At 38.4% G+C, this 72,089-nt stretch overlaps 2 protein-coding genes and 1 pseudogene across 2 annotated transcripts in view; all 3 read left to right on the top strand.

Moving 5' to 3' along the window:
* Positions 1-503, top strand: part of LOC143621373 (growth-regulating factor 5-like) — a 3,058-nt gene extending 2,555 nt beyond the window's left edge. Inside the window, exons 4-5 of the mRNA XM_077092812.1 lie at positions 1-120; positions 217-503. The exon at positions 1-120 is cut by the window's left edge and continues 320 nt beyond it. Of these exons, the coding sequence (XP_076948927.1) occupies positions 1-120; positions 217-224 (128 nt within the window). The 3' untranslated portion in view covers positions 225-503. The remainder of the gene's footprint in view (positions 121-216) is intronic.
* Positions 504-22,969: 22,466 nt separating this feature from the next.
* Positions 22,970-48,360, top strand: LOC143621372 (pectin acetylesterase 8-like). Its single transcript, XM_077092811.1, has 12 exons — positions 22,970-23,144; positions 32,140-32,222; positions 32,623-32,752; positions 32,833-32,912; positions 45,452-45,538; positions 45,626-45,750; positions 46,194-46,254; positions 46,362-46,415; positions 46,492-46,569; positions 46,664-46,769; positions 46,890-47,035; positions 47,953-48,360. The coding sequence occupies exons 1-10, from the start codon at positions 23,003-23,005 to the stop codon at positions 46,766-46,768; spliced, it is 945 nt and encodes a 314-aa protein (XP_076948926.1). The 5' UTR covers positions 22,970-23,002; the 3' UTR covers position 46,769; positions 46,890-47,035; positions 47,953-48,360.
* A 4,108-nt stretch (positions 48,361-52,468) lies between these two features.
* On the top strand, positions 52,469-55,241 carry LOC143621296 (uncharacterized; annotated as a pseudogene).
* The last annotated feature ends 16,848 nt before the right edge of the window (positions 55,242-72,089 follow it).

Here is a 72,089-nt window from a genome sequence, read left to right as displayed (position 1 = left end):
TCTTTGACGAGTGGCCAGAAGCCCGTGAACCGTGGTCCAGTCTTGATAAGAACTCGTTTTCCACGACTCAGTTATCGATGTCTACTGCTCCCGAGTATTCAATCGACTGCACCCCGAATGGTTTGTAAAGTGTAATCATAGTAATTAATAATCATCGTGGATGCATGTGATATGCAAGTTTGAAAATGATATGAATTTTGCTTTAATGTTTTGCAGATGGTTAAGCATGGGTGGAAGCTTGTTATGATCTTTGATTACATCAGGTTAAAGGGTTGTTAATGTAACTTGAGTCTTGCTGGCATGTTGACTATTGTTGTGTGCTGGTCAACGTACATTCGGTCAAACTGGTTGGTTGTTTAAGCAATTACTTTTCAAATAAATGTTGAATTATTTTGAAGTGTATATTGTTGTTCTTTTGAGTGAATCATTGCTTGTCCTGCTATTTAGATGTTACCTGGTTATTTAAGATAGTGGATAGTTATGTTTGATGCACTATAAGTTATTAATAGTGTTTTTTATGAATAAGTTGTTCTGTGTTAAAAATATATATTATGTTAGTATTAATTCATACTAGATTAGTCTAGTTTGTGATCCTGGCTTAGTGAGTTCTTTTGCAAGCAATGAACTATTGGCGGCAGTTTAACATGGTCTTTGTAGACCGAGGAGAAAGGGGGCTTAGTGGAAAGAGGATTGTATCTAGAGAAAAGCAGGGGGGTTAGCCTCTTTCAAATAGCCTAAACATGTGATTTATGAATGAGTCGGCTTAGTTTAGAAGTGGTACAATCAGTATTTTCTAATGCGTACTTCTTTCTTTCTACATACAAAAGTTAATAGTGCTGCTATTAAGAACTATATATTTTTTCAATCAAATTTGATGGTATTCTTGCAAGAAGTTTGGAGATAACGTATTCAGCTGACATTAATGAAAGTTTATAATATTACATATGTTTAAAATATAGGCTTTGTAAAAAGCTTCAAGTCTCATATAAGATTTAGGCCAAAGGTATGGATCAATGGGTACCTCTCAAATGTGACAGCCTCCTCTTTCAAATGTAGCAGCCACCCCTCAATCTCATTTCACTAGTGACATGAGGTCATTGATGATGGTAGTCACGTACATTAGTTCCCAATCAGTTTTCTGTTTTGGTTTTTTTTTTCTTTTAATTGTTTATAATGTATTATATAATCAAATTGTGAAAATGATGGAGAACGAAAGGAATGATCCATGCTTCTAGTTGAAAGGTAGGGAAGAATGAGGGAGACACAACGGACGTGTCACAAGCATATCAAATGAGGGGATGGTTCAAACGAACTTCTCTTTAGCCTTAGCATACTATTTATTAATGGAGAGAGAAAAAAGTAACATCATATCAATGTTTTAAAAACCAGATTGATTGTCGGAGCTCATTAGTAGGCCTGTAAACGAACCGAACGTTTGGTGAACTGTTCGTGAATTATTCGGCGAGAAGTTCGTTTATGTTCGTTTATTTAATAAACGAACGAACATGAACAAAAAGTTTGTGTTCGTTTAATTAAACGAACGAACATGAACACATGTTCTGTTCGTTCATTTATGTTCATGAACGTTCATTTATTTATATCTGTTTATTTATGTTTGTTTATGTATTAATAAAAAATAATTAAATATTATTTGAATGAGTTATCTACTTAAAGTTTATATTTGTTAATTTGTTTTTATTTATGTTCGTTTATATTTGTTTGTGTTCATATATGTTCATTTATCTTTGTTCAGTTATATTCGTTTATATTTAAAAAAAATGAACTTAAACAAACAAAAATGTTCACGTTTAAATATAAAACATGAACATATTGTTCGACGAAGTGTTCATGTTCGATTAAAGTTAAATGAACGAACACGAACATGCCCTTGTTTGTGTTCGTTCAATTCGTTTACACGCTTTCATTATTCACATTGATGAATACATCGGTCTCAATCTCTAGGCTCTGCTGTTTTATTTGTGTTCGTTTGTGTTTGTGAACCGTTCGTGAATACATTAATTTCCTTAATGAACGAACACGAACATAAAATCTCGTTCGGTAAGTGTTCGTGAACACATTATTTCCTTAACGAACGAACACGAACAAGGCCTTGTTCGTGTTTGATCAGTTCGTTTACAGCCCTACTCAATAGCTTGTCTAGTCAAACCGGTTCAGAATTCTAATAATAATATATCATGCTAGTCGAAGATGTCGGTGCGAAAAAAACAACCAAGTTTGATTGGACCATGTGGCGGGCGATGGTGATGGCATGTCAGCCAATTATTTGTAAAGCATGCTCTTCTTACAAAATACTTTTTTGGCTTACTAATTTATTATTACAATTTAGTTTTCGTACCATTAATACCAGCTCAGTTTGTGTCAGTTCGTCGCCTCAATGCTTATTTTTTGTTTTGTTTTAAATATGTTAACTTGGTGTATTTATTTATTATGATCCCATAACCTGCTACCGATCGAATTCGAGTCACCGCAACATGAATTTCATGTTTTGTTACCTAGTTTCCTTTAAAAATTTCAAGTTTCAAGAAGATCCAGTACTTTTGAATGGCTTAGAACTGGTTTTAAGGAAAGTCCAATCTTCAATCAACAAAAGGGTCCCTATCATTTATTGCAGCTAATTGAAATGTAACTCTGAAATAAAATGGAAATTAATATATTTTTTTTTTGTGACTGCTATTTATTTTAGATTTAAGTATTTTTTTCGTTTCATCTTTGTAGTAAACAAGCGGATGCACTCTACAACCCTCGTTTTAAATTTAAGTCGCATGCATCCCAACATCATCATAGTGATGCAATATGAGCTCGGCGTCGTCTCAGAGTGTAACTTATGTTTAAACGCGCCTGAAAAGACCATAATTCCCCTCCATTTTGCGTCCCCATGGTTGATGTTAATAACATGGGCACCCCTGTTCATTTTTCCGTCCACAATATAATTTTCCTTCATATTATTTTATTATTATTATTATTAATTTTTCCGCTTTTATAACTAATCAGGATCATGTTACAACATGAAGAAAAACCCTAGTTCCACTTCATTTTTGATCTATGTTTTCTTTCAATTCGAAGGTTTCTTCCACCATATACGGTTTTATTATTCGATTTCATTAATCGGATTCGATTACATTTGTATTCTAGGTTTTATTTTCTTCTGTGATTGTTTCAAACCTAACTCCGACGAACCGATTCGATTTCTTCATCCAGTTAGAAGAAATCATAGATCTTTTTGTTGTTATAGTAAAGTTAAGGTTTCAGTTTCCTTCATGTAGCGATAAAATTAGCCAAATAGGGTTTCTAATTTTATCGATTTGGCTATTTGTTCGAGTGTTCGTATATGTTTGGTTTCAGGAACATTAGGCGCTATTAAGATGAGAAAAAAGAAGATTAACTGGGGATAGTAAAGTTAAGTTTACACAAGAAGACGTAAACAAGCTATTGTGTTTGGGATTGAATTTAAAATATGCTTAATGACTTATTGTGTTTTCAAAAGGCCAATAAGTTAAAATGTGTTTGACAATCACAAATTATTTTTTTTATTTTAGCTTTTTGACAGGGTTAAAAAACAGTTTTCCAAAAGCCTAAAATCTTGTTCAAAATGGCTTTTTAAAAAAACCAATAAGCTAATAAGCATTTTTCAAACTTAATCCCAAACATGCTCTAATAACGATGCTATTGTCGCTGCCGCATCTTGGTCACGTCAACACCACCACTAGCACCGTGTCTCTAGTCATCGATGCGACTCTGATTCTACGGTTGCAGGCGCTAATAACGAGCAAACCCTAGGAAACAAAGACTCAAAGAACGAGTAAACCCTAGGTCAAAGTGCAACAGATGTATCAAATGAATCCACCGAATGAACCGATAGTTGTGGGAAACAGAGTGGTGAGACTGATTGCTATGGTCGTGGATGATCTGGTGAAGATTCATTTGGAAGATTCGACATCTAAGGGTGTGAATATAGAGCTCAGGGAGAAGCTAAAATTGGAGTTGAATCGGGTAAGAAGTATGGTTCAAAAGTTGAAGATAAATAAGACGATGAAAGTGGATTAGGTCAAGGTCGTTCAGTGCGACAATGGCTTAGGATATAAGGATTTAACAATTTCAAAGAGATTTGTAGGGGAGGTGAATTTTCATATTTAATTTGCTTCCTGCTCTAAATAATATAAACGGAAAATTATAACGATGGGTGACGGTTGGGTTCATACTGCATCACAATGAGAACGTCGGGTGCGGGTGACTTAAATTCAAATGGGTTAGAGAACTACCAGGTCTTAACTCTATGGATTATATGTTGGGTCTTACTAACCACACCTCACACCCCTTATATGCCATGGGTAATGTTATTCGTAGCATATAAGGGTATTTTCTAAAAAGACGTTTTTTGTCTTTTTGTGTTTAATTTTATTTTATTTTTAATTTAGTTTTATTTATTTTAATTATTGTTTTTTATTTTGTTGTTTTATTGAAAAAAAAATTTTATTTGTTGATTTTCTTTATCAACAATTATAAAAATTATAAAGAAACAATGTAAATAAACGATATATACATATGAACAACCACTACAACGAGTTTGTACAAATAATAACAAAAATCTATATTAATGGTAGTGTCACAAATGTCATCGTTGGTGTCTCGCTATCAAACCTACATCTTAATCCTGGTCTATCGTCGTCCTTGCGGTCGCGCCTAAGGCCCGGTGTGCTCGCTTCATGGTCAGAACGTGGTGGTGGTTTTTTTGTGTTTTTTATTGTCATGTAAATCCTAAGATTTAATCATCGTTTGTTAACACGTTGATGACGTTTTCATTTAGATATATTTCTACATTTTGTTATTATTTTCACAAACTCGTTGTAATGGTGGTGGTTTTAGTGTTTTTTATTGTACAAGTAGTCGTTCTCCTCGCGACCACGCCTAATGCTCGATGTGCTCGCTTCATGGTCAGAACGTGGTGGTGGTTTTTTGTGTTTTTTATCGTCACCCTAAGATTTAAGCATCGCCTGTTAGCACGCTAGTGACACAACCATTTAGATAGATTTCTACATTTTGTTATTATTTGTACAAATTTGTTGTAATGGTTGTGTGTAGAAATATATATCGTTTATTTACAATGCTTCATTATGATTTTTATAATTCTTGATGAAGAAAATCAACAAAAAATTGTTTTAAAAACAACAAAATAAAAAAGAATAATCAAAACAAAATAAAATTAAATTAAAACTAAAATATATATTAAACATAAAAAGACAAAAAAACACGTTTTAAAAAAACACATATGCCACATATAGAGCTACATGCCAGTTAGATAAAAGCACGTCCTTTTTAGAAAACACTTATATGCTATGAATAGACCTCTAAGCGACGGTTATGGTGGTTTTCTAACCACACAATCTGTGTGGTTAGAAAAGCTCTTATATGTTTGTATATAAGATAAGTTGGGTAAAAAGGATCAACTGTAATAGCTAACTACCATAACAATTATTGTGATTGTGATTGTGATTGTGATTTGTTTTGTCTTTTCTGTTTTTTTAGTTTTAGAAAATATAAATCATATGAAAGTGACATGCCTATTAACAAAAATCAATTTAATTGTTTCCTTTCTTAACTATTTTTTTTGTTCATTATCTAAATTCTCTATTATCTTTCCAACGTCTTATCATTAGCCCATCAAGGTAAGAGCTTGATGCTGGTTGTCCTCTCAAGTTCGAATCTTGATGGCGACACGAGTTTTCTAATAGAGTGTCCCTTCCCAGAGAGCTTGCTCTTGTAGACGGACAACTCCTGTCAAGTGACAGGGGGCTTGAAATTTTCTCGTGGAACGCCTAGCCAAACTCGGATGCCAAGCGTGGGCCCGGTTAAGACAACATAGTCTTGGCCCGAGTGGGGTGGTTGGGGCTCTCTCAGAGAGTTGTGGCTGATTATTCAACCACTATGAAAGTCACCGTTCAAAAAAAAATTAAAAGTTAGATGAAAAATAAGCCCCGAAAAAAGTCCTCATGCTATTGCATATACACTTGCATGTAACAAAATTCATAATAAATGACTTTATGCATATGGACATCGTACTAGAAGTTCTCAATATAAACATAGTACTATACGGATAACGATAAGAAAAATACCACATGAAGGATTAAATAATGTCCTCTTTACTTTAACTTTCTTTTCGTGCAACGACGCATGCAACAAGCAAACAAACAAACTTTACAAGTTATACACATGTGCACATGTGATGCTCACCCATCTCCTAGCCTTAGGTAAAAGATATAGTTAACAAAATGTATTTTATCTTTCCGAATAATAAACGGATTAAAAAGTTTATATAAATATAAGAATTATATGATGCCTATCAACAACAATGACTAAATTATGTGTGTTTGATTGATGTCTTCCCAACAAGTATTATCATACCAACAAAGCTAGCGGATAAAGATACCTTTCATATGTCAATGTAATATTATGTAATACATTTTTATATAACAATTCATGTATTATACAGATATTTTATGAATTTTTAAATTTGTTAATCATGAACTTTTATTATTAGTTATTCACTATTAACTTATATGTTCTTTTGATTACAAAATAATTACAAAATCGCCTTTCACCGGCATTGTAGTTCTGTAAACAAAAAGAATAGGTGATTACCAGAAAACTAGTATGATAACATGAAAACTCAACTAATCATAACTCAGAAGTACAAATCCGTGAATACGCATGTAATTGCAAAACATACACACTTTTAAATTTATAGAAATATTAAATAACTAAGAGTATAAATGCTAAGCTACGTGTTGGAGGTTTAAGCTGTCTAATATCACAATGTGGAAACTTCATGGGGCTATTTTGAACTATTCTTGTAGTTCGGGAACGTTTAGTTTAGATGTGATGCATTTGGGAAAGTTGAGGGGCTAATTATGTCAATAGTGAAAGTGAATTTGTTGTTAACCGGTAGCTTCTTAATACGAGGGAGAACACTTCTTAAAATAAGTTCAGTTTGATTCTTTTTACGATTTGTAATTCTAATTCATTTCTAATAAGAGTGTATTTGTCCGGCTGTTCATCTTAATTCCTATTCTTCGGTGTTTAATTATAATTTATAAAACTATGAATATGCAAGTATGACATAATCAGGAGCAATGATATATAACCGGCTTTATCAAACACATGAAATGATATAAATTATGATGGATTACTCAACTGATAGCTAATTAAATAACAATGAGAGCATTCATTTATATCATAAGTGTAATTAACAACATGTGGTTATAATATACAGATTACTCATACACCTTAAGTTACTTCTTCTAGCAGTTTAGATAAGACAGTTCATCTGCCTTGCATAATCAGATAAGCACAATCCGTTTATGAACTATACAATGCCAAGTAATTCATCTTATGTCAGGTTAGTTAATTTGGATTAATGAAAAGATATATATAAATAATTCAACGTAAAATACATATTTTTTAGTTAGATACATGAAATGAAAAATTATATATATGATACAAATTGGAATCGAATCAAAGCCCACAATTCGATTAGAAATTCAAACTCTAAAACAATGGCTGTTAATTCGGGTTATATTACGTTTACCAGGTTATAATCGACGCGATTAACAAAAGTATCAAACATGAATACGACTCATTAATCTACTTTATATGTCATGGCTATAAGACAGTTTTATGTTTCATATACCAATAAGAAGAATTGATGGAACCTAGCATACTAAATTAATTATTAAAAAAAAATCACATAGTATACATTTTTGATTAACATGTCTAATCGTGTTTTAGACAGGTGTTCTACTGACAGTCCTAAATAAAACTCAATTAGTCAAATGGGTTGCTAATTTGAAATTTTAGAATCCCGATTCGAAATTGATATTTAAATTTGATTTAGGTTTTGCGGATTTCCACTCCAATTCTATTATTGAATACCTCTAGACGTAACATTAAACCCTAAATTAGGACAAATATATTGGCCTATACTTAATATTGAGAGTGTGAGGTACACATATATGCCTTAGTGAAGAAACACCAGTCGAACCCCGACAGATTACGAGTAACCTGAGGGTTAGATAAACGTTTCCCACGAGGGGTTAATTCCGGCAAGATGGTTCTTCCGATAATCTGCAAAACAGACACCGTGAGCTCGTCACTAAGAAAGGGGGGGGGGGGGTTCCTCCTTGTGACCACCCTCCGGCGTGAGAATCAGTCTATATTACTCTTTGAATATAAAAGTATATTAAGAATACTAGAGCAGTTATCAAGTAAATTATACCAGATATTAGATGATGAAATGATAATACCATTTGGTGTCTTTTATAGCCGAAGGTGGGTTTCCAAGGAGGTTTAGCCGGCCTATTACTCTGCCAACTGTGGCCTACACGCGTGCTCTGCTGGTAATTGGTGGATAGGTAGCGGCTGATAGTGACCAGGCGTGCTGTTCACTTTTCCTTTTCCACCAACTACAGGCTAGGCACGTGGTATGGCAGGAGTTGGTGAGTAGGCGGCGGCTATTGGTCACAGTGCTGTGGCGTGCTGTCTGCCATGCTGCTGTCAGTGAGCTGTCGTATCCTTGGTCAGATCTTTTGTCCATACCTCGTCAGGTATCACACAAAAGATCCTCCATTATTATACGGACTGGCTCATTTAGGCGGGAGTTTTCCCCCTCCCGCCTTTATGCGGGAATGTTCCCGACTTTGCTCATTCCTTCTTCAGGTGACTACTGAATTATTATGAGTGTTAAGCCTTATGCGTGTAGCCATGCTGCGCGGGTGGCCAGTCCCTGATGGCGGGTCTCCGCACCTGCGGGAACAGGCGGGTACTTGGAAACCATAGGGAGGCATTTCCTGCGGGACCAGCTTGCGTACCGCATGTGAGGTCGTCACAACTCTGAGCGTGGTGGGTCCTGCGGGTTTGGTAGGTCGCGGCGCAGACGTCCTTATGGTGAAGTCTGCGGGTTCAACTGCGCAGACGTCCGTTTAAGGAGTCTTGCGTGTTCAACTGCGCAGACGTCTCCTTTTAAGGTGAGTCTTGCGGGTCCTAACCACCTCTGCTGGGACCTACCTCTTCAAGTCCCCCCAGTCCAATGTTCTTCTCATGAATGTTTAATAAAGTGAGGTGAACTTTTGGACTTAAGCAAGGGGTTTGTGAAAAGGGTTTAGTTTTATGGGTTTTCCGCGGGAAGTCTTACCCACGGGTTTCCCAATGTCACGCAGAATTTACCAATGTTCTGCTTGATCTTTGGGATGATGCGGATAGGTCTGTAACCTCCCCGCAAGTCAGGAGCGTTTAGAACCCTTTGTGTAGATTCTTCATGAGGTCTTGGTGGTTTTGAACATAGTGATCAATCATGTTATAACCACCAACTCCATCCTGAAGTTTCAAACAATCTAGTTCTTGACGTTCTCGCTATGCGGGGATGTTATTCCCGTTTCTGCAAGCATGGCCCATAAGATCCTTCTTGGTTTCAATTCCTGTGGAGTGCTCGGTATGCGAAGGGTTTTGCCTTGACGCTGTACCCGCACTTCGTCTTAATAGTTACTTTACTCCCAAGGTATCCCTGGCATCAAATCCCTGCAGGTGCTAGGTACGTGAAGGGTTTTGCCTTGACACTGTATCCGCGCCTGTCTTATGGTTGCCGAGGTGTTCCTGGCTTTTAATCCCCTGCGGGCGCTAGGTATGTGAATGGTTTTGCCTTAACACTGTACCCGCGCCCGACTTACAATTGGGTGCCGAGGTATGACTTTTTATGGGGGTTAGGTATGTGAAGGGTTTTGCCTTAACACTGTACCTGTGTCCGTTTGGGTGGATTGCCAAGATATTCTCGGCTTCACTTCCCTGTGGGTGCTAGGTATGTGAAGGGTTTTGCCTTAACACTATACCCGCACCCAACCTTATAGTCGGGTTTTTTCGGTTTCCGTTCCCTGCGGGTGCTAGGTATGTGAAGGGTTTTGCCTTAACACTATACCCGCACCCAACCTTATAGTCGGGTTTTTTCGGTTTCCGTTCCCTGCGGGTGCTAGGTATGTGAAGGGTTTTGCCTTAACACTATACCCGCACCCAACCTTATAGTCGGGTTTTTTCGGTTTCCGTTCCCTGCGGGTGCTAGGTATGTGAAGGGTTTTGCCTTAACACTGTACCCGCACCCCGCTTCATAGTTGGGTTTTCTTGGCTTCTGTTTCCTGCGGGTGCTAGGTATGTGAAGGGTTTTGCCTTAACACTGTACCCGCAGCCGACTTACGGTCAATTGGATAGCCGGGGTAAGGGGTTTTTCCCGCTTACTTTTCGAATCTTTTTGAATTTTTGAAATTTGAAGAGTTGGTGAAAGGATAAGAACAGTCGTCGTGCGACGGTTTCTTCTGACTGTGTCAGGACGTGCTGGAAGTTATGGCGACGTGACATTATATGGTCATTCCAGACGCTTTTTACGGCGCGTGGGCGCGATTTTTCGGGCGCGTGGCCGCAAAATTAATGGCACTCGTCCTTTCAACAGCTGTTGCCAGCTTGCCTGGTGCCACATGTCACGGTTTCATTGCACCTTCAATTTCTCTCTCCTCCGCATTAAATTCATCGCATTAATTGCGATCACTATATAAAGGGGAAGAGGGTCCTTTGTAATTCACACCTTCACTTCTTCTCTTCATCTCTAAGGCGATTTCTGGTGAATACTCCCTTATTCAGTTGAGCATTCTTCCGAAATCGTTTCTTCTTCCTCTGCAATATGTCTTCCCATGATGCTGAAGCTGTAGTCGACGATAAGAGTACTGCTGGCGAGTGCCAGTGTGCTCTACCTGTCGATCTGTACCAGTACGTCGTCAGGAAATTCATGCTTGAGTCTCTTGAGCCTGAGTTTCCTGAACCCCAGCAGACTGTGTACGATGCCCCCAGCGGCAAGATCGGGGTATATGCTGCATTCTTCGTTTATGGGAACCTTAGGTTCCCATTGACAAAGTTTGTGTACCGTGTCTTGGAGAGGCACGGTGTGCACCTGACCGAGGTGCATCCGATGGCGATTGCCAAGATTCGGCACTTCGAGTGGGTGTGCCGGATTCTGGGCATTGAGCCCTATGTGGACCGCCTGATGACCTTCTATACTTGGAGGTGCATCCAGGGGTGGTACACCCTGACAACCCGGATCAAGGGTTTGAAGATTTGCGCAACCGAGCGCAGTCTCCGTTCGTGGAAGCGGGAGTTCTTCTACATTTCTGCCCGCGCCATCCCCATTGCCATGAAGTTTAAAAATGGCCAAGCAATTCCGAGCCTTCACGCCACCAACTACCAGGAGGCGGAATGGTTTTCGAAGATATCCCGGGTCCAATCTCCGGTTTACCGGTTTGCGGAGTCCGGGATGGTGATGCTGGGGATGAGCCGGGTGTGGAAGGAGGCGTCTCGGGTTCCTATCCTTCTCGAATATGGTTTGAACTCTATTCCTTATGGTATGTCTTGTCTTTCTTGCTGATACGAGTTTGTCTTCTAACTGTTTTTTTTTTTTTTTTTCAGAGGGGAACGATTTGGAGTCGCTCCTGTACCCGCGGGAAGCTGACGGTCCCGCGCAGATGGGTACTCGTGCTCTAGATGAGAACGAGTTGCCCATCCTGGAACAAACGGCGGATCGGTTTGTAGAGGTCTATCCGCTGGGCCACGAGATCCTGAGCCACCGGCGGCCAGGTAAGGCGTTATTCTATCCTCAACCCCTCAATGCTGTACCTGCTGCTGGAATTCCTGACATCCCGTCTTCTTCTGAGGAATCCGCAGATGGTCCTCCGTTGGTGCGGAAGAAGAAAGCTGCCGGCGGAAAAGGGAAAGAGAAGGCGGCCTCCGCAGCCGATCCAGTGCTCCTATCTGACACTGAGTCAGATAGTGAAGAGGTGGCGGGGAACCCCGGTGGTGAGAAGACCACTGCTCCGGAGGCTACGACTGTTGCCTCCGGAGAACCAATGACGACGACGGTGACCGGCATCAAGAGACCGGCTCCATCGGGTTCGTCCCCGCCCGTCCGTACGTTCAGGCTCAAGAAAACCCGTAAGTACAAACATCCTTCTTATCTTTGTAGATTTATCATACTTCATGAATTTATTGAAACACTTATCTTCTTGTGCAGGCGTGGATGTTGACGCATTCCAGGGTGGAGCGCAGAGGAGTACCTCTCCGCCAATGACGGTAGGCTCGGTCAGCCTACCCGAAGCGTCAACCCAGGCGCCTGCGCCTGCTTCCGCTGGATCAGTTGCTCACTCCTTTGAGCCGACTGTTTCAGCTGAGATGACGTCACCGCCGGCGGTGAGTGCGATTTTTACAGCATCTTTCACCGAGCCGGCGGTTACAATTGCTGCGGATTCCGCGGCGGCCACGGCGGCCGCTACTATGCCTCCGCCACCGGCAACGACGGCCGGCCCATCAGGTACGCGCGGGGCTTCTCGCCAATCTTTGTCACCTTCCCATCTGCCCGACCTTTTGGATGGATTTCCCTTAGGTTCAGGCGATGGGTTTGGTGGCTATCGGCCTGTGATCGACCCTACAGGTGCGTAGGGTTCTTTTGGCCTGTCTTATATATTTCTTCATCTTTTCCTAACTGCTTTGTTTCTTTTGCAGTGTCGGATTCCAATGAAGTGTATGTTCCGCGATGGAACATCCGCCGAGGAACAACCCTTCGTACCCCTGTGGAGTGCGTGGAATGGGCTCGCCACGCTGCTCCCCATGGTGCGTTGGGGGAAGCCATGGCTAGCTACCAGGAGGGTAGGCTAACCAATGAGCTTCGGGTTCTCCAGGCCCGGATGCAGCCGCGCGTCGAGCTGCTTTGTCGTGAAAACGACAAGTTGAAAGCAGCTCGCGCCAAGGAAGTATCTCAAGCGCGGGCTCTTCGGGAGGAGAACCAACAGCTGTCCGCAGCTGCTGCGGAGAAGGAGAAGGCCTTCAAGGCCCTCTAGGTTGAGGTTCAAGCGCGACTCGAGGCCCGCTCCAAGGTTGCCCAAGCTGTTAACGAACAGCTTCGGCTGGCTAAGGAGACTGCGAGGAACGCAACCGAGAGGGCCACCAAGGCTGAAGCCGTTGCTGAGCCTTTACGCGTGGAGAATGAGGAGCTCAAGGCCAAATTAGAGGCTCTCCAACGTGCTCATGATGCCTTGGCGATGGAAGATGCCAAGAAGCTCCAGGAGATCTTGGACCAGAGGGGCGTGCTTGACCATACCGAGCGGAAGCTTAAGGGCGTCGAAGAGGCTGCCGCAAAGGAAGTGCTACTTGCCAACCTTAACAAAAGGGAAGCCGAACGCGCCTGCACCCAAGCTCAAGCCGCCCTTCAAGAAGCTCTGGTTGCCAAGGAATGGCTTCTTCGAGAAGCGTTGTCTCAGGTATGTTTAGCTTTACGTCTTCACGCTTTCCTTTGTACATAGAAAAGGTTGACACTTAAATATTTCTTTGTAGGTTGTGCATCGGGTCTTCTCAGAGACTACTTACGATGATGCCATGAGCGCAGCCCTCAACACTTCTCATGAGGATGGGGAAAAGGCCGGCTTCCTGTTTGGTCTAGGGTTCGTTGAGAAAGGCATCCCGCCTTCCAACTTCCCTTTGTTCGATGTGGACACCGAAGCTGCATATGACCAAGCGGTGAACCAATATGCCGCCTTCCCGCATCCGGTGGTGGAGAAGGTGAACGAAGCCGCTGCCGCTGATGATGGACTTGCTATCCTCAGAGCTTTTCTTGAACCGCCACGCTCTACTGATGGGGCGGGTCCAAGTGGAAGTGGTCCTGAAGCTTGATTCTGAAGATCCCTTCCCGCTACTAGGATAGACTAGATTTTGTTTTCTTGTAGGCGGGTAGTTACCCGGCCAATCTTGTAATATATCTTTTGAGAAATACAAATCTTTTTTGCGGATAAGACTGTTATTTCCTTCTTTGGGTTCATTGCTTTATAAACCTTATATGACGTGCATACTTAGTTTAAATTAGCAATTTTCCAAGTGTTTAGAATAGGTTAACCTTGAACGTGGTTGACAATAGGTTGAAGTTTTGCTTCCCCCTTTGTGATTGTGCGGATAGGACCGTCACTTGCACTTGGCAGGATGGCTAAACTTTACCTATGTCTGACCTGCGCATAGGTTTTTCCTTATCCTTTCAGAATGATTTTTGACCGTTCGACGCGCGTTTGTTAATGGGTTAGTGTTCAGCTTCCGCTACCAGGATTCATGCGGATATTCCGGCACTTTCACATAGTGGGATGGCTCACCTTTTCCCCTTTAACTGACCTGCGTGAAGGTTTGATGCCTTTGGGTTTATGCGGGTTTTGCCGCCTTCCCCACGCAACGATTCTTCACTTGATGCGGTGACTACCGGCATTAGTGTTCGAATCGACCGTTCAACGCGCGGTTGTTAATAGGTTAGTGTTCAACTTCCTCTACCAGGATTCATGCGGATATACCGGCACTTTCACATAGTGGGATGGCTGAACTTTCCCCTTTAACTGACCTGCGTGAAGGTTTGATGCTTTTGGGTTTATGCGGGTTTTGCCGCCTTCCCCACTCAACGATTCTTCACTTGATGCGGCGGATACCGGCATTTCCATGTGCAAAGTTCATAAAATATAAATGTAAAATCATCAGCTTCAATTTGAAGGAGAATCGTTTCCATTAGAAGTGGCTCTAGGCCTTTTTTCTTTACAAATTTGGAATTGATCTACATACAAACTGTGTAATTGAGCTCCCATTAGACGTGGCTTGGATGGGAGCACCATCGAGCCGACATGTATCTTGTTCGGGATCTCGTTGTTTACGCAGTATGTAGTCTCCATTGAAGCTGCGATTTTATTCATGCGTTTCCCCAGCTGGGGTTCACGCATCAGCCTGCTCGACGCTCACTTCGCCACAAGGTGCGCGAGTGTCCCGTCCTTGACGAATGCTTCGACCAAGTCCTTTACGTCCAAGCATTCTTCAGTGTTGTGACCTTTGGTTTTGTGGAAATCACAATACTTTCTCCGATCAGCATTGTGGCGATGTCGGATATATGGAGCCTTTGGCCACGGGAGTTCCTCCGTGGCGAATATCTCGGTCACACTCTTTGTGAGTGGCGTCCACCTGGAGTTCTTCTCCGGTTTCACGTTATCCCTTCCGCCCAACCGTTGTTGCAAGCTGGACGGGGTGTCAAAGTTTACCCTTGACTACCAAATGCCCAGCTTCCGTTTTTTGTTTAATCGGGCGGTAAGGACGTTGTTTTCCCTCGTTTTCTGGGTGTAGAGGTTCGTACTCTGCGGAAGATCTCTACCCAGTTGCCTCTCAGTTTCCGCAAAGCGTTTAGCTGCGGTCATGATGGCATCCCATGTGGATGGCATGCCATCTTTGCCCGTTAGAGTGCGGATGAGTTCCGGGTCGTTTGCGCCTTGGATGAAAGCGGCGCGAACGAGGTCTTCGCTAACGTTGCCCAGGCTTAGCTTCTTCGAGTTGAAGCGAGTGATGAAGTCAGGCAAAGATTCTTCCTCCTCTCGGACGCACTTGAGGATTGTCCACTGCTCCTCAGTGTACTTTCTTTGCTGACTAAAGTGTTGGCTGAACTTCTGTTGGAAGTCCGCCCAATCGTAGATGTGGTGGACCGGTAGACGGTCGAACCATGCTCTGGCTGCTCCGACCAGCGTCATTTGGAACATATAACACCACGTGGGTTCCGTCCAGTTACTGACGGTCGCCCCCGCTATGAATCTGTTCGAGTGATCGTCAGGGTCGGAAATACCATCATACGTGCCTATGTTGGACATTTGTTTGGCACTTCTTGGGGCGATTGCTTCCGCAATCTCCCTCGCGAATTTGGACGTTCCCGCCCTTGCCGCAGTTGGCGTAAATGTTTTGGAGAAGTCCCGTGGGCTGTTACCTACGTTTATTGGACTGAATGCTTCTCCAAAACGCTTTCTCGGTTGGGAATCCGTTTCTTTACGTTTCCCTTTCGCCTTATGACGAGGGTTCGCGTCTTCCTCGGATTCCTCCGAATCATCGTCGTATTCGAATTCTTCCACTTGTTGGAGTGAACGTAAACGTTCATCCAACTCAGCTTGAAACTCTCTTTGACGTGCTTCGGCCCATGCTTTAACCTCATCGAGTGTTTGGCAGGGGAGCCTCGTCTGTTGATTTTCTAACTGGGTATCGGTGAATCCCAGTGTCTGATTATTTACTCCACTTGCCCCGGCTTGGGTAGCAGGGGTAGTGTTCGTAAAGTTTGTGTACTCGGTATTCCCCCCTATAGCTGGGGTTGTAGTTACCGGAGTCTCTTGGTTACTTGGTTTCGGGACCGGAGTATCCTAAACCATCTTTCCAGAAGTTTTGAAAAAACTGGAGAAAAATAAAGTTCTAGCTTTCTGCACGGATGGCGCCAATGAAGAAACACCAGTCGAACCCCGACAGATTACGAGTAACCTGAGGGTTAGATAGACGTTTCCCACGAGGGGTTAATTCCGGCAAGATGGTTCTTCCGATAATCTGCAAAACAGACACCGTGAGCTCGTCACTAAGAAAGGGGGGGTTCCTCCTTGTGACCACCCTCCGGCGTGAGAATCAGTCTATATTACTCTTTGAATATAAAAGTATATTAAGAATACTAGAGCAGTTATCAGGTAAATTATACCAGATATTAGATGATGAAATGATAATACCATTTGGTGTCTTTTATAGCCGAAGGTGGGTTTCCAAGGAGGTTTAGCCAGCCTATTACTCTGCCAACTGTGGCCTACACGCGTGCTCTGCTGGTAATTGGTGGATAGGTAGCGGCTGATAGTGACCAGGCGTGCTGTTCACTTTTCCTTTTCCACCAACTACAGGCTAGGCACGTGGTATGGCAGGAGTTGGTGAGTAGGCGGCGGCTATTGGTCACAGTGCTGTGGCGTGCTGTCTGCCATGCTGCTGTCAGTGAGCTGTCGTATCCTTGGTCAGATCTTTTGTCCATACCTCGTCAGGTATCACACAAAAGATCCTCCATTATTATACGGACTGGCTCATTTAGGCGGGAGTTTTCCCCCTCCCGCCTTTATGCGGGAATGTTCCCGACTTTGCTCATTCCTTCTTCAGGTGACTACTGAATTATTATGAGTGTTAAGCCTTATGCGTGTAGCCATGCTGCGCGGGTGGCCAGTCCCTGATGGCGGGTCTCCGCACCTGCGGGAACAGGCGAGTACTTGGAAACCATAGGGAGGCATTTCCTGCGGGACCAGCTTGCGTACCGCATGTGAGGTCGTCACAACTCTGAGCGTTGTGGGTCCTGCGGGTTTGGTAGGTCGCGGCGCAGACGTCCTTATGGTGAAGTCTGCGGGTTCAACTGCGCAGACGTCCGTTTAAGGAGTCTTGCGTGTTCAACTGCGCAGACGTCTCCTTTTAAGGTGAGTCTTGCGGGTCCTAACCACCTCTGCTGGGACCTACCTCTTCACTTAGCCTTAGCCATTTCCCCAAGTATACCCTACTCTCCTAGGTCACATTGGAGATCCTTCGGACCACACATACAGCCTCCATAACATTAAAGATAACTACCTCGATGACCCCATAGCAAGTATCTTCAGATTGGCCTCAAACCCTTTAATACCATTAATGGAATACCTTGAGTTTAAGGATTAAACCAACATATGCGACCAAATAGGGCATCACTCTACACTATATTGAAAAGTACAAAAGCACAAAAAGATTATATTCTTTGGTCACCTTTTTAAAAAGTTTATTGGCCATTTTTCATGATTAAAAGCTATTTATTATATGTTTTACTTACCTACTAAGAAAAAGGTTAAAGTATATTTCCACCCATTTTGAGCATCTATTGAACTTTATCCACTTTATTTTTGCCCATTCTTTTCTATCTAAACATCTTTAATTAGTGACTGTACTCTCGTTTGGGACAGTGTACAATTTATATTTGAATACCAAGTTATAACAAAATTAAAAAGTAAAAACCCTTAACCGTTTATTTTGATCATAATTCACATGTTTATAAATGTTATTACAGATAAACTTAAAACGATATTTGTGTTTGAAAAACATAAATAAATAATTAAAAAAATACAAGGTATCAATATGGTTGTGGTGTCAATAGATCCGTTGTACCTATTTATTATTGAATGGGACCGTGGGTAACGGGTATGTCTGGTAGTTAAATACTAAATAATGAAGATGGGTACCAGCTGTGATTGTCTTTGACTTTATCGATGCATGGCCCGAATCCTTGTCTCCGTCGGTGCATGTTACTTCCGTCCCTACCAACGCCTAACGCGTCCCCTCATCCTTTTTTGCTACTCACTTTATGCAAATAGCCAAATACATTTTTCTTTTTATCTTTTCATTAGTCGGCCACTCGATCAGATACACCTATTGATAAAATGCAACTCACGTCTACGAGCATAGATAACGTTAGTGACCCTGCCTCTCACCAATCCAAGGAACCCCACCTCCCGAAGACTCACAGTGATAAAATAACCACAGGCTCGCTCGTAATATTTTGTCATGAAACGAGACTCAAACCGACGACTTCTCCTAAAGAAAGTTATCGGAAACTGCTAGAGAACTATTCCTTTGCTTTTTATGAAAATACTAATACTTTTTATGTAATCATAGTTATCATTGAATATAATAGTTTTTAATTTTCTTAGAAGAGTGATCCGGAATAACGTTATGGGGTGGATTATTAACATACAAATTAAATTAGAACGATATAATGTTTTGGTGTGAGTATCTCGAAACTTTTAAAATGATATATTAATTGGGGGATTAACATACAAATAAAATTATCGTATAAAGCATTAATTGAAGGAAATGTGCAAAGGTGGCGGTGACAGTTTAAAAAAATTATCGTATAAAGCATTAATTGAAGGAAATGTGCAAAGGTGGCGGTGACAATTTTTTAAACTGTATCAAGAACCCTCTCGATCAAAGCTCTCGTTTCAAACAATAAACCCAAAATCAAACACCTAAAAATTCATCGCAACGGTGACCACATGAAAACGTCTTCTTTCTATACAATTGTTTGAACTAGAATGTATAGCGTAATTACTTGTATAGCTAGTGTAATTGTTATTGTAGTGAAATTACTTTGCTTATAATTAGTAGAGTAATTGTTTGTATAACTATTCTAATTTTCGATTGGATGCTAGAATACATGAACAATATCGTAAAGGTAAAGTATTTTTATTTAATTCGTAAGCGAAAATCGTGATGATCTAGTACCTCACAACACCCACTATAAAGTCATATATAACACGCTAAGAGCATTCCCAATCCATTCTTCAAATAATGTGAGGGGGTTTTCTATTTTTCTAGAGATGATTAAAAGTGGTTTCTGAGATGATGGCAGAGAAAATGTTACTGTTTGTGGCACATCTATAATTTTGTAATATTTTTTAAAGTGAATTTTGAGTGAATGAGAGATAAAATGTAATGATAAAAGTATAAAAATATTATTTAATTTAAAATGAGAGGGAAAATATAATGTTTTTAGTGTAATCTAGAAATGGAGATAAAGAATTTACTAAAAATAATCTAATTAATATGTATTGCACTTTAATGGACCCTAATTTTAAGAAGTGATACGTTTAGAACATTTTCAACCCATCTCCTATAATTAGAGCATTCTTAATCTATTCTTCAAATGATGTGAGGAGGTTCTTTAATTTTTAGAGATGGTTAAAAGTGGTTGTGAGAGAATGAAAGATAAAATGTTACTGTTTATGATTAAATTTGAAGAAACACACTGTTCGTCTCTATAATTTTTTAATGTTTTTTTGAAAGTGATTGTGAGTGAATGAGAGAGAAAAAGTAATGATTTAATTGAAAATGAGAGAAAAAAATAGTGTTTTTGGTGTAATTATAGAGATAGAGATGACCCTCATCTCTATCTCTATAATTAGACTAAAAAATACTACGTTTCTTTCTCATGCACAATTAAATAATATTTTTTTATATCTTTATCATTACATTTTATCTCTCATCTACTTACAACCAATTAAACAAATATTAAAAAATAAATAAAGGCAAACAAAGTTTTCCAAAATTTACAAAAAATCACTAAATTTCTTTCTCCACCTTATAATTTACACTCACAACTACTCACAACTTAACCCTATAATTCACATTAGAGCTTTCACAACTCATCCCCTAAAATTATGTTAGGAGAATTTGCAAATTATAGGATGATGTTGTGAGTTTTAAGAGCATTCTCAGCCTATTCCCTATATTTTTGTGAGGGAGTTTTGTAAATTATATAGTATAATTATAAGTGGTTGTGAGTAAAGGAGAGAGAAAATGTTATATTGAAAAGTTAAATTTGAGATTTCACTGTTCATACCGTATAATATTTTAATATTTTCTAAAAGTGGTTGTAAGTGAAAGAGAGAGAAAATATAATGATAAAGGTATAAAAAGTATTATTTAATTAAACAGAAGAGAGAAAATACACTGATTTTTAGTGTAATTATATGATATATATGGATATATGGTAGGAAATGGGTTGGGAATGCTCTAAATTATATGATGGAAGAGAAAATGTATTGATATTTTGTAAATTTGAGGAAACTTTAATTGTGTATTTGTTTAATGTTTATTGAATTTGTTGTGAGTAGAGAATGAAAAAAAGTGTAATGATAAATGTGATAAACAAATAATATTTAATTAAACATGAGAGAAAAATGTAATATTTTAAAGTGTAACTATATAAATAGGGATGAGAGACGAGCTGAGAATCCTCAATGCTCTTAGGACATAAGGTTTCAGTTTTGAAACACTTAAAAAAAATATGCCACTAGTATCTGCTTACTTTTAAACACAAAAAAAAGGCAATTTGAGATTATTTAATTAGCTATTCTTAATACTCCGTATTACTTTCTATTATTATTATTTAAAGTTTTAAAAGAATTACTCACTCCGTCCTATTAGAAGTGTCATAGTTTGATTTTTTAAGTCTTTGTTGTTTAACTTTGACCAACAATATTTTTGTTTGTGTTATATAATGCTTGATGTAAAATATATGAATGGATTGTGTTTAAATGTATTTTACATTGATATAATTTTCATCAAATATTATATGACACGAACAAAAATATTTACGGTCAATATTGCAAAAGAAAGACTTGAAAAGTTAAATTAGGACACTTATAATGGGACGGAGGGTGTAATACAAGATCAACTAAAAGTCATATTATACTATTTATTCTAAAATTTTATTCCGTAACTCTCTCGATGAATCTTCATTTCCATTTTCAAAAGCTAAATATTACAAGATAAACAAAAAGACATATATTATACTTACTTATTTCACAAACTACGTATTTTTGCCACCTTTTATTTTACGATTCATGAGGTACGTGTTGTTTTTCTCTGTTTTGTATATTAATCAAATTTTAGTTTAATTAAGGACCTGTAATATAATATTAACTATATATCCATTCTATAGTATAAATAAGATAGAAATCTTTTACGTCATAAAATGAATATTTAAGATGACTTTGAGATATACATTACAATACTTTAATTTTAACCTATATAAACACTAAAAGCCAATACTATGTTTTTCTATTTTTTTTTAAAAATTGTTTGATTAATTACAATGTTTTTGGGGTGAGTAATAGGTACAGATTGTTCCGACTTAGAACCGATTAAGTTGAATTATTGAACCCATAACCAGACCATTGAATTACTTGTTATTCGGTACGAGTATTAGAACATGTTTAAGGCTGGTTTCACGGGTTCATAAGTTCACGCCGTTCACTTCTAACATTTTTGGGTTGCAAGATTGACGGGTTTCCCGATTTTACCCATAAAATCTTGCAAATAAAAAAGTTATGAATAGGTATTTATTAGTTTTCAAGCACACCTCGGTGATAAATCGTAGAAGTTATAATTCGGTGAAGGGTGAAAAAGGAATTAACCACCATTATTAACTTAATTTTGAACTTAGTTTCATCAAAGCTTAAACTTAAATAACTTTTATATCCTTTATTATTTTAAAAGTATTATATCACATATCACATTTTTTATTATATTTATTGCGCTATGTAACACGTATTACGTAATTATGTAATATATGTTTCTAGATATGTAATATAGGTGAAATATTAATGCGTAATTATGTGATATGTTTTGTAATTAGTACGTATACATGTTAGTGTAATTATTTATACATCTAATTAGTTGTTATATATCTTTCGGCTTTGCTAGCGGGTTTGTTGTGTGTTTAATGAAAGTAGCCGTTAAAAAAAATAATCTGAAATGTCATGTATTTACTTGTATACGATCTGAAACATGTGCGTTGTTATGGTACGCATATATGTCTCGAGTCATCATGGCGGCTTGCTTTTTGAGTATTATAATACTTTATATATGATATTCTTTCAGAGTATTAAAGTACTTCATTAATAACTTATCTGTAATCTGTGTATACAAGCAAACGGCTGTCACTACAAACCTCGTGACTTAAAGCTCTCCTTCAACTTTCCGAACAGAAGCAGCATTTACGATCAACAATATTAAACAAAACTGTTCTTCTATAAGGTATGACTCATTTAGCCTTTTGAAAATATACTTCTAGATTGCTTCATGCCTCATGTATGTGGTTGTCTGTCTGCTAGTTTCATATGAATATTTCCAGATCAGATCTTAAAAAATCTTGTAACAAGTAATAAATAATCAAGGATGATGTTTAAAGTATCCTTCATGTGGATGTTTTTGACTTCTGTGGTCAATTTATGCTGACTTTTGAATCTGAATTTGATAAGAGTTGTTTTTTAAATATTAATCCAGACATAAACTTTTAACTTATATTCTTTATATTTTAGTATCATCCTTAATAGTAAAGAATTAACTAATTTTTTAACTATTGAGTTTAGAAATTGACTATTGTTGGCCACAAAAGTCAACACTGCTAGTTAAGAGATTTATGCCAATTCTGGAAAGTGACTTGCTAGGCTGGAAAAGCATCTTAAGATGAGGATGTGGTCTAGTTATTTTTTATATTTTCTATTAAATATTGTATTTTGAAATATCTTTTATGCAATTTCAGAAGGATACCATAAGGGAAGGAAGTAGAAATATATGCCTAATTATTTTGGTGGGATTATTAAGCTTGTTGGCCACTGAAGCTTATGATGTTGGACTCACTTTTCTAAATAGTGCTGTTGCTAAAGGAGCTGGTACACTAGCTGCATATCTTATCTATCTATATATGTGTGTGTATGTTACTGTTTGACATTGTAGGTTCCCTGGATGGATCTACACGAGATATCTCGATCTACGTAGGTGCGGAATCCCTGCGTAGGTCGTTACGAGCGTAGAAAACTAATCGATAAAACACACGATACGAATAAACGAACACACGTTATATTATAACCGAAACACGTGATGTAATATCACTGATTACAGAGAACTCTTGAATACAAGTCTGACGACTTACAATTTACGAACTGAACGAACTAGATTAACCTTTTAACCTAAGCCGTAACCTAGGTATATATACACGACAACTTCGCCTGATATGTTCAGGCGAAGTTGTTGCTAACTTCGCTTGACTAACAAGTTCGCCTGATAAGCGAACTTGTCAGTAACTTCGCTTAAACATAAACAAAACACAATTAACATTACAGACTCGATTACAGACACTAGACTATGAACTACTGACACTATGCACCAACAGACTCCCCCTTGGCAGTAGCTTCATATCTTTATCTTTAAGCACTTGTCTTGTAATCTTCATGCATGCACTCCCTCTCTTACACAGACTGTGACTACTCGCTGATATTTCCTCGCTTCGTCTTTCCAAGCAGGAATATAGAATATCTTCTTCTCGTTTAACACCTGCAGATCAGCTTTAGATAAATTAACAAGATGCATCGGATCATACACTCTTAGCACTTCTTGTTCGTCTTCGTCTTCCATCACGGCTTCAGCAGTCTGGCAATCCACATACCACCATTTCAGATCTTTCAGCACATCTTGAGGCATAGTCTTCATTGGAACCTCTTTCAAACACCGAATCGGCTTATATTTCATCACCATCCAAGGTTTGCCATCTGCTCTCATTCCTCTTTCAGTATCTTCAACTAATTTCCCTTTCTGTGGTTTTAACAACTCAAACTTTTTCTCTTTAATACTTTCTTTCCATACTATCTTCCCAATAACTCTGGCCATATTATCATCACTTCTATTAATCAACCCCAGTCTGGCCAAATCCTTTACCTCACACTCAGGTAAGGTATTTAGAGATCTCAACGTCCTCTTAAAGTATTGGATCCCATCATATCTTTTCACCACGAACACGTTTAGCTGTTCATCATATAACCAACAGATAATGCCTTTCTTTGACTCAGCGTACCCTTTAATATTATAACTTTTCTTGAACATTGTAGGTACCACTGGCTTCTTCGTTTTGATAAACCAATGAGCATAGCCTTCCTTCCATCTAGGCTGCTCCTCCCATTCTGTATCATCAACTACTGTATCTTCACATACATTCGACTTCTCAACGGTTGGAAGCTCGTGTTCAACATTCTCCTCTACAATTTCACCTTCTTCAACATCATCTTCTATCACTATCTGTGCACCAATCTTCTCAATTTCTTCTAATGGCAGCACATCATCATCACACACATCATCAACATCTAACATATCATCATCCAACTCCTTCAAGGCATCGATCACATCATCTCCCATCTCCTCGTCATCTACCATCACCACCTCATCACCACCAGAACCGCCAGCTGCACCTGCAGACTCCCCCTGAGCTGTGGTTGTCCCAAGAGCTTGAGTAGTTCTTGGCAACTCACCACATGCACCTTTCGATGCATTGGGATCATCGTCTCTGTCATTCTTCTTCTTTGTCCTGAGCTCGTCGCCTTTACAGCTCGTCTCCCCCTGAGATGCCAAGAACTCCTTCATAGCATCTATAATTTTTCCATGTTCAACCAGGAGGGACGACTGTAGTTGATTTTCTGCTACTAGGCGCTGAATAGCCTGGGTCTGGATAAGATTTATCCTAGATTGCGCTGCCACGACCCGCTCTAGTGCGGAATCCCTGGGTCTGGATAAGATAAACAAGAATGAACAGATAACACGAAGTACCGACACCACATACCGTGAATCGATAATCGAAACTGAGAAAGAAAAAAAAAAAGAAGGATTCGAAAATTTTATCGATAAGTTCGCCGTGGTTAATCGAGAGGATAAGTTCGCTGAAATCAGAAAATAATAAACTGTTTGACCTTAAAAATTCCTTTATATAGGAGCGGAGTTATACAGGCGAAGTTGTGGATAACTTCGCCTAGGGCGAAGTTATTCACAAGTTCGCCGATATATCAAATTTTACAAAATCAACCCCTATAATTTGAACAATTTGCAATTAAGTTTTAAAACTTCCTTAAAGAGTTACATGACACGATCAAGACTAAGTAACCAAGTATAAAATCAACAATTACATAAATAGGAAAAACTTTTAAAAATTAAAGTACAAGGGATCAAATTTCAGTCTAGACAGGGACTACCATGTTTTAGAAAAGATCCGAACAGGAATCATACTAACTACGTGACTGTCACATAGATCCGTGTTTAGCTGTATTATGACATAAAGAAACAGGTTGTAGGCAGGTAAATAACTTAAGATGGTTTTCATCGTTTCTGTGATACGAGTTAATTTCAATTAAGCTCAAAAATTAAGTGGGCAACAACTCAGAGATTATGATGCCTCCTATCTATTCTCAAGGCGTATTTGGCTTTCCCCAAGTCACCCCGAATTGACTTCAACCCATAGTGTCTGATTAAGTTTGTAAGTACTCTTCATCTGCTTCCCGTTCCCTTTCTTACATCATAATTGACATTTCGAGTTAAAGAATGTCACAATGACTTATAAATTTTTTTTTTATCAAACACATAGAGAACAACTGCAAGTCCCGAATCTGGATCACTACAGTCTCTTGACACGCTTTCTTCACGGGAATCAGAACACTAACAGGCTCGTGTATGACTGGGTAATCGCTTTTCTGCCTATCATTCGGAAAGATATATATGAAGACATGCAGAACTCTTAAGAAGTTTCCACATAAAATCGAGTAGATTTAGTTAGTATCACTTCTACTTTTACGCACCATAAAAAGCTACCACGACATACAATGACTGTTCTAAAGCCTTTTAAGCCTAATAACTTCACTAGTTAAGCACACAGAATCAGTATATCTATCATTTTCCAAGGTTGGATCAATTTTCTGTTAAACATAGCAAACGAACTTCTTACGAAGTAGTAGACTTGAAAAATAATTTCATTTCCCAAAAAAAAATTTTGACTTCAATCGCCCCGATCAGTTCAAAGTCTTCAGGAAAACGGTTATCCTGAGGATCCAATGGATCCGCTGGACCGACCACATACAAGTATGTGTCCTTCTAACTAAGTATGAACGACTAATTTTCAGCGAAAGAATAAAAACACATCATAAACCGCCCCGGTCACATTCAGTCATCTGGTTAATGGCAACCCTCAAACTCTACAAGTAGAAAATGAGGACCAAACATATCCGAGGATATGTCCTTCAAACTGAGGTAACCGACATAATTTTAAGCGATAATGACATTTTTTTTTATATATGCACAAAAAGCATGGTTACTCGGGATTGATCATCCCATTCAACTCAACAAGGTTTTGAAATCTTGATTTGTCAAACGCTTTAGTATATAAATCAGCGAAATTATCAAGCGTATCCACCTTTTCAAGCACAATCAGTTTCTTCTCAGCACAATCCCGTATAAAATGATGACGTATGTCAATATGTTTAGTTTTACTGTGCTTTACGGGATTATTAGTTACTAAGATCGCAGCAGTGTTATCAATACAAATTGAAGTAAGTGAGAAATTCAGACCATAGTCGCGTAACTGTTGTTGAATCCACAGAACCTGGGAGCTGCAGTTGGATGCTGCCATGTATTCTGCCTCACATGTTGAAATGGCGACTGATGTCTGCTTCTTGCATTGCCAGGACACTAATCTGCCTCCTAGAAACTGACATCCTCCAGTAGTTGACTTCCGACTCTGATTGCACCCTCCATAATCAGAATCTGTGTAAGCTACCAACTCCAAGTCTCCTCCCTTCGCGTACCACAACCCCAGCTTAGGTTTGCCTTTGAGATATCGCAAGATCCTCTTCACACAGCAACTCTTTCTTCTACTTATGCACTATCCAAATAAGGTATGTTAAAAGACTTAAAAAGTCTAACATAGTCGAAAAACTCAGCAGGTCCGTTGCTTGGTTTTGGCGGTTTGTAACTTGTGATATCGGTGTTACACACCACCTCAACCTTGCCGGTCGATGTATTAAAGACACGTCTGTTGAGAGTCCCAACAACATAACCTACTAAGATTCCTTCATCGGCTACTTCACCAAATTTAGAATTTGTCTTTAAAATCGAACAAGGGGACCCGAATGGTTCAAGACCACTCAAGTTGGGCTTCCTCCCATGCATAAGCTCATAACACGTTTTATTAAGTCTTTTAACAGTCAAGACTCTATTCAGGATATAACAGGCTGTAGCAACAGCTTCAGCCCAGAACACCACAGGAAGCTTCGAATCAGCCAGCATAGTTCTGGCTCCTTCAATTAACTTTCTATTCTTCCTCTCAGCCACTCCATTCTGTTGCGGAGTATACGGAGCGCTGTACTGGTGCTCAATCCCTTTCTGAAGGCAGAAGATCTCCATTTCATAATTCTTGAACTCCGTTCCATTGTCACTCCTGATGAATTTTACCCTTTTTCCCATAACATTCTCGACCTTGGTGATCAAATTCTTCACCATCTGAGTCATTTCATCTTTTGATTTCAGGAAATATACCCACGAATATCGTGAGTAATCATCAGTGATCACCAAGCAGTATGAAGTACCTCCTAGACTTTTTGCATTCACGGGACCGAAGAGATCCATGTGAAGCAATTCTAGGGTGCTGGCAATTGAATTGACTTTCTTGGTGTGATGGGATTTCTTGTGCTGCTTTCCCTTCTTGCACGCTAGACATTTGTCTTCAAAGTTGAAACTTTTCAAGGGAACGCCCAGCACAAGTCCATTCTTGACAATGTGGTTCATCTTCCGAAGATGAATGTGCCCCATTCTCCTATGCCACAATTCGGACTCCGATTCGCTCGCTTTTGTCATAAGGCATGATTCTTCCGTGGCCATTTCAGTCGACCTCATATCCATAATATACGTATTCCTCTCACGTGGAGCCTTCATCACAATCCACTCCTCTGGTATCTGAAAACCAGGATGCAACACAATCGCCTCATTCTTTGTAAAATGTACGGTGTACTCCTTATCACAGATCTGCGACACACTCAGCAGATTGTGCTTCAATTCTTCGACAAAGTTTACTTTCTCTAGAGTCATCTTTCCATTAGACACCGTTCCCATTCCTGTAATCTTGCCTCCACTTTCTCCAGCAAAGCTCACTCTCCCTCCTTGAACAGGTTTCAAATCGTGTAACAAGATTTTGTTACCCGTCATGTGCCGGGAACAGCCGCTATCCACAACCCAAAGATTATTGGCAGCCCTGTTCAACTGTTCCTGCACGATTAAAGCAAAAGATTAGAATCTAGGGACCCAAGACCAATTGGTCTTGGGTCCTATACATCCCGAACTTTGGCTTTCCAAAGTTAGTCTCTGTATAATTCCTGTAAGTCCTATTAGTATACCTCCTTGTAGATTGATTGTGAGGCCTTCCAAACCTTTGTGAATTGAAAGAATTATAACTTACTGTTTGATTATCAGCAGTGTGAAACTGAGATTGGTTTCTTTGAAAACCTGAATTAGTCTGATTTCTGAATTTTGAATGGTTTTCACTTTTACCAGTATTATAATTACCATTAGGCTTAGTCTCAGTTTTGGTATGCCTCACACCTCTGAATCGCTGCTTCAGAGGGCAATCTGCAACTAGGTGCCCTAATTGATTACACCTAAAACAACACCTATGCTCAACTTTCTTTTCAACAGTTGTTTTGGATGTCGAGGCTGTACTACCGCCCGTTCGTCTCACATATGGTGGGACATACGGGTTTAGCGGAGAACTCTTTTTAGTTGTTTTATCTTTCTCTCCACTATTTGGTAATACAACCTCCTCCTTTGTCTTACCCGACTCGAATGACTTATCCGAATCTGATGAGACCGGACTCGGAACAGAAATTTTAACACTTGACACAGGCGGACTTGTTTCGCCTCTACTAACATCTGGTTCTTTACTAGTTACCTTAATTGGAACTCTCTGAACAACCTCAAAGTCAACAGATTTCTGATTACTAGGATTAAAAGTGTAATTGTGATTATAAGGTGGTGGAACCTCATGATAACCAATTCCTCCCCTCTTAACTGAGGAACCTTGATCACTAACAAGGTGATCAAGAATAGCAGAGGAATTTCTGAACTGCTCAAGTTTTCTATTCAGTTCCACCACTTTCACCTGGTGATCAGCAATCTGTTTTTCTCTTTCAGCTATTAGTTTGGTTTTTTCTTCCAAAACTTCATAGCTTAGATCAATCACTTGAATTTTTTCAGCAAGTTTTGCTTTTAGACTTTTAATATCTTTTTCACAAGCTTTTATTTTAACTTTATAGCTATTTTCTCTTGCTTTTGTAAAATGATGATCTTCTTTTAGAGTTTTAAACTCAGCATCCAAACTAACATACTGATCAGTTATAGTTGCTAATTGCTCAGACAAGTTTTCACATTTAGAACAAGTAGGTTTAGAACATACCTCGGAGAGCTGGTCTTTAACATCAGCCATGAAAGCTTTTTCTTCTACAGTAGCTTTCTTACTTTCTTCATTTTCAACATTCGCCAAATTTGCCTGTTCAAAGATTTCTTCAGAATGCAGGTTCCAGTTATATTCACCATCTTCTCTGGAAATCATGGCACTATAATCTTTGCTACCCCCATTATGCTGTGTAGACTTGCCTTGACCACGTTCTACACGCTCATTTCTGCACTCCTTAGTAAAGTGGCCGTTTTGCTGACAGTTGTAGCATCTTACCTTCGTCTTGTCAAACCCTGGCCTTCCACCGACAAACTTTCTTCCGGTCTTTTTCATAAACCGTTTCACTCTTCTCACGATCATAGCCATCTGCCATTGTAGATCCATTTCTTCCAGATCATCAGCATCAATCTGGTCATAGTCTTCATCCAACATAGCTGGATCAACAATCTTCCCCTGAATGTAGTTCTCATAGGAAGCAATAAAAGAAGCATAGAGAGCAAACTGCTCTTCAGCAGATTTGACACTCATAGGCATCTTAGAGTAGTTGTTGCTAGGAATACTTGGAGAGCAACTACTCTTGCTTGCTTGCGGTTTAGATGCACTAGATCCACCTGCTACAAAGCAAACATCACCATTCGTGTTGACTGACACATGCCCCTCATGTGATGAGTTGGCGCCCGACTCTCCCTTCGAGTAGTAGGCAGCTGATTCAGTCTTCGAACCTGAACTAGAGTTGACTTTAGCACCATACATACCTGGATCTTGAACCTGATCCGTAGGTGTCTCCTTTCTAACCATGTTAAGCTCAAAGGTTCGGAGCTTGTTGACTGCCGTTTCCAGATCATATTCAGGAAAGTCTTTGTCTTCCCTCATCAGCACCGTGTATATATCTCATTTTGGTTGGAGAGAACAAGAAGCTTCTCAACAATCTCATCTTCTTTGTATGCAATTGAATAGTTGCTGAGTTCAGTCATCAGATGATAATATCTGGTGATGATATCATCAAGTGATTCGTTTTTCAGATACTTGAAGACCGAGAATTGAGTTTTGAGCAATTTGATCTTCGAAGCACGGATTCCCACATTTCCTTCAAACCGGTTCTCAAGAGCTTCCCAAATCTCTCTTGCTGTCTTGTACTTTCTAAAAGTATGAAGGATCTCTTGTGGAAGAGCCATAGTGATAGCAGCATGAGCCTTGCTCTCGGCCTCATACATTTTCTTTTCTTCATCTTCCATTTTGCTGTACTTCTTGATCTGATCACGACCTTCGTACTCCATAGTTGGTGGAATATAACCATCCTGGATGCATACCCACATTTTCGCATCCTGGTACTTGACATATTGTTCGAACCGATCCTTCCAAGCAACGAAGTCGGTTCATTTAAGCAACTTTGGGGCCTTAGTAGCTGACCCTGCTTCTACTTCCATCTTAACTAACTCTGAGATGTTAATTGACGACATCTTTCTCAAAAACTAAGAAACCCGAAAAACAAAAAAAAATTTCTTCTGAAAAGTACTGTAGGCGAAGTTACGGATAACTTCGCTTAAGTCTTAACTTCGCTGAAGAACTTCGCTGATTCTTAACTTCGCTTGAGGTAAGCGAACTTAGGAGGTAGGCGAAGTTGTAGAGAACTTCGCTTGAGTTAGGCGAACTTGAGAAGGTAGGCGAAGTTGTGGATAACTTCGCTTAACCTTATATCTTCGCCGAAACCCTACGAACAGTGACGGCAACTTCGCCTGATGAACACGAAGTTTCTGCAGATCTGATTTCTGGGTTTTTCGAGGTTTTTGACGGTGTAAAGGGTTGAATACGATGGTAGGAGGTAAGAATGACACAAAAACACAGAAAACACGTCCCGCGAATAGTCGAAACGGGACGATTTCTACACCCGCGTGAATATCCCGAACCACACAATCGAGCAATCGCTCTGATACCAATTGTAGATTCCCTGGATGGATCTACACGAGATCTCGATCTACGTAGGTGCGGAATCCCTGCGTAGGTCGTTACGAGCGTAGAAAACTAATCGATAAAACACACGATACGAATAAACGAACACACGTTATATTATAACCGAAACACGTGATGTAATATCACTGATTACAGAGAACTCTTGAATACACGTCTGACGACTTACAATTTACAAACGGAAGAACTAGATTAACCTTTTAACCTAAGCCGTAACCTAGGTATATATACACGACAACTTCGCCTGATATGTTCAGGCGAAGTTGTTGCTAACTTCGTTTGACTAACAAGTTCGCCTGATAAGCGAACTTGTCAGTAACTTCGCTTAAACATAAACAAAACACAATTAACATTACAGACTCGATTACAGACACTAGACTATGAACTACTGACACTATGCACCAACAGACATGCTGTTGACCAAGGTTCATGATCATTTACAGTTTGTTTGGATGGAAGTGCACCTGCATATCATTTTGACAAAGGATTTGGTGCAGGAGTTAACAATTGGTTGGTTTTCTTCGAGGTTGGTTCTTGATTGCCGGTTATTATGACTTCATTATGCTCGTTGTTACCTGATCTCATTAGTTAGCATGGTATTGATGGGGTTCGTGAAATTTCCGGTTCATGGGTACCGAAGAAATATGTTTTTTTTTTGATGATATGACTAAAATCAATAGTAAGGATGATTGTTTTATTTATAGTTAGAGAAAACTTCATGTAATGGAAACTAATCTAAGTCTCCATTTAAGGTAATAGACACAAAAGTTTTTGTTAGAAAGTACTTTACCTAAAATAGATATTGATTGAAACCACGTTTCTTTTTGCCATAATATGCTATTTTATTTGTAAAAATATTCAAGATTATAAATATTTTTGGTGAAATATTTTTACTTTTGACACCTATTTTGTTTATATAAAATTAGGGAGGAGGTTGGTGCAACAATGCCACGACTTGCCTTGAGCGTAAAGATACCCGTTTGGGTTCCTCCAAGAGAATGTTGACAACCGAGACCTTCTCGGGGATGTTTCATAACAAGCCAAAATATAATCTTGGTATAGATACAACTTTATCTTGTTTAATAATTAAAAACGTGACAAGTTTGTTGTCCAATGCCTTCTACTTTGTTTTTTAGATTTTTATGATTGGAATAGAATCAAGGTTCGGTATTGTGATGGATCCTCTTTTACCGGTGATGTGGAAGCTGTTGATCCCGTAAGTCATTAATATTATATACAACCAAAAAGGAGGAAAAAAAGTGTGTGTGTTGGGCTAATCCGGGCCGTGCTAAAAAGTTAATTGTATTGACCTGACCCGCTGACCGGCCCATTTTGCCACCTCTTCCTTATATGAATTGTAGGTTCCCAGCCGGATCTACACGAGATATCTCGTTCTACGTAGGTGCGGAATCCCTACGTAAGACGTTACGAGTATAGAAAACGATACGAGCTAACACACGATACGATAACCAAACACACGTTGTATTTCAACCGTAAACACGTGATACGATGATCACTAATACAGGACTCTCTGACTCTCGTAAACTGAATGAATAACTTGTTAACTGGAATTGTTAAATAAGCCGTAACCTAAACAGCTTATATAGACACGACAACTTCGCCTGGCATGTTCAGGCGAAGTTGTCCCTAACTTCGCTTGTCTAACAAGTTCGCCCATATCAGCGAACTTGTTAGAAACTTCGCTTACATACAAAACATAAATCTAACTAACACGATTACAGACACTTGACACTGAACTACTGACATCTTGCACCAACAGACTCCCCCTTGGCAGTAGCTTCAACTCTTTAGCTTCAAACACGTGTCTTGTAATCTTCAACGCCTTGCATCTTCATCATCAAGCATGAACTCCTTCGCGTACACAAACTGATACAATTCTTTGATATTTCTTCGCTTCGTCTTTCCAAGCAGGAATATAAAAGATTTTCTTCTCATTCAGCACCTGCAGATCAGCTTGCGACAAGTTCACTAGATGCATCGGATCATAAACTCTTAGCAGCTCTTGTTCATCTTCGTCTTCCATCACTGCTTCAGCTGTTTCACAATCAACATACCACCACTTTAGATCTTTGAGCACATCCTTGGGCATCTGTTTCATCGGCACTTCTTTAAGGCACCGGATCGGCTTATACTTCATAATCATCCAAGGTTTACCATCTGCTCTCAATCCACGATCTTTGTCTTCGATAAGTTTTCCCTTTTGTGGTTTCAACAGCTCAAACTTCTTCTCTTTTATACTTTCCTTCCAAACAATCTTCCCAATAACTCTAGGCATATTATCATCACTTCGGTTTATCAATCCCAATCTGGCTAAGTCTTTCACTTCACATTCTGGCAGTGTATTCAACGATCTTAAAAGTCTTTTGAAGTACTGAACACCATCATACCTCTTAATAACAAAGAGCCTCAACTGCTCATCGTATATCCAGCAAATAATCCCTTTTCTCGATTCAGCATAGCCTCTAATGTTGTAAGTCTTCTTAAACATAGTAGGGACCGCCGGTTTCTTCGTTTTGACGAACCACTGAGCGTAGCCTTCTTTCCATCTAGGCTGCTCTTCCCATTCCGTCTCATCACTTCCAATCTGTTGACCCATATCTGCCTTATCCACTTCTGGTATCTCATGCTCCACATTCTCTTCTACTATCTCTCCCTCTTCAATCTCATTATTAATAACTATCTCTTCACCAATCTTCTCTATCTCGTCACTCGGTAGTACATCATCATCACCAACCAACTCATCATCCATCTCCTCTACGTCCACTACCACCACATCATCATCACCAGCTGCAGTTGTCGACTCCCCCTGAGTTGTGGAAGTTCCAAGAGCTTGATCAGTTCTTGGCAACTCACCACCTGCATCTTTCGACGCATTGGGATCATCGTCTCTATCATTTCGTCTCTTGGTCCTCAACTCATCGCCTTTACAGCTCGTCTCCCCCTGAGATGCCAAGAACTCCTTCAGAGCATCTATGATTTTTCCATTGTCTACCAGCAGGGACGACTGCATCTGATTCTCTGCAACTAGGCGTTGAATAGCCTGGGTCTGGATAAGATTTATCCTTGATTGTTCTGCCACGACCCGTTCAAGTGTTGCTATTCGTTCAGAGTCTGATAAGGTTGCATCGAAATCGAACCTCATATGTGATATATCTTGAGTGTACTGAGGAGGGATTTCCGATGTCACCGGGACCTCAGAAGTAGAAATAGACGTAACCGCAGGTGGTATCGTCACCGATAACCCTGCAGTGGCCACAACAGTCGACTCAATAAAGCGTGCCACGACCTCCGTTGGAGTAAGAGTTGGAGGCGGCAACGAAACAATCTCAGGAGCCGATAGTTGGAAAGTAGTGGGTGGGAGGCCAACTGTAGATGAGGTAGCCACCACGGGAACATCCGTAGCGCTTGGCCTTGTAACCTGTAATGTTGAGGGAACCATTGTCATACCGGATAGTGCGGGTGGGGTGAAACGTACCACCCTCGAGCTCTCACCAGCTCCAGATCCTGCACCTATCCGTTCCCTTCTTGATCTGCGTATTAACTGTTGTACCTCTTCCTCATAGTCTGACTCGCTGTCATCATCTGTTCTCTTTCTTTTCCCATGTAGGCTTTCTCGAGTTACCATAATCCTTCTTGCCTCAGCCACTTTATCATCAGAATCAGAACCAGCCACCGTAGCAGCTGTCCTAGTAACATTCACAGTCGACACCCTCTCAACCGAGACTTGCACATACTCTCCAGGGTCCACCCGTTCCATATCAAAGTATCCTTGACCTCCAAACTCAGCATCAAGGTCCACGTTCTCCTCCGGTGACACAACAGGTACAGCAGGTATAACTTGAGGTGCTCCTGCCTGTTGTGGTGCCGGGTCCCGAAACTCGTCCCCACGAGCAGGCACATACCCTGGGTTGATTAAGTACCCAAACAGTGGAGTATGGCGAGGACGGAGCTCAGGTTTGCTCCTCGCACTCGAAGATCTACATTGGGCGAAGATCCGTTTATTCACACTTTCAACGTATCTGATCGGACGGCGCTGAGGTAGCGTTGGAGCAACATGATTCAAGATCATTTGTAGGAATCTTGGATACATGATGAATCTCTCACGCGCCATCGCCCTTCTCTGACGATCAATTTCATAGAAGACCATCTGACTAAAGCTGTATCGCTTGTTGTAAGTCAGAGCAGTCATCGCCGACTGCATGGTCGCGCCCATGCCATCAGTGCCCGCCTTTCTCCCTGACATGCATACAATCATGACATGCATGAGAAAGCGCCACTGGTCAAGCAAAAACCCTTTCCTTCTCTGTGTATCCCCCAAGGGACCAGAGTATCCCATCCTCAAAAACGCTCCATCACGGAAAGGAGCCACAAACTCTGTCGGGTCATCCATTGTCTCATTTCCAAACCGTAAAGCCGCCCGGATTTGTTCAGAAGAGAACTGAACAATCTGATTGTTAACTGTTGCGCGCATCACCGGGGGCTCGACTCTACAGTCATATTCCACGGTCTGCCAAAAATCCTCAATGTTGGGCAAGGATATCGGCAGTGTTGTAGTGATCGCGTGGAATATACGCGAGCGTAACAGAAACGTGATGATTTTGCGGAAATCATCAACTCCGCTCGCCTCCGGGTCTAATGTTATATACATGTTGTGACCCGGGAAGAACTGTCTTTGGTTATCACCTCCGTCACCACCGCCTGCACCACCTGCTCCAGCTACAGCAGCCATATTTGCAACAAACAGGCTAAGTTAGATAAACGTCAAAGCAAATCACAAGTTCGCCTGTTACCATGAGCGAAGTTGAGATCTATTCTGTACAGGCGAAGTTAAAGGTGGGGCGAAGTTGGGAAACAACTTCGCTTCAACTTGAACTTCGTCTGTTAACTGTTAAGTAAAAAGGTCCAGGCGAAGTTAATGAGAACTTCGCCTAACCACAACATCGCCTCATAAACTGTTTAAAAAAAAACTATTATCAGGCGAAGTTAAACCTCAGGCGAAGTTACGGATAACTTCGCCTAAACTGTAACTTCGCCGAATATGAAATGGCGACAGTTAAGGTTGTTCAATCGAATCGATTTGGACAATTTTGAAGATTTCGGCCAGTTAACACAAGATTTTGAGTCGATTTGGACGATTAATATGTTTACTATCACGTGAAAGTAAGTTTGAAAATCAGGTGTTAAGGTTCGAAAGACGAGGTCGATAATCGAGTCGAAACGACTGATGATTAACCTCAAAAACAATGAGTATATGAAACTATAAACCCTACACACCTTTAATCGACTTAGAACAGAGAAAGAATGAACACAGAAGATTGAGATCGATAATACGATAAGTTCGCTTAGGTTTCGGAGGATAAGTTCGCTGAGGTTTTTGAAATAATGAACAGGTTTGACCTAAAAACTTCTTTATATAGGGTCACAGATGTTCCGGCGAAGTTATGGATAACTTCGCCTATTGCAGGAGAAGTTATAGACAACTTCGCTGATATGAAAATTTTTCAAAACAAACCCCATACTTTGAACAATTTGCAATTAAGTTTTAAAACATCCTTTAAAGAGATAAATGATACGATCAAGACCAAGTAACCAGGTATAAAATCATACAACTACAAAAGTAACGAAAATTTGAAAAATTAAAGTACACGGGATCAAATTTCAGTCTCGACAGGGACTACCATGTTTTAGAAAAGATCCGAACAGGAATCATACTTATTACGTGACTGTCACACAGATCCGTGTTTAGCTGTATTATGACATAAAGAAACAGATTGTAAGCAGATAAATGACTTAGAATGGTTTTCATTGTTTCTGTGATATGGGTTAGGTTCAATTAAGCTCAAAACTTAAGTGGGCAACAATTCAGAGATTATGATGCCTCCTATCTATTCTCAAAGCGTATTTGGCTTTCCCCAAGTCACCCCGAGTTGACCTCGACCCGTAGTGTCTGATTAAATAGTAAGTACTCTTCGATCTCTAGTCTCTTCTTCCCGTACTCTTTGTTGCATCTTGATTAACTAGTAAGTACTCTAGAATGTCTCAATAACTCACAATTTTTTTTTTCACAAACTTCAAAGTAGTAAACAACTGCAAGTCCCGAATCTGGATCACTGCAGTGTCTTGACACGATATCTTCACGGGAATCAGAACACTCACGGGCTCGTGTATGACTGGGTAATCGCTTTTCTGCCTATCATTCGGAAAGATATATATGGAGACATGCACAACTGTTAAGAAGTTCCACGTAAAATCGAGTAGATTTAGTTTGTATCACTTCTACTTTTACGCACCATAAAAAGCTACCATGACATACAATGACTGTTCTAAAGTCTTTTAGGCCTAATAACTTCACTAGTTAAGAACACATAATCAGTATATCTATCACTTTCCAAGGTTGGATCAATTTTCTGTTAAACATAGCAAAGGTACTTCTTACGAAGTAGTAGACTTGAAAAATAATTTCATCTCCCGGAAAAATTTTTAACTTCAATCGCCCCGATCACATTGAAGTTTTCAGGTAAACGGCTATCCTGAAGATCCAATGGATCAGCTGGACCGACCACATACATGTATGTGTCCTTCTAACTAAGTATGATCGACTAATTTTCAGCGAAAGAATAAAAACACATCATAAACCGCCCCGGTCACTTTCAGTTATCTGGTTAATGGCTATCCTCATATTCTACAAGTAGTAATGAGGACCAAACAAATCCGAAGATATGTCCTTCAAACTAAGGCAACCGACATAATTCTAAGCGATAGTGACGTTTTTTTTTAAAACAAACATAAAGCATGGTTACTCGGGATTGATCATCCCATTCAGCTCAACAAGGTTTTGAAATCTAGTTTTGTCAAACGCTTTTGTAAACAAGTCAGCGAAATTATCTAGCGTATCAACCTTTTCGAGCTCAATCAGTTTATTCTCAGCACAATCCCGTATAAAATGATGACGTATGTCAATGTGTTTAGTTTTACTGTGCTTAAAGGGATTGTTAGTTACTGAGATAGCAGCAGTGTTATCAATGCAAATAGGAGTAAGAGTAAAATTCAGGCCATAATCGCGCAACTGTTGTTGAATCCAAAGAGCTTGGGAGCAGCAGTTGGATGCTGCCATGTATTCTGCTTCACAGCTTGAAATTGCGACTGAGGTCTGCTTCTTGCATTGTCACGACACTAATCTGCCACCTAGAAACTGACATCCTCCTGTCGTTGACTTCCGACTCTGATTGCACCCTCCATAATCAGAATCTGTGTAGGCGACCAAATCCAAGTCTCCTCCTCTTGTGTACCACAACCCCAGCTTAGGTTTGCCTTTGAGATACCTCAATATTCTCTTCGCACCCTTCAAGTGAGATTCCTTTGGGTTTGCCTGAAACCGAGCACAAAGACAAACAGCAAACATTATATCAGGCCTAGATGCAGTTAAGTACATTAAAGAACCTATTATAGCCCGATATTGGGTTGGGTCCACGTCTGCATCGTTGTCTGAATCAGCACCCAATTTGTGGTTGACGCAGACTGGAGTATCGTATGGAGTACTGTCCTCCATCTTGAAACGTTTGAGAACATCATGGACATACTTCGTCTGATGAATGAACATACCATCTTTCTTCTGATCAACCTGCAGTCCTAAAAAGAAAGTTAGTTCACCCATAGCACTCATTTCAAATCTCTTCTTCATGACGGCCTCAAACTCCTGACACATGGCGACCTTTGATGCAGCAAAGATAATGTCGTCCACGTAGACTTGCACAAGTAGAAAGTCGCTCCCTTTTCTCTTGAAGAACAATGTGCTATCAATCTTACCTCTTTCAAACTCATTCTCAAGCAAGTAATCGGATAACGTTGAGTACCAGGCACGAGGTGCCTGATGTAGTCCATACAGCGCTTTACTTAGCTTGTACACGTGATCGGGAAAGTCAGGGTCAGGAAAACCCGGAGGTTGCTCAACGTACACAACCTCATCGACTTTACCATTTAGGAACGCACTCTTCACATCTAACTGAAAAACCTTCATCTCCTTATGAGCAGCAAATGCCAAAAACAGCCGAATGGCTTCCAATCTTGCCACAGGAGCAAACACCTCATTGTAATCAATCCCCTCTTGCTGATTAAAGCCTTTAACAACCAGCCTCGCCTTGTTCCTGATAACAATCCCTTTCTCATCTCTCTTGCATTTGAAGACCCATTTTGTGCCAATCGCATGCACATTCTTTGGTTTTGCAACCAAGTTCCATACCTCCATATTCTTAAACTGGGCTAATTCTTCTTGCATGGCTTCGACCCACGAGCTGTCCTTGAGAGCCATTTGATAGTTCTTTGGTTTAATCTGGCTGATAAAGCAGGTGTACAAGCATTCGTTGATTATGCCTGATTCTTTAATGCTTGTGTAAACACAGGTGTGCTCATTCAAGCTTTGTCTTGTTTGTACACCATCGGACAGATCACCTATCACATTTTCCAGAGGGTGATTTTTGTGAATTCTCGTAGTCGGAACCGAACTGACATTCAGATTATCTTCCAAGTTCGAAGATAGCTCATCAATGGGTGATTGATGTTGAGAGTGAAACGGATTGATGAATTCCTCTTCAGTAGAGGCAGCAGGGGTATTGACAGCATTTGACGAGGAAGGCTGACATTCATCATACTGTGGTCGTTGCACCAAAGTGTCTTCCTCATCGCATATCATCTTCGTAGCAATTCTTTCCTCAACTTCTGCAAAATCCAAATAAGGCATGTTAAAAGATTTAAAAAGTCTATCATAGTCGAAAACCGCGGCGGGTCCCGTGCTTGGTTTTGGTGATTTATAACTTGTGATATCAGTGTTACACACCACCTCAACCTTGCTGGTCGATGTATTAAAGACCCGTCTGTTGGGAGTCCCAACAACGTATCCGACTAAGATTCCTTCGTCGGCTACTTCACCAAATTTAGAATTGGTCTTTAATATCGAACACGGGGACCCGAATGGTTCAAGACCACTCAAGTTGGGCTTTCTTCCATGCATAAGTTCATAACAGGTTTTATTTAATCTTTTAACTGTTAACACTCTATTAAGGATATAACAGGCTGTTGCAACGGCTTCAGCCCAGAACACCACAGGAAGTTTCGAATCAGCCAGCATGGTTCTGGCTCCTTCAATTAAAGTTCTGTTCTTCCTTTCAGCCACTCCATTTTGTTGCGGCGTATACGGAGCGCTGTATTGGTGTTCAATCCCCTTCTGTAAGCAGAAGATCTCCATCTCATAGTTATTGAACTCAGTCCCATTGTCACTTCTGATGTACTTAACCCTTTTTCCCATGATATTCTCAACCTTGGTAATCAAATTCTTTACCATCTGAACAGTTTCATCCTTTGACTTCAGGAAATATACCCAAGAATATCGAGAGAAATCATCAGTGATCACCAAGCAGTAAGATGTTCCTCCTAGACTTTTTACATTCACTGGACCGAAGAGATCCATGTGAAGTAGGTCTAGGGTACTGACTATAGAATTAATCTTCTTGGTGTGATGGGATTTCTTGTGTTGCTTTCCCTTCTTGCATGATAAGCATTGGTCTTCGAAGTTGAAATTCTTCAAGGGAACACCTAACACCAACCCATTCTTGACAATGTAGTTCATCTTCCGAAGATGAATATGCCCCATTCTCCTATGCCATAATTCGGACTCCGATTCAGTCGCTTTTGACAAAAGACACGATTCTTCTGTGGCCATTTCAGTCGACCTCATGTCCATGATATACGTATTATTCTCTCTTGGAGCCTTCATAACTATCCAATCCTCTAGTATCTTAAAACCAGGATACAACACGATCGCCTCATTCTTAGTAAAATGCACGGTATAATCCTTGTCACAGATCTGCGAAACACTCAGCAGATTGTGCCTCAGTTCTTCAACAAAGTTTACTTTCTCTAAAGTAATCTTTCCATTCGTCACAGTTCCAATTCCTGTGATCCTCCCACCGCTCTCTCCAGCGAAACTCACTCTTCCTCCTTGAACAGGTTTCCATTCGTGTAACAAATTCGTGTTACCCGTCATGTGCCGGGAACAGCCGCTATCCACAACCCATAGATTGTTTGCAGCCCTGTTCAACTGTTCCTGCACGATTAAAGCAGAGGGTTAAAATCTGGGGACCCAAGACCTCTTGGTCTTGGGTCGATACATCCCGTACCTTGGCTGTCCAAAGTTAGCATCAGAATAATTTCTGTAAGTCCTGAGCGGATACCTTCTTGGAGATTGACTATGAGTCCATCCAAACCATCGTGAATTAAATGAATTATTACTTATGGTTTGGTTGTTAGCAGTGAAAAACTGAGATCTATTTCTTTGAAAACCTGAATTAGACCAATTTCTGAATTTTGATGGGTTTTCATTTTGACCATTAAATTGATTACTGTTAGTTCTTTTCTCAGATTTTGAAGGCCTCACACCTCTGAATCTCTGCTTCAGAGGGCAATCAGCAATTAGGTGTCCTAATTGATTACATCTGAAACAACTCCTGTGTTCAACTTTCTTTTCCATAGTTGTTTTAGATGTTGAGGCTGTATTACTACCCGTTTGTCTCACATAAGGTGGGACATACGGGTTTAGTGGAGATTTCTTTTCAGTTGTTTTATGTTTCTCCCCACTTTTTGGTAACACTGCCTCTTGTTTTGTCTCACTCGACTCGGAAGACTTGTCCGAGTTGGATGAGACAGGACTAGGCACTGAAATTTTCACACTCGAAACAGGTTTACTTGTTTCGCCTTTACTAACTTCTGGTTCTTTAATAGTAACCTTAACCGGAACTGTCTGACCAAAATCAACATCGACAGATTTCTGATTACTATGATCATAAGTGTAATTATGATTGTAAGGTGGTGGAACTTCATGATAGCCAATTCCTCCCCTTTTAACTGGGGAACCTTGATCACTAACGAGGTGATCAAGTATAGCGGAGGAATTTCTAAATTTTTCAAGTTTCCTGTTCAGTTCCACCACTTTCACCTGGTGATCAGCAATCTGTTTATCCCTTTCGGCTATTAGTTTGGTTTTCTCTTCTAAGACTTCATAGCTAAGATCAATAACTTGTATTTTTTCAGCTAAATTTGCTTTAAGACTTCTAATATCTTTTTCACTAACTTTTATTTTTACTTTATAACTGTTTTCTCTAGCTTTAGTGAAATGATGATCTTCTTTTAACGTTTTAAATTCAGCATCCAAACTAACAAACTGATCAGTTATAGTTTTCAGTTGTTCAGACAGATTTTCACATTTAGTACAATGAATTTTGGTACTTACCTCGGAGAGCTGGTCTTTCACATCTGCCATGTTAGCTTCATTTTGAGCTTCTGCCATGTAAGCTTCATTTTCGCCAGTCACTTTCTCACTATCTGCAGTCTCGATGTTTGCCAAATTGGCCTGTTCGAACAATTCTTTAGCATGCAGATTCCAGTTGTACTCTCCATTTTGTCTGGATATCATGGCTCTATTATCATTGACACCCCCACTCTGTTGTGTAGACCTGTTTTGACTGCGCTCTACACGTTCATTTGTGCACTCCTTTGCAAAATGGCCATTCTGTTGGCAGTTGTAACACCTAACCTTCGACTTGTCAAACCCTGGTCTCTCACCAACAAACTTCCTACCAGTCTTCTTCATAAACCGCTTAACCCTTCTCACAATCATCGCCATCTGCCACTGCAGATCCATCTCTTCCAGATCATCAGCATCGATCTGATCATAATCTTCATCCAAAGTTGCTGGATCAACAATTTTACCCTTGATGTAATTTTCATACGAAGCAATGAAAGATGCGTCGAGAGCAAACTGCTGTTCAGCAGATTTAACACTCATGGGCATCTTTGAGTAGTTGTTGTTTGAAACACCTGGGGAAAAACTACTCTTGGTTGCTTGAGGGCTAGAAGCATTAGATCCACCAGCTACAAAGCACACATCACCATTCATGTTGAGAGATACATGACCGTCATGTGTTGAGTTAGCGCCCGACTCTCCCTTTGAGTAGTAAGCAGACGAATCAGACTTAGAACTTGAACTTGAGTTCACCTTTGCACCATACATTCCTGGATCTTGAACCTGATCAGTAGGTGTCTCTTTTCGAACCATATTTAGTTCAAACGTTCTTAGCTTGTTTACTGCCGTTTCCAAATCATAGTCGGCAAAGTCTTTGTCTTCTCGCATCAACACAGTGTACATCTCCCATTTCGGTGGGAGAGCATCAAGAAGCTTTTCAACAATTTCATCTTCTTTGTAAGCAATTGAATAATTGCTGAGTTCTGTCATCAGATGATAATATCTAGTGATGATATCATCAAGTGATTCATTCTTCAGATACTTGAAGACCGAGAACTGAGTTTTAAGTAGTTTAATCTTTGAAGCACAGATTCCCACATTACCCTCAAAACGGTTTTCAAGCGCTTCCCAAAGCTCTCTGGCAGTTTTGTACTTTCTGAAGGTGTGCAGAATCTCTTGTGGAAGAGCCATTGTAATAGCTGCATGAGCTTTGCTTTCGGCTTCATACATTTTCTTCTCTTCCTCTTCCATCTTGCTGTATTTCTTAATCTGATCACGACCTTCATATTCAGCAGTTGGTGGAATGTAGCCATCTTGTATGCAGACCCACATCTTAGCGTCTTGGTATTTGACATATTGTTCAAACCGATCCTTCCACGCCACGAAGTCGGTTCCTTTTAGCATCTTTGGGGCCTTAGTAGCAGAACCCGCTTCCACTTCCATCTTCACCAGTTCCGTAATGTTTATTGAAATCATCTTTTACGAAACACAAAGAAACCCGAAAAATAAAAATTTTATTTTCAACAGTACTGTAGGCGAAGTTGTGGATAACTTCGCTTAAGTCTGAACTTTGCTGATTCTGAACTTCGCTGTCTTTCTTAAATTCGCCTGATTTGGCGAAGTTGTGAATAACTTCGCTTGAGGTAAGCGAACTTGTGAGGTAGGCGAAGTTGTGGGTAACTTCGCTTAAGATAAGCGAACTTGAGAAGGTAGGCGAAGTTGTGGATAACTTCGCTTAACCTTATATCTTCGCTGAAACCCTACTAACAGTGACGGCAACTTCGCCTGATGAACACGATGGTTTTTGTAGGTTTGATTTCTGGATTTTGCGAGGTTTGTGACGGTGTAAAGGGTTGTTTATGATTGTAGGAGGTGAGTAGGACACAAAAACTCAGTAAACTCGTCACGCGAATAGTCGAACGGAACGATTTCTACACCCGCGTGATAATCCCGAACCACAATCACGAGCAAAAGCTCTGATACCAATTGTAGGTTCCCAGCCGGATCTACACGAGATATCTCGTTCTACGTAGGTGCGGAATCCCTACGTAAGACGTTACGAGTATAGAAAACGATACGAGCTAACACACGATACGATAATCAAACACACGTTGTATTTCAACTGTAAACACGTGATACGATGATCACTAATACAGGACTCTCTGACTCTCGTAAACTGAATGAATAACTTGTTAACTGGAATTGTTAAATAAGCCGTAACCTAAACAGCTTATATAGACACGACAACTTCGCCTGGCATGTTCAGGCGAAGTTGTCCCTAACTTCGCTTGTCTAACAAGTTCGCCCATATCAGCGAACTTGTTAGCAACTTCGCTTACATACAAAACATAAATCTAACTAACACGATTACAGACACTTGACACTGAACTACTGACATCTTGCACCAACATGAATGTTGTCTTTCATATGCATTTTTACAGAAAACCAATCTCCATTTTAGAGGAGCAAGGATTTTTCGCGCTGTTATTGAGGATTTATTAGCAAAAGGAATGAAGAACGCGAAAAATGTAATTCTTTACGTTCAATATAAATCATTTAATACCACAGTTGCATATATTTATATTGACATTAAAATGTGAACTTCTATATTGTAGGCCATGCTTGCTGGCTGTTCAGCTGGTGGACTCACTTCTATATTGCAGTGTGATAATTTCAGATCACTTTTACCTGCAACCACTAACGTGAAATGCCTAGCGGATGCTGGTTTTTTCATTAACGGGTAAGCTTTCATGTCAAATGTTTATTTTGTGTTTTAACTTGGGGTGTCAGTATCGACCCAAGTAGTTATGAATGATTGTTTTATGTTATGTTTTTATTTTTGATGGATCAAATGTGTAAAATTTAGAATTTGGTTAAAAGAAGAGTCAAATATATTGTAAGAAACTCACCCAACGTGTATATATAATGAACAAGACCTTTAAATTATTTTATTTAAAACTTAAATTATTATATGCTGACAAAACGTAATACCTGTAATTATATATGACACACTACTTACTTTCGAAAATATTTGACAAAAAGTGTTTCGGGTCAACCCAACTTCACCTTAGCCGTTTAGACAAGTCCCACAAACCCATAAACCCAAGATGACGGCTGATTTTCCAGCCCTGTTTTATCCGGTGTTTCTAATGTAACGTGCTGACAATACTGGTTCATAAACAGAAAGACGATTCTTGGAACAAGTCACATTGAAGGCTTCTATGCAGATGTTGTTAGGACACATGTACATTCTAATCCCTTTGTTTTTCGCTCCCAATCTTTAATTACATTATATCGTTCATTCATCATTAAATCTTCTTAGTTACCGACTTTATAACCATTAATATGTAGGGATCGGCTAAAGTTTTGTCTCCGGCTTGCTTGGCGAAGATGAGTCCTGGTTTGGTAAGAGCGATCAACAAAAAGTCCTTTAACCGTTTGTTTTTTCTGTCAAAACATAACATTTATTGTGATTTTGCAGTGCTTCTTCCCACAGAATATGGTGCAATATATTAAAACACCGATTTTCTTGATAAATGCAGCCTATGATTCTTGGCAGGTTAGGCAAACCTAAATATGAACGGATATTATCATATTCATATAACTCGTTTCTTTGGTTTAATTGCAATTTATAATATAATATATTCTTACAGGTGAAGAACATATTGGCTCCAGGCGTTGCTGATCGAAAAGGCACTTGGCGCGAGTGCAAACTTGATATAACAAAGTGCTCAGCAGCTCAACTAAATGTCCTGTAAGGTTCACTCCTGTCTCTTTTGATACCTTTAACCCGCAAGATGGGACGGGTCGAGTGACCTCCAGACATTTTTTTTGTCCAATATATGTTCCTTAATTAACTGTCTGTGGTAAATTTCGCAGGGTTCAGGCAGGAGTTCTTGCACGCGCTAACTGGATTTGGTAATTCTCCTTCACGAGGATTGTTCATCAACTCATGCTATTCCCACTGCCAAACTGGAATCCAAGAAACATGGTTGAGAGCTGATTCTCCACTTTTGGGCGGCACGGTACGTGTGTACTATTGATTTTATTCATAGTTGCATAAACTATGCGTAGGGGTGCAAATGAGCTGAGCTAAGATTGAGCTCGCCTAAGCTCAAACTCAACTCGTATCACTGCTACAAAAACGAGTATCACCGATGGGTCACTGGCAGAATCTACCAACAATTTTTAAAAAAGTAGAAAAAAGGTAATTAAAAAAATTGTCAGTAATCTGTCATTGTTACCGACGGATACTGTCACAGTTGGGTTACGAATGAACACTGACACGTGTAAGTCTGGATCGGGTTTTTTTTGGTGGGAAGTCTATAATTTGAGGACAAGGTTTCGAATAAGATTCACCACCAACCATTAATGTAACCTTACAATCCATTGCTAATTCATCGGTGACAATTACGTCGCTAATACATAGGTGAAACTATCATGGTATCAATCGCTAATATACATCGGCAATCTGTTGCTAAATATCATGCCGGTGATCCCCGGTAATATTCGTGATTTAGCTTGACCAAGCTCTAACTTGGTGCATTTTTAACTCTATATCAAAAGCACGAGCTTGACTCATTAGAGATTTTTCGAGCACAACCTCGGCTTGTTAAAATTTATCAAATGTTTAATTATTTTATTTATACACAAAAAATTAAATTAAACACACACACGCACATAATATCTTAATTCGCTAGTTTATTATTTAACTTAAAAGGCTCATTTAGGCTCGCAAGCCAAGTTGAGCTCGGTAAATGAAGTTAGGGCTCGTTTAAGCTCAGTTTGGCTTGAGTTTTAGCGAACCGATCTCGAGTAGATGACTAGTGGCTTAGTTCGTTTACAACCCTGACTATACGTAGTATAATTATAACCCAAGTGTTTCATTTTCAAACTATTGTTTTTGGATCTAATGTATTGTTACACGTTGAACTTTTGCTAGACAATTTCTAAGGCCGTTGGAGACTGGTACTATGGTCGGGGCTCGTTTCAAAAGATAGACTGTCCATACCCGTGTGATAAAACATGCCACAACCGTGTTTTCGACTAGAAGATGCCATTCTTTGTTGATTCTAAAGAGCATCCACCAGAAAGTTAATTTATATATAAACAAGATAAGATATGTATCAGTACACATTATTCTTTGATGCTGGTGGGTTTCGTACTGGCGTTAGGGATAATCGGGTTGAGTAAATCGAAAGGTTCAACGGCCATATATGGTGGAAGGCTTATTTGAAAAGTTTACAACTTGATGAAATAAATGATCACCTATGTGTGGCGTGTACTGGTGTTGGTGTGGTCCTTTGTTCTTTATAATTATAATCAATAAATGTGATTCTTGTGTGGTCTAGATGCACTTTATGGTCATGTTTGAGTTCGAGAATTTGGCCTTTATGACACGAGAAAATGGAGGATGCATATGGTTTGAAATGCTTGTTGTAAACTTGTACCAACATAAACTAGATATGAAATATTTTTACCTTGCTAAAATAAACAAGAAAAGTAAGATTGTTAAAATGAGTGGAAGAAAAGATAATATATAAAAGACCCTTTGAACCACTTGGCATAAATATGCCAGAAGTGAGAATAGTCTCATACTTAAAACCGCTATGGGGGCTTCGACCGCTCTTGAACCGTCGGGCATGAGGTTGAACAGTCTGATACAAGTGTATACTTTGGACGTATAACGCTAAAACTCAATTAAACTAAAACTAGTGGGCTTGAATCTGCGCGTTGATGTAGCATGAATTCGGGTTGTATCATTTTTGTTTAGTTTGTTACGATAACTATTTGGTACCAGCACTCGCTATAACAGCCAAAAGATAGAACCCAAAAGATAAAGTTGTAATGTCTAAAAGATATCGACACATGTTAGGTTAGTTGGTTTTCTTTTATTATTTAACTAAAACTATGAAGTTAACATTATCTATGTGACCAAGGATAGAGTAAGAAAGAATGGAGGAAAGATTTGAAGTTAACATTATCTAGGAACACGACCCAAGGTTAAAAGTAAAAGAGATGTGGGCGTTACATGGAATCAAAGATTTTAGAGGTACAAATCAAGATTAAGGCGGAGAATGAATAATAAAATCTTGGATTTACATATAAATGAGGTCAAATACGAACAACCTAGCTAGAAGTAGAAGGGGTGAATCAGATAAAGATAAAAGAAGATAAAGATTAGAGAATAAATTAAATGATTAATTTATTAGGAAATAAAATTTAGAGTTAGAGATAGAGTATAATGTGTTTGTGTACTCTTAGAAATCAGAGACGTTGGAGTAGGAAACGAGCTTAGGTTAGTATAAATAGAGGTGTAAGATCATTGCATATGGTGTGGTTTTCATTCTTATAGTTGAATAGAGTCATGGTGAGTTACCACAGAAATATCGATGTTGTTTATATTGCTCAATCCAAAAAAATCCATCTGTTAAATGGGTTTGTTGATCAACCAATTTATTAAACGGTTTATATATATGATAACAGGGTGATTATTTTCATGTCATGTTACGTTTAAAGTTCTTGGAAATTGCCAACCCAATATTGACGATAACCTTAATTGGAAGCCATTTACTAGTTTTTGTTTTTTTATAGATGTCATTCTAGACATTTTAGAAAAAATAAGTTTAAATGTTATATAATGTATATATTATATATCAACCATCATAAATAATTGTGCGAAGACTTCCAAGTTCTAAACTCCAATTCTCTTCTCACGTTAACAATGGTGGACTTCAAATCAAACAATGACAGGCATGATGAATGTAAGGTTACCAGAAACCACAAGATAAGATATATACAAAGGAAATGTCAAATCTACCCACAAAACATCCAAATCAAACAAAATTCTAGTCTTACCACTATAATCTCATTTGTTACACGTTCTAGTCGATTCAATTATGAATACTTTTCCGGTCTAAACATTGAAGAACCTCCGCTTCAGGCCAAGGGGAGTGGTTGCTATTTACTCCATAGTTATAAATATATTTATTTGATGCGTTTGATTTGTATATATTTTAAAATCATGTGGTATAGTTCAAAATAGGGCTTGATAGATGGTGTTGAATGGAAAGAGAACATTTGAGGAGAAAGGAATAACATAATTTTTTGATAACAAGAAAGAAAATAACTGTTTTGTCATTACTATGTATTTCACGAAGACCAAGTGGAAGACTTTTGTAAAGTCTACAAAAATCTTGCAATATTTATATTTCAGCTTTAAATAAATTTCTATTCAAAAGAAAAAAATGTTATTAAAGTTACTTTTCTTTCCTATTATACTTTTCTCTTCATCCATTCTTGCTTATGTTTCTAAACCAGAAGCTGATTTTTTTTTTTTTTTTTTTTTTTTGAAAATTGACTTTCATTAAAAACAGACACAACCAACGACTATCACCAAGACGGAGATTGTCGCTGAAATCCAAAAACCAAAACCAACGATCACGTTACATCAAATGAACACCAACTTTTCCAATCCACTACCCATATCTTAGATCTATTTTTGTACCAAAGAAAACCCAAAGATTTTATATCCGCAACCATTTCTGCCACCTTAGTGTTCTTGCCCGAAAAAATCTTTTCATTCCTAGCCCGCCAAATCCTCCAACAAGTAATGATGACAATTCCATGAATAATCAATCTTTTATTCCCCGTCGCACCACAAACCTTATGCACTTCCACCAAATCATTGACATGAAAAACAAAAGATCTAGGGATGTTGCACCATGAACCAATCGCATTCCAAACGGCCATAGAAATGAAACACCCGGTTAACAAGTGCTCGAGCGATTCCTCATTACTTTCACATAAAGCGCAACTATGATCATCACAATACAAATGACGTCTAGCTAAAGCGTGCTTGGTTGGAAGGCTATCCAGAACGGCCCTCCACATAAAAATATTACATTTTTTCGGGACCCAATTGCTCCATTGGAAACTAGAACTCCCAGCATCCTCAACGGACCGCACCATCCATCTTTTAATCGCCGAAACCTCGAACTCTTTGCAGCTACCAACCGCCCAAGACCATGAATCTTCACGGTCAACCATCACCACCTCTTGAAGGAGATCTTCCAACTCCTGCTTCTCGAACACCTCCTGTTGGGAGCAAGGAGCTCTAAGCCAATCCCACACAATGCGACTAGAAGATCCAGTGACCACCAACCGATCAGCTAACAAGACATTTTTATGTTTTTCTACCGCATATAAGGACGGATACTTGTCCATAACCGGCGCCGAACCCAACCACAAATCCGTCCAAAACCGAACTTGGCGACCATTCCCAACTGTGGCCCGGATCACTCTATTAAAACCCACACCATCAACCTTAAATTTGTTCCAGAACATAACACAATTCTTCCAAACCCCGGGAACTCCATTATTAACCGGAGCAAGCCCCCAACAGCGCGAGGACCCGTGAATAGACAACACTACTCTTCTCCACATCGCGTGCTGATCATTTAGAAATCTCCCAAGCCATTTAGTAATCAGCGCTTGATTATTAACCTCTAAACGAGCTATACCTAAACCCCCTTCTTTTATAGGTTTGGTGACTACCTCCCAAGCCACCCATGACATCTTCCTTACTTCATCCGAACCACCCCATAAGAACCTTCTCATCAAAGCTTCTAAATCATTGGTAACCTTCTTGGGTGCCTTAAAAAGCGAAAAATAATAAGTGGGAAGACTATCCAGCACCGATTTAATAAGGGTTAACCGACCAGCCATAGATAACGAATTAACTTTCCATTTAGATAGCCTCTTCTTGAACTTGGACACAACCGGTTCCCAATTAACCACCCTATTCATGTTAGCGCCAACCATAATCCCTAGATAAGAAAACGGGATTCTACCCGGCTTACAACCCATGAAACCGGCTTGGATATCGATCTCACCATCTTCTACACCTACTCCAAATAACACTGATTTATGGAGATTAATCTTTAGCCCCGAACACAAGTAAAATATGCGAAGAATACGTTTCAAGTTATCAAAATTAAAAGAAGACCACTCTCCCATAATCATAGCATCATCCGCATAAAAAAGATGGGATAAAGTAGGACCTTCATTAGGAAGAGTAATACCATGAAACGCACCTATATCACAGGCTTGTTTCAACATACCTGAAAAAGCCTCCATCAGAATAATAAAAAGAAAAGGCGATAGCGGGTCACCTTGACGAATGCCTTTATGACATCCAAATTCGAATGTAGGAGATCCATTAACAAGAACAGACGATCTGCTCGCCAACAAGATACCACTAATCCAATCGCACCAAACCGAAGGAAAACCCATCTGAGAAAGAACCGACAACAAGAACTCCCAATTCACATTATCAAAGGCTTTATCGAAGTCAATCTTGAACATAAAAATTCTTCTTTCCCTCTTCTTAGCCCAAGCAATAACCTCATTAGCCACCAAAGGGCCATCAAGAATATATCTCCCGGATAAGAAAGCTGATGCCCTGCTCAATTCACATTATCAAAGGCTTTATCGAAGTCAATCTTGAACATAAAAATTCTTCTAAACCAGAAGCTGATGCCCTGCTCAAATGGAAAGGCAGCCTTTTAAACCAAAACAATCCCTTGTTATCGTCATGGTTTCAGGATCCAACTACTAATTTGACTGGGGCAAACCAATCCGCGGTATCGCACCATGCACCTGGTACGGTGTTCATTGCAATGATCATGACGATGTAACAAAACTCGACCTTTCTAATTCAAGATTGAATGGTACACTTCAAAACTTCACTTTTTCGTCTTTCACTGGTCTAAAACATCTAGAACTTAGACAAAATGACATTTTTGGACCCATCCCGGTTGAGATCAGTTATCTTTCTAAGCTAATGTTTCTTGATCTTTCAGGTAATCGTTTTTCTGGAGCAATTCCTCAAGAAATGAGCATGTTAAAAAATCTTCAGACCCTTTCATTGCATAGTAACAATCTTTCTCTTCATATTCCTATTGTTTTAGGAAATGTTACCAAGTTGCGTTACCTTCGTCTCGATGATAATAAATTATCAGGTTCTATACCTCTAGAACTAGGAAATTTAGACAACCTCGTGAAGGTAAATATGTCGTTCAATCTCCTAGCAGGACACATCCCATCTAGTCTAGGAAATCTGACTAAATTGTGTGAATTGTACCTTTTTCGAAACAATTTTGCAGGTTCCATCCCACCATCTTTAGGAAACCTGAGCTCGTTAAGGACATTAAATTTATATAGGAACCAAATTTCTGGTCGAATTCCATACGAATTAGGAAACATGAAGAATCTTATTCTGTTACTTTTAGGCCGCAATCAGCTCATGGGCTCTATCCCAACTTCATTTGGAAACCTAAGCAAGCTTAAGATACTGGATGTTCATGAAAACTTACTTTCAGGTGTGATCCCACCAGAACTTGGAAAATCTGAGTCTGTGATACAATTAGCTTTCAGCCGGAACCAACTTAGTGGTCAAATCCCAGTCTCAATTGGGAATATAAGCAAATTAGAGCAGTTGTACCTTAATTACAACCAATTTAATGGTTCCATTCCCAAAGAGTTGGGAAACTTAAACTCTCTTATTGAGATGATCTTATTCATTAATAGGCTAAGTGGTCTGATTCCAAATTCACTTGGTAACCTAATAAATTTAGAGCAATTTGCCCTTCATGACAATAATTTATCAGGTTATTTTCCTAAAACCATACTCAATTGTAGAAAACTAAGATATTTAACTTTAGGTAACAACTCACTGATGGGTCCCGTCCCAAAATCAATTTGTAACTTGAGATCCTTGGAGACTCTTCACCTCGGGAATAACCAACTTAGTGGCCGAATTCCACAATGCCTGGGTAATTTCAGCCACAAGCTTAAAGTATTAGATCTACGGTTGAACAGGTTCCAGGGATGCATTCCCACAATATTCTTGAAGAAAAATAACAATCTAAGAAGTCTCAACTTGAATGGAAATCTAATTCAGGGCTCTATTCCAATTACTTTGATCGATTGTAAGAATCTAGCAGTTCTGGATTTGGGAAACAATATGTTAACCGGTGGATTCCCGCACTGGATCGATACACTTCCTGAGTTGCAAGTTCTTGTCTTAAGGGGTAACAAACTCACTGGCACATTAGGCACACCCCACTCCAAAACTAAGTTTCCAAAGCTGAGAATTCTTGATCTATCTAGCAATGAGTTTACTGGTCTTTTGCCTTCAAACTACTTCAAGAACTTTAAGGCATTGATGGCCACAGATAGAGTTGCATCAGGAGACCTGTACATGGGAGGAAAGTTCTTGTATGATGACACAGTGGAGATCGTGGTAAAAGGATTGAGATTGGAACTACAGAAAATATTAGTCATCTGCACAACTATTGATCTTTCTATGAATAAATTCGAAGGGGATATACCTGACATGATTGGACAGCTAAAAGCCCTTAGGTTTCTCAATTTATCGCATAACTACCTCTCGGGTAGAATCCCAACACACTTGAGCAACCTCATATTGCTTGAACATTTAGATCTCTCTTTTAATAAGTTGGTAGGTGAAATTCCTGTACAACTTGCAAGTCTAACATTCCTTGCATTTCTAAATTTTTCCCATAATCAGCTTCACGGAACCATACCTCAAGGTGGACAATTCAACACATTTGGAAATAGTTCTTTTCAAGATAACAATGGATTATGTGGATTCCCATTGACAAAGATATGTGGAGATGATGGTGTGTCATTCTCTCTTCAGCCAAATGATAATGAAGCTGATACTTTCTTTAATGGTTTTTCTTGGGAATCTGTTGTTATCGGATATGGATTTGGGATGTCAATAGGATTGTGTATTGGATGGCTTATGTTTTATTTGGGAAATCCCAAGTGGGTCATCAGGATCACTGAAAGAGAAAAATTTGGAAATGACGGAATATCAACAAAGATTCATGGAAATAGAGGATGGGAAGCCATTAGAGTGTTTATTGGGTCAAGTTCCTGGATCAGAAGCATCCGGCTTAAGCTTTGCATTTGAAACTTTAATTTGAATAAAGATTACGTTGTGTCAAGTTTGGTGCATGGCTTCCAGATACCTTGCTTATTTAAATTTTCCTATTGTTTAGTTAATTGTCTTTAGTTATTTTGCATATTTAAGTTATTGTTCGATTAATTTGTAATGCACGCAATCAAATAAAATTGTTAGAGCTTCTATTTTGGCGTTAATTGTGTAATCGGTAGAAACTTACGAGTCGTACATGTAATTAGTATAAAATCTAGTTTATAGTCATTTATGTATTGTGAATGGTCTTCGTGTAATATGTAATAGTGTTCGTTAGTTATTTTAACACCGATAAGCAGTTATTAGTACTTATGGCTAACCACCATGGTTAAATAACCATTAGGTAGTTATATAACTGCCTGTTAGTTAATTAACCGTTATTCATGTAGTATAAATAGGGTGCATTTTCAATTGTAAAGAATGTCTTGTTTGATTAATACAATTTCGTGTTTCGGGTTTCATCTCTTGTTCTTCTTATTGTTATATTCTTGATTGTTTGCTTGATTTATGTTCTCCTAAGTCCTATAGTGGTATAAGAGGCTCAAAACAAGATCAAGATCATTGTATACAATCTTCAATCAAGAATTTTTGTGGCGATTATTGCGGTTTATAAAAGAACTAAAAAGTGAGTGGTGATAACAGAAGCAATTCACTGATAGTTTCGAACATCAAAAGATTTTGGTGTAAGGGAGAAATGAATTTAGAATAAAGAAGAAGAGGATGGCTACAATTGACGATTTCAAGGAGTCGATGTAACTTGTGTTTGTTGCAGTGTTTTTCAGCAAGAAAATCTGCGACAACTATTGTTGTATGCAGAAACAAGCCAAAATGAAGTGGTGGTGGCCAGAAACATTGGTGACACTAGTGTGCAGCGATTCTAGTGGGTGGGGGATGCATTTTTCGATTATGTTATGGGAAACCGATCATCACTAAGGGTGGCTGCAATACCGATATTTTCGTTTTAATCATACATGAAGCGTCAAAGGGTTGTTAAGAATTCAAAGACGTTAGAAACACATGAAATCTAAGGTTTGGGGGTGACTGAGGGTCATTCAGTCGTTAACCAATGGCGCGAGTTCTTCCATGCAACCGAGAATGATCAGAATCACAAACATGCCACATAAAAGGCAAGGGTGTTATCAGAGAAGCGAGGGGCACGTTTAAGGATGTAATGCCATTTAACAAACAATTAAGGTGCAAGTAAATAATTTGATCAATCTTTAAGGGAGAATGGTGTAACACTCTACATTTAAAAAGTACTTTTATATACATTTTTAGTGTGGAAAATACGATCCAAAAAATATTTTTTGAACACCTTCAAACGTTTTGCTTATAAATGACAACAATATTTAATCCAAACAAATCACAATTAAAATATCGATCAATGGCCAACCAAACACCCTACAACCACCTCTCTATTGCCATTTGCTACAACCATCTCCACTTGTTCTTGTCACCGTAACTCTCTCCACCAACCACAACCTCAGGCTTGCTCCACACATAGTATACTAGGTTAGAGCTCGTGTTCCACACATATAAAAAATATAATAAAAATAAAAAATTATTACATGTAATACTTAAATTCAGTTATTTCTAATAATTTTTATTCATAACATTTTTAATAAGTTTTTGATATTTTTATTCATTATTAATTTTAAGTTACAAACCAAACCTTGGTGTTGATTTATTTTTAAAATGAATCATTCATACTGATATTATTATATTAAATCTTGTGCGTATAATAATGATATTTATTATAAATGTTGTCACAGAGTTAAAAACAAAATTTACAAAAACTAAGGTTTGATTGTAAAGAAAATATATTATGTTTTAGAATAAAAAGATAAATGATGAATAATCTTAAATGGTTAGGTAAGAGTGATATAAAAAGACAATGTGATTAGACAAACAATGTAGAAGTATATATAAGATAGGTATCCGTTAGTATTAAATAAAAAAATATGAGTTAAAGGGAATCAAAATTCAAAATTAGGCAAAATGATTGTGATAATTATGGTTTGTTTTTTTACATATTATGAGAACCTTAAATTTGAAAGATTCATTTAGTATCAGAATTATTTTATATCGAAAAAATTATATTTTTTTTTAAATATAAATTAATATTAACGTAAATTTCAAGCTTAAATAGTAAAGTAACAACAAAATTGAAGGCAGTGATGGAAGTTTGTTTTCATTATATTACAAAATAAGGTGGTAACAAAATAATAGAATACTAGGGTATAGCCCGTGTTACACACGGGTAGAAAAACATGTCAACAAACATAATTAATTTAAACAACAAATTCAAACAACACAAAACTTCTTCAAACTTTCTGACCAAAACGTTAACCATTTACACTGCCTAGATATTAAAAGTAAAAAGTTACAATAAGTTAATGTACATCGAAAAACCAGAAAACATCAACAAAAGACATAAACATGTTCTTTCATATTAAACCACCACAAACTTCTTCATACATTCTACCAAAAGAAACTCATTTTGCTTCATCACATGAAAATATAATAAAAATAGCATCCAAATTAAATATACCATAATAACATATTTAATAATAAGTAACATTTGAACATTAATAAAATTGTTTTTATTAAATTGTTGTTTTTATTAAAACAAAATAACATACAACAACAAACAAAGTAAAATGACAACATAAAGCATCTTTCTAATTTAAACATTAAACCAAAAAGATATATCAATAAAAACTTTTTTTGACCGTCATTTTATACCCAGCAAATTTGATACTCTTTTAAAACAACTCATTTTGAAATATTTTCAAAATAGTTACAAAATATAAAAAAATTGGAATTAGTCAACTTCAAAAAATTATGATTTTTTTTTTATTTTTGACCAATCGTACAACAAACTTTTAAATCACTGACATTAATATTTTGTTAAAATGCAAAACTTAAAAACGTTTTACAATAACTGAATTTTCAAATAACTTTGAAAAGATTAAAAAAGTTTATATTGACTTTTAAAATAATTAAATGTGAAAAAAATTATGTTGACTTTGAAAATAATTAAAGGTGAAAAAATATGACATTTTATGTTGAGTATATATATTAGAAAAATGAATTAAATTAGAATATATTAAATGGTTATTTAAGTTATAAATCTGTTTACCAAAATTTCTGGAACTATCAAAACTAATAGTCGGTCAACAATATTAAAGGAAGTTATTAATTTTAAAAATTTTAGAAAAAACCGGCCCACATTATAGTCAATGTCAAAAATAAATAAATAAATTATAGTCAACTTATTTATTTGAAATTTGAATTATTAATTTGATTACACGTAAAAAATAATAATTATAAATAATGACTTTCTACTTTATTATATGATTTGATTAAATTAGAATATAATAAATTTTTATTTAAGTTATAAATATGTTTACCAAAGTTGTTAAACGAAATTTGTTATAGTCAAAGATCCTAAATACAAAAAATATTACAAAAATCATGGGATAATGTAATCTTGAAATTATTAGTTTTTTTGTCGATCCATAATTAATATTATCTTATTACCATCAATGAAATCTGCATTCAATTTTGCTACAAACCCATTATCATTAATTGTGACATTTATGTCTAATTATAAATTAGTCAAACATATAAGATATAAAGATTGTGGAGATTGGAAACTAATAAACATTATAATATTGACAATGGAAACCAAAATTTTCCATAACCAACTGTAATATATCTTTTTTTAGAATTCAAATTCAAATAATATTTCGATTTTTTATAATGTATTAATTGTTACAGTTTCCATAACCAAATGATGACACCCATTAGTATTAATTGTGACATTTATGCCTTATTATACATTGGCCAAACAAAAAAGATGGATTAATAATGAAAATTAGGAACTACTCAAAACTTAATCTTACTAATGGAGATTGACAATAATATTGACAGCTGAAAAATATTTTTTGAAAGTGCAAAAAATATACATAAATACATAAATAATAACAAAAATATACATCAATATTAAACAAAAATACATAAATACATGAATAATAACAAAAATATACATCAAAATTAAACAAAAAAAAATAAGAAATCTTATCAACAAATCCTTAATTCATGAAATTAACTATATCAAGTTGGAGACGTAACTTGAAATGAGAAAATTAAATATTAATACTAATATCACATAATAAAAAAATTACCAATTATAGAAGATCTGAATTACGTAAACAAATGTTCTAATTGATAACCGTAATACTTGAATCGCGTTACGAGAAAAACGAAATAAGGAAAATATTCATTGTGTCTTCGATTTTGACATAAAACCTAAAGAGATTATAATAAAATCATATAATAATTAATATAAATATAAACAAAAACGAAAATAGATTTAAAATCTTACCGGAAAAAGATATTTAATCTTGCCAGAAAACCGTAATAACTTCAAAATAACAATTCAATCTTGGATTTTGATATACAACCTAAGAGACTATAACAAAATCATATAATAATCAAAATAAATATAAAATCTTACCGGAAAAAGATATAACATTACCGGAAAATCATATAACATTGTTGGCCATTAGAGTATAAAATATAACCTTACCGGAAAACGATTAATCCTCATCTACATTATCGGAATATAGGAGATGGTGGAGGTAATAAGCCGAGAGAAAGAGAGAGAGACAGATTAAAATGATTATGGTTGAAAAATCTTAGGGTCTGTTTGGTACGGAGTAATGGAATGAAGAGGGAATGGAATGAAGTAGGGAATGGAATGGAGGAGAGAATGAAATGGATTATTACCATTTCATAGTCATGTTTGGTTACCATGTGGGATTGGAATGAATCATTTCCATATGTTATTTGTTATATGGAAACAATGAAAAACTGAAATAGTTTTTTTTTAATAACAAAAATACCTCATTTCAAAATACTTTTTCTACCAATTTTCACAACATTTTCGAATTGTAATTTATAATAAAATTGTATCATGAAAATAGATATATATTTAACTAATAAAATTTTAAATTAATTCAAAGTTGTGAACTAAAATAAATTTAAAATATTCAAACTTTGATTTTAGTCAATTCCTAGAAAATCACAACTATTGAAATGGATTGTGTAGTTTAATCTTATACTTTTTTGTTTTTACAAGAAAAATATAATAAATTGAAGATAATTGTTAAAATAAGGGAGTCAAAATAGAGAAACCAAAAATAGAATGACATGGAATCAAAATGAAAAGGAATGAAATAGAAGTAATGACATTCCTTTTGTAATGAATGATTTCTTTCCATTCTTCAACCAAACAAACTAAATTTCATTCCCTTTGAATGGGTTATTCCATTCATTCTCTCATTACCACATACCAAACACTACCTTAAGGTTTAAATAAGGTGTATGAGATGATTTGGCAATAATAGGAAAGAAAATAAGTGAGGTGGCAATGATGTGACATTGATGTGGACAACCTAGTTGAGTGACATGTGGACCATAGGTTTTGCTTTAATAGTATTGTTAGATACATAAGATCATATGAATGAATTGTTTTTAACATACATTATTCTGACCATATCATATGCATGTCCAATGTCATGTTTCATTTCAAAAGTCAATGCAAATTCAAGTCCAACTAACATAGCAGTTCTAATAGGAATTCTTTACAATTTGATAAATATTTGGTTGTGAATAATAGCTAAAAACATGGTGACTACAAAATCAAAGGGGAAAAACATAATATAATAAAAAAATAAACTAAACCGAATAAATTCGTATGAAGGTAGTTAGTTCAATACAGTAAACAACTAACAAAATAATGACATCAAGAAAGGAAAACAATATATCTTTTCAAAGGGTTGTGTGATTAAACCAACCTACATAGTTTGAGATGGATAGATTAGTGTTACAAATATAAGATAACCGAAACCTTATATAGTTAAAAACAAAATGACTTATTTTTTGCATAACTTTATTACAAATTGAAATCGTAATTAAATGATTGTATTTTATGATTTACGGTTGTAACTCTAATTTATATAAAAACGGTTTTTATATTAAGTAAATTTCAAAACATAATTAAATTTTAATTAAAACGTAATAATTATTTGATGTTTGTCAATAAGAATAAAAAAAGATATGAATCGTTAAATATTATAAAATTTGCATATGTGTGTAAGGCCATGTTCCCGGTGCCCTACATTGGCGTTGGATTTATTCATAAACACAGTTCTAAATATCATAGTTAATTTAAACTTTCGCGGAAATAATGAAAGTCAACCATTCATTACAAACATTCAATAATTGTCTTTAAAACATAACATAAAGTAGCTTATTAAAGCATCATGACAAATCTTCTTTGGATGTCAGTCCCTTCAAATCGTGCCACGTGTCTCTCTTTCAAGCCAGCTGCTTCAATCTATTTACCTGCGTACATACTAAAAGTCAACTACGCTAAGTGAGTTCTAGTTAATCAGGTAACACACAATACATTCACATACTTATACATACGCATCCGAAGATGCATATTATACAACCTGCGTACCTTTCTTTCGTACATACATAAGTATATATCTTCTTTTTCTCTTTCACTCATTCTTTCTTTCATACTTTTATACTAAATCTTACTTTACATACTTATACATTTTAAAGAGCATTACGCCTTCCTCCCTCGAGTATTATTAGGGCCTGGTTCCATTTTCTGCCGCAGATATTATTAGGGTCCGGTTCCCTTCTTCCTCGAGTATTATTAGGGCTCGGTTCCTTTTTTCCTCTTGTATTGTTAGGGCTCGGTTCCCTTCTTGCTCGAGTATTATTAGGGCATGGTTCCTTTTCTTCCATACTACCATACCATACCTTTCTATATATTCATAATTGTAAACTTTCATACATACTCTTAATATATTCTATAGCATACATACATCATATATCAACATTCACATATCATACACTTACCAATTAAGGTAAGTGTATTAAATAATCACATTGAGTATGCACACAACCCCGACAACATAACAAGAAAATGGGGCTAGAAACTCACCTGTAAACGGTTCCTCTATGAATTTACCGTTATGCCCTTATTGAGCTTTTCACGGCTAACTGTGTATTAATCATAGTATCAATTAACTACTTCTAGCTATACCATACTTTTCTATGTAATTGCAACCCCTAGCTACAGGGGTCCGGGGGCAGCGCCCCTGGTAACGAGGTTCTAGGGGCGGCAACCCCTAACGGGGTCCAAGGGGCAGAGCCCCTGGCTGGGGTTAAGCTTGGAAATATTTAATTTCATTAATAAGTTTTTAATAAAAACCTCATCAGAAAACCTAAGTTTAATTATTTAATCAATTCAAATCTTCATTAAACGTTACCTTTCATTATTAATTATTTCATATTTCATACAAGTCCATATCTATCGTTTACGTACGTATACGTTGTTTATCTTTCATTTATTTTGGAAATCACTCTAGCGTATAAGTCCCTGTGGACATATAAGTTTACAACGCATAAGTTGTTTTTGGCGTATAAGTCCATACATATACGGGAGGCACTTACTTATGCGTTACCTATACATACACGGCCATATACATTCACACTATATACATATACGCCGTATACATATGCGCTTCATGCATATACGGATTACATATACATATATGCCGTATACATATGCGCCACGTACATATACGCCGCCCTACTTTTTACGGTCTATCTTATACGCTTGACACACTTACACGCTGAACATACTTATAGGGCCGCTTAAACTTATACAGCATACATACTTATACACTGTAAAGTTCTGTTCAGCTATCTTATTACGCGGTTTTAAGGTTTTTCTTCGATTATGACGCCGACAGCCACCGTTAACCACCATGGTTGATCGGTATTTGATCGTTTATATCCTAGGTAGCTTCGGGGTGTCTAGATCTGAGCTAAGGTGGCCGCTAAGCTCGTTTTTGGTTGATTAAACACCCGAATAAAGCTAGATCTAGATTCAAACGGGTCATTCGGCATTCCGGGGCTGCGGTGTCAGGTTCTACTATGTTGGTACAGCTGAGATAAATGATTTCTTACCTTCAGTGGTTTTGGATCGTTGAATATACTAGAGTAGAGAGTGTTTGGCTTAAGTGTGTGTTTATGATGGTGTAGGCTATGGTGTAGAGATGGATGGAAATGAAAAGGATTAGGGTTTAAGGGGTATTTATACTTGCAACATCCTACATTCGTTAAGGATTAATAAAATAATTTCGTTTATTTTATAGTGTGTCGTGTATCGGTTTAAACACCCGAATAAAGCTAGATCTAGATTCAAACGGGTCATTCGGCATTCCGGGGCTGCGGTGTCAGGTTCTACTATGTTGGTTCAGCTGAGATAAACGATTTCTTACCTTCGGTGGTTTTGGATCGTTTAATATACTAGAGTAGAGAGTGTTTGGCTTAAGTGTGTGTTTTTGATGGTGTGGGCTATGGTGTAGAGATGGATGGAAATGAAAAGGATTAGGGTTTAAGGGGTATTTATACTTGTAACATCCTACGTTCGTTAAGGATTAATAAAATAATTTCGTTTATTTTATAGTGTGTCGTGTATCGGTTTAAATTAATAAACTAATAGAAGATGGGCTTGGACTTAAAAGATGGAATAAGGGATGGAATGGGCCTTAGGTCCATGGGCTTAAGGGAGTATAAATACCCCTTAAACCCTAAACCTTTCCATTTTTATCCATCTCTATATCATAGCCTACACCATCAAAAACACACATTAACACTATCCTATAACCCGAGCCAAGATCCGAAGGCGAAAACCTGAGCTTGTTGGCGCTGGAACGTCGTGACAAGCCAAACCAACATCAAGACCATCTCGTGTTCGTAAACCGACTCGTTTAAGGTACGTTTACAATGGAAACTTATTCATTTAGGCTCGGATTCGTTTAGGTAATCTTTGATCTGTTTGAGAATGATAAAAATGAACCCAACAAAGCAAACCTCACTGAAATCCATTACAGTTTGATAGGTTAATTTGTCGAATGTATAATCAGGTCCATAATGGAAAAAATCACACCCCTTAAACATGTACGTTTGGCTGATTTGATGGTTAGGGTTTGTAGGCGCTTGGATTTCGAGTTTATTGATACCTAAATCATGATGTTTCGTTAAGAAACGAATGTTTAATTGCAGATCTAAGATATGTTGACTGTGGGTGTTCTTGGTGATTTTGACTTTGACATGTGAGTCAAAGTTGGATAAGACTGATGCCATTCGTTATGTTCAGATAACGAATTAGTTCACCCATGTTGAGATAACGAATTAGTTAACCAGTTCGCTATGACAAGATAACGAATCAGTTCCCTAGTTCGTTATAATCAGATAACGAATCAAATGATTCGTTATTCACCCATATCGTTATGTTAAGACACCGAATCAGAATAACGAAGCAGTTGCCGAATCAGAAAGATAACAAATTAATCTAACGAATCAGATGACGAATCAGATAACGAATCAGGTGATTCGTTACCCACCAATTCGCTAAGATCTGATAACGAATTAGACCACGAATTAGGCTATGTTTAGATAACGAATTAGGCTTAATTCGCTATAACGAATGAGTTAACGAATTAGAAAATAATTTAAAATCCTAATGAAAAATGTGTTAAGACAATTAATGGAAATAAAAATTTTCCAAGATGACCTGACAGCTTAAACCCAGGCAGGGTCTCTGCCCCTTGGACCCCGCTAGGGGCTGCCGCCCCTAAAACCCCGCTGCCAGGGGCGCTGCCCCCGGACCCCCGTTCGTTGTGGGTTACACAAAGATAGAAATGCAATATGAATAGTAATAGTTAATTAATACATGTAATTATTACACAGTTAGCTATGCACAACTAAAGAAAGGGAATAACTATTAACGGCGAACGTAATCGCATTCAGGTGAGTTTCTAGCCCCATTCCTTGTTATGTTTTCGGGGCTGTGTGCATACTTGATGTGATTGTTAATACACTTATCCTAAGTGATAAGTGTATGCCTTATTTTATTATGTGAAAGGTATGAATGAAAGCTAGTCGGTACGTGAACGATATTCGGATATTGCACGTGTTGACAAGGGAGGTATGTAAATAATAGATGAATGTGTATGATGGATATATGTACAACATATGAATATGTATGAATGAGTAAAGTATGTATATGTATGTTACAGGTATGTAAAGACAGAATGTACGAAGAGGAAGAAGTAAGGGATCAGATCCTAATAATATCTGAGATAGAGAAAAAAGGGAACAGACCCTAATAATATCTGAGATAGAGAAGTATAGATGGATCAGGCCCTACTAATATCTGAGATAGACAAGAAAAGGATCAGACCCTAATAATATCTGAGATAGAAAAAGGAAAGAGGGATCAGACCCTAATAATATCTGAGATAGAAAAGGAAGGGATCAGACAGTAATAATATCCGAGATAGAAAGGACAGTAATTATATAGTATGAAAACAATAAAGTATGAATGTATGTATGAAATTGTGTAATGAAAGTAAGTTAGTAGAGTAATTATTATGTATCTTCGGATGCATAATTGAAGGTAAGTGTATGTATTATATGATATGTGATTTAACTAGAACTCACTCATCGTAGCTGACTTTTAGTATGAACGCAGGTGAGTAGGATGGGACAACTGGCTTGAGCAGGGACACATGACAGAAGAATAAGAGTCTGGCATCTGAAGACTCATGACGTTTTATAATTAATGTTTTAATTTTGAAAGACAAGAATGTTTTGAGACAAGTTATGAATTGTCATGTAATGTTTATGAAAGTTTTATATTCCGCGTAAAGTTTTAATTAACTCTGATATTTAGAACTGTGTTTATGAGTAAACCAACGTCCAAAGTAGGGCACCGGTAACGGGGCTTTACAATACTCCCTTAAGCCCATGAACCTTAGGCCCATCTTTCCTTTTTGGTGCATAATTAATTCCATCTAATTAACCTAGTTATCCTTCCATCTTTATTATTTTATTATTTATCTACTAACTCAAGCAAACTTTTCCACCATAAATAAATTATATATTAAATATTATTCTTAAAAATTTTAGGATGTTACTGTTAGGCCATGAATTTTATACTGATGATCCTTTATCCTTGACTGTCTTATGGATAGTTTATCCTTGAAATATATATCAGGATATAAAGGATCGACGATCCTCGGTATTACTTGTTTACTAATGATTGCGTTTAGTATGGTGATGTGTTAAACATGTGTGACAACTTTAAGAAAGTACTTGCATCGATTATCCTCACAGAACATTCTTTAACTGGAACGTGGATCCAGGATCCTGCTTCAATGTAGCTATTAATGGACGAACTCATGTGAAGATGAACGTGCACATATCAACAACGGCAATAAGACTCATTCTCCCGCTTATCTCGCTACTGGATGGCTATTGGCATGTGGTCAAAGGTCGTGGAGCGGCTAAGTGGAGGACTTCCGGATAGATAGGAGATATTGTTAGTGATATTTTTTATTTAAACGAGCTATGATCGAGTAGGTAAACACATTTACTATCACACACACTAGAGCAGAAACACGCATTCTCTCTACACACTAGCTAACTTTGTAATCTCGATCATATACTCCACTGCACTTGTAACCACCTTTTATTTATCAATATAATCGACGGTGATAGTTTTCACCGTCCGGGGGTTTTTTGTGCCGGAGACCACGATAATCATATACTCATCGACCAAAGGTTACCTTGTTGATCCTTGATTGAAGCGATTCGACCAAAGATTAGCTTATTAATCCTTGACTGACGTCATTTCTTCAAAGATTACCTCGATAAGTTTTGACCGAAGTAAGACTATCTTGGTTAAAAGCTTTTTCCCTCATGATCAAACCTTTGTGTTCACCAATATTGCGCTTATACACTTGTCGTTATCAAGTTAGCACCTTACCTCACATAACAGATTTGGATACTTGATCCTTAGCAGATTTTTGTCCAAAACAATTTGGCGCCCACCGTGGGGCAATTAGTGCTATAATCCATATTATTCTCATCAACTTTCATTTTTCCATCCCTAACCGCTCGCAATGGCCTCTCAATCCACCTCTGCATCATCAACCATGCCATCATCGGTTTCTCTCTCATCAAGGACCTTGCCACCAATGCCTCCGCCAATCACGGGAGCACAACGAACTACTGCTGATGGACGCAAGGCGCAACTACCAATCTTCCAGAGCTCGAAAACCGCTGCTGCTGCCCCGGTGGTTAACACTAACAGTGATGTTTCATATATGTTTCCGCAGGTTATAGCATATATGAAGCAGCAGAACAAGACCAACCAAATGATCCTTCGTGAGATAGAAGATCTTAAGAAGACTAAGAGGCCAGCAGAGGATCTCACTCCCTGATGCCCAGGATGCTGGATTTCACCTCTCCAGGATCCATGGCTCAGCTTTCACAAGGATCATCAATCCTTCAACAGGGGTCCATGGGTCAACAGGCTCAAGGATCCTCACTATTTCAGTTAGGATCACCCATCCTTCAACAAGGGTCCGTGGGTCAACAGGCTCAAGGATCCTCTCTATTTCAGCAGGGGTCATCTGTCAATCCACCAGGATCCTCTGGGTTATATGTTCAAGGGTCCTATAATTCTCAACCTCAAGGGTCCTTCTTTCATAATCAAGGATCCTCAGGAATCCAACACCTACGATCTTCCGAAGTCCATGATGGGGACATAATCCCCATGAAGACCATAGCTTCTGGAGGACCCACTCCGATTGCTGACTACTCTTATCCCAGATACTCGTCTGGAATACCAAACTCCACCCAGTAGATAGGTAATTGGTACGATCCTATATCTTTAGATACTAACCATGTTCCCATGCAGGATTCAAGTATCAACTAGGCCATGGCCAAGGAGTTACAGAAGCTAAAGGATATGATATCCAGTGTCCCGGGAGTGATACGTCCAATTTCTGAGATACCGGAGGGAAGTCACAAATTATCCAGATTCGCTCCGCCCATATGTGATGCTGAAATCCCGAAGTGGTTCCAAACTCCCAACATGAAGACGTATGATGGGAGCACCGATCCTGAGGAATATGTTGCCCAATATAGGGAAAGGATGGAAATTAATCCTGTTCCTGAAAGACTCAATGAGGCTTGCCTTTGCAAAGGATTTGGAGCCACACTAACGGGAGCTTCACTAAAATGATATCCTTCTTAGGGCGAAGAAGATCTACCTTTGCCTTCAAGCACTAGTGGACTTTGTGGCTGATTTCACTAGTGATCTACAAAAAGAAGCTGACTTGAAAGTCCAGCAACTGGAAAAGACCAAGGACCGTTGGATACTCTTCACAGATGGAGCATCCAACGTGAGAGGTGTAACATCCCCAAAATTTTGATCCAAATTTAACAACTTAGGAAAGTTGAGGGATCAAAAATAATATAAAGACAAGTCATGGAAAATATTAAATAAGGAAATATAAGAAAAATAAGGAAATAAAAATATTTCCTAAGTTATGTATTCTTACATGAAAAAAATTCCATCCCACATAGGAAGATGTAAGAAAGTGGAAGCCTTACACCATGGTGTAAATAAGGAAGATGGAATCCATCTCACATGGAAAGTGGTAAAGAAATGGAAACTCTTTATAAGGAAGAGAATTTCCATAGTTATATTCTATTATGAATATCATGCACCAAGTGGTCCTAGCGGAGGGTGCGTAGCACCCGACGCGCACACGCACGCGCTCGGGCTCGGGAAAGGACGAGGACGATGGCGATGGCGAAGGCGAAGGCGAAGGGCGTTGGACGCAATGTGGCGCTTTGATGGCGCACTTTGCACTTCGCTCGCATCGCCGCGAGCCGCTTAAGAGCCGCCTTAGTATTTTTGGACAACGAGAATTAAACCAGAAGTGACAAGCTATAAAAGATGAAGGACTAAATGTGAAAAATAATATCCAAGAACCCATCGTACTACGCGATGAGTCCAAGGAGACGGAAATCGCGTATCGCGATGGGCCGTGATGACGCATCAACACGTGTTACACTCTGGTGACACGTGGCAGCCCGGCATGACACGTGGCAAGACGTGTCAGACCACGTGGCGACACGTGGCAGACGTGTCAGGCCACGTGGCGACACGTGGCGTGATCTCAGGAGAGGAGACATCGCGCTACGCGATGGCGGGAAAAATAGGACCTATCGCGTATCGCGATAAGATCCAAAGTTGGCTATAAAAGGGGAGAGATCCGGCATTTCTCACACACTCCCATACTCTCTCTATAAAATTACACTCTCTCTACCTCGTTTTGTGTGCCGAACACCGTTTTGCGTGCCACCTACCCGGAAATCATTACTCGTAATACGTGCCTAATACCCGGTGTTTCCTCGAAGTGCGTGCCACTCAAGAAACCCGATATTCCGTCTCGAAGTACGTGCATAACCCGACGACCGAATATTGCCTCGATTTGTGTGCCAAGAAAAGGTGGATCAAGAACGCCTCGATAAACGTGCGTATAGAGTAGAAGTGCTGCCCGTATAAACTTAGGAATATCTAACTCCAAATACCCGTGCGAGGTAAGGAGTTCTGCCTAAGTTATTATTATATTATAAATGGCTTAGACCATAGTCGAAGTTATAGCCAAACCTTGATTACGATTAAGAATAAAATAACTTTTCTTAAGCAAAGGTTATAGTTTAAATATAGTTTCTTCTTGATTAAGAAACGTAAGCAAGTTTATTCAAGGAATATAATTAAATAGTATTTCTTTATTGTTAAGAAATATAATATTATAAAGTAATGTTTCTTCTTGAAGAAGAAACATCGTGTGTAAATGATAGACAAACAAAGGGACTAAAGGTCCAAATGTTTTGAATAAACAAAAGCTTTTATCAAGGTTAAAGCTATACGAAATAGACTATAGGTCTAAAGCTAGATCGTTGATCTAGTTATTTATACAAAAGTTCTACTTGTACTATAGGTGCGAGATAACAAAGAAGAGTGAAAGACCCTCGGACAGTGTATTGAAGTTGATCCAAAAGAGAAGGCTATACTCATATTATAGGTGCGAGATAGCAAGGGAAAGACCCTCGGACGGTGTTGAAGCCGATCCCAAAGCGACAAGGTGAATACGCCCCATGAGTGTTAAATCTCAGATGCCCATGAGTGTTAACTACTCTCAGATGCCCATGAGTGTTAAATCTGCTGAACAGCAGTTTGCTCTCTATGCATCTTTCATTGCTTCTTACGAAAATTACATTAAAGGTAAAATCGTTGATCCTGCAACTTTAGACGAAGACTATGATCAGATCGATGCTGATGATCTGGAGGAGATGGATCTGCAGTGGCAGATGGCAATGATTGTAAGAAGAGTTAAAAGGTTTATGAAGAAAACTGGTAGAAAATTCGTTGGTGAAAGACCAGGTTTTGACAAGTCAAAGGTTCGATGTTATAACTGTCAACAGAATGGCCACTTTGCTAAAGAATGCACAAATGACAGAGTAGAACGCAGTGAAAACAGGTCTACACAACAGAGTGGTGGTGGTAGTGAGAATAGGGCGATGATATCCAGAAAGAACGGGGAATACAATTGGAATCTGCAAGTTGAGGAAGTGTTTGAACAGGCCAACTTGGTTAACATCGAAACTGAAGGAAAAACCAGAGAGATAAGAAAAAGATCAAGCTTATATGGCACAGGTGACAGATCAGCTCTCTGAGGTAAGTTCTAAACTCCCTTGTACAAAATGTGAAAATCTGTCTGAACAGTTGAAAACAATAACTGATCAGTTTGTTAGTTTGGATGCTCAATTTAAAACATTAAAAGAAGATCATCATTACACTAAAGCTAGAGAAAATAGTTACAAGGTAAAAATAAAAGCTAGTGAGAAAGATATCAGAAGTCTTAAAGCCAGTCTAGCTGAAAAAATACAAGTAATTGACCTTAGCTATGAAGTGTTAGAAGAGAAAACCAAACTAATAGCTGAAAGGGATAAACAGATAGCTGATCACCAGGTGAAAGTGGTGGAACTAAACAGAAAACTTGAGCAATTTAGAAATTCCTCTGCTATACTTGATCACCTTGTAAGTGATCAACGTTCCCCAGTTAAAAGGGGAGGAATTGGATATAATGAAGTTCCACCACCTTATAATCATAACTATACTTATGATCCTAGTAATCAGAAATTCGTTGATGTTGAAATTGGCCAGACAGTTCCGGTTAAGGTTACGATTAAAGATCCAGAAGTTAGTAAAGGCGAAACGAGTAATCTTGTTTCTAATGTTGAGATTTCTGTTCCTAATCCTGTCTCATCAAATTCGGACAAGTCATCCGAGTCGAGTGAGACAAAAGATGAGGCAGTGTTACCAAAACGTGGAGAGGAACATAAACCAACTGAAAAGAATTCTCCACTAAACCCGTATGTCCCACCATATGTTAGACAAACGGGCATTAATGCAGCCTCAACATCTAAAACAACTATTGAGACGAAAGTTGAACACAGGAGTTGTTTCAGATGCAATCAAATAGGACACCTGATTGCTGATTGCCCTCTGAAGCAGAGATTCAGAGGTATGAGGCCTTCGAAAACTGAGAATAGAACTAACAGTAATTTCTATAATGGTAAAAATGAAAACTCATCAAAGTTCAGATCTTGGACTAATCCAGGTTTTCAAAGAAGTCGACCTCAGTTTTTCCCAGTTAACAACCAAACCATTAGTAATAATTCATTTAACTCACGAAGGTTTGGATGGCCTCATAGTCAATCTACTAGAAGGTATCCTTTTGGGACTTACAGAAATCAGTCTAATACTAACTTTGGACAGCCAAAGTACGGGATGCATTTTAACAGATTTAATCGACCCAAGACCAATAGGTCTTGGGTCCCCAGATTTTAATCCTTTGCTTTGATAGCGGATAGCGGTTGTTCCCGGCACATGACGGGTAACAAGAATTTGTTACACGAATGGAAACCTGTTCAGGGAGGAAGAGTGAGTTTTGCTGGAGAGAGTGGTGGAAGGATTACTGGAATTGGGACGGTGACTAATGGTAAAATGACGTTAGAGAAAGTGAATTTCG

Source organism: Bidens hawaiensis, unplaced genomic scaffold (assembly GCF_021521415.1).
Source record: "Bidens hawaiensis isolate Kalapana, Puna unplaced genomic scaffold, B.hawaiensis_p1.1 tig00002839_1, whole genome shotgun sequence".
NCBI lineage: Eukaryota > Viridiplantae > Streptophyta > Magnoliopsida > Asterales > Asteraceae > Bidens > Bidens hawaiensis.
The sequence above is the reverse complement of the archived record's forward strand: the minus strand, read 5'-3'. Positions and strand labels throughout refer to the sequence as shown.

Bases quoted from the DNA above. Each gene is read 5' to 3' on its own strand.
- LOC143621372 (XM_077092811.1), top strand. From the start codon at position 23,003: ATGCAATTTCAGAAGGATACCATAAGGGAAGGAAGTAGAAATATATGC. The intron at 32,223-32,622 runs GTTGGTTCTTGA...ATATAAAATTAG, and splicing joins ATTGGTTGGTTTTCTTCGAG to GGAGGAGGTTGGTGCAACAA. The intron at 46,416-46,491 runs GTAAGAGCGATC...GTGATTTTGCAG, and splicing joins CGAAGATGAGTCCTGGTTTG to TGCTTCTTCCCACAGAATAT.